At 32.9% G+C, this 72,089-nt stretch overlaps 3 protein-coding genes across 5 annotated transcripts in view; all 3 read right to left on the bottom strand.

Annotated features, from left to right (window-relative positions):
- LOC127711308 (B-cell CLL/lymphoma 7 protein family member A-like) overlaps positions 1-9,191 on the bottom strand; it is a 13,278-nt gene extending 4,087 nt beyond the window's left edge. Inside the window, exons 1-3 of the mRNA XM_052217305.1 lie at positions 9,024-9,191; positions 5,882-5,963; positions 4,707-4,812 (exon numbers count right to left, since the gene is read on the bottom strand). Coding sequence (XP_052073265.1) covers positions 4,707-4,812; positions 5,882-5,963; positions 9,024-9,115 — 280 coding nt within the window. The 5' untranslated portion in view covers positions 9,116-9,191. The remainder of the gene's footprint in view (positions 1-4,706; positions 4,813-5,881; positions 5,964-9,023) is intronic.
- Positions 9,192-21,963: 12,772 nt separating this feature from the next.
- Positions 21,964-31,094, bottom strand: LOC127711302 (uncharacterized). 3 transcript variants are annotated; one of them, XM_052217296.1, is made up of 3 exons: positions 30,985-31,094; positions 26,751-26,843; positions 21,964-23,943 (listed from the first exon to the last, which is right to left on the bottom strand). In XM_052217296.1, exon 3 carries the CDS (start codon positions 23,928-23,930, stop codon positions 21,987-21,989), a length of 1,944 nt encoding a protein of 647 aa, XP_052073256.1. In that variant the 5' UTR covers positions 23,931-23,943; positions 26,751-26,843; positions 30,985-31,094; the 3' UTR covers positions 21,964-21,986. The 3 variants fall into 3 exon arrangements, with proteins under 3 accessions (XP_052073256.1, XP_052073253.1, XP_052073255.1); XM_052217293.1 differs by lacking the exon at positions 26,751-26,843; XM_052217295.1 differs by lacking the exon at positions 26,751-26,843 and having other exon boundaries at positions 31,007-31,094.
- A 9,363-nt stretch (positions 31,095-40,457) lies between these two features.
- On the bottom strand, positions 40,458-70,970 carry LOC127711304 (prolyl 4-hydroxylase subunit alpha-1-like). Its single transcript, XM_052217299.1, has 13 exons — positions 70,381-70,970; positions 65,562-65,716; positions 63,539-63,709; positions 60,886-61,046; positions 60,193-60,244; positions 55,419-55,612; positions 54,534-54,707; positions 53,192-53,262; positions 50,361-50,460; positions 47,935-47,988; positions 46,190-46,258; positions 43,025-43,093; positions 40,458-41,164 (listed from the first exon to the last, which is right to left on the bottom strand). Exons 1-13 carry the CDS (start codon positions 70,548-70,550, stop codon positions 40,997-40,999), a joined length of 1,608 nt encoding a protein of 535 aa, XP_052073259.1. The 5' UTR covers positions 70,551-70,970; the 3' UTR covers positions 40,458-40,996.
- Between the last annotated feature and the right edge of the window lie 1,119 nt (positions 70,971-72,089).

Here is a 72,089-nt window from a genome sequence, read left to right as displayed (position 1 = left end):
TCTAAATACTTTTACAAATGTATTTATTGTAATTAATGAGTTTTAATTGAAACTATTCATTTAATCTCGGCTTGGGTCATTTAAATTCATTTCGTTCTTATGGCAGGTGAAATATGCTCAACACACTAATGTTTTGCTTGAACGATCAACAAAGGTGTTAATTACCGGTCATCATAAACATGTCATTTTAACTGTTATACAAACAAGTATGTTTACTCAGTTTTAATCTCTTTTGAAAATGATTAGGTTACATAAGAAATACATCCGATTTGAATTTTTATCATTAGGTTTGTATCTTTTGAAAATGCTTACTTTCGAAATTCGAGACATCGAGGTCAATTAACATTAATTTTACATCGACGGGACTATAAAATTTACTCGACTTAACCAAGTATTCGAATCAACCGATTTCAACTCATCAGGGGTAATTATGCATTGAGCAAACGGGAATTTTACCGGAACCGAGAAATTACTTCGACTCATCCGAGTTTTCAACACAACCGAGTTCGACACAACGAGGTTCAACTGTAGTTGTAATGCAAATGTTGAAATTAAAATGGCAATACTTTAACAAGTACCTATGCAAAACATTCAAAGTCAATGAACCATGACTGAGGAGGCAGGATCAAATCAACATAGATAACAGATAACCCAATGCTTATACAACTGCATACCATATACTAATGGGTTACCTTAATGGTTTCTCTTTAATAAACTGAAACTCATCACTCAAACTTTTCCATTTAAACTACACAAAAGTTTCAAAGTCAATAGGCAATGACTGAGGGGACAGGGCCAATAATCTTCATGAAAATGAGATGTGCCAATACAATTACAACTGCATACCAAATATCATTGACTTACCATTAGTGGTTCCAGAGCTCCAGATAAGCTGCATATTTGCGTGATCACGCAATACAAATTATAAAAAACCCAATGCAATTGACCATTGCAGGGTTCAATAACCCAATTGATTCAAAGGAAAACCCAATTATGTGCCAAAACCATGAGTTCTCAACCCTTTTTTTGGCTACCGTTTGCGTTATTTACCCTTATCTGTTTACAGTCGTCGCGTAAATCTATTTTTATAATAATTGGAAATTTCCTTTCGTTCTTAAAATAGATCTCTGCATCAAGAAGCTGAAATGGGTCCCTGTTTAAATTTTCCGTTGCTCAAAAGGTACACGTGGTTTTGAAAACATTTCGATCTTCTCAGCGTTTATCCAATTAGTGTGTGTCATGTTATCATATTTTTTTCGAATTGCTCGGGATTTATCATAACATACATTGAATTAAAACAAAAGTGAAAGTCCGGTAGAAATATTGAATAGAAGCATGTTTTCAGCTTCTTTTGAATAGCTAAGTGAAATTTATGATGATAACAAGACTCAGCCATTGTTATTAGGAAGCCTCCATAGAACGCACGGGTGTTTATGCGTACCTTACAGGCCTCTACAATAACTTTTTTTTCAACTTGTCCAGTAGGACAAGTACATACCAAAACTTACTTGTCCGAATGAAATTGTAACTTGTCCAAAAAAAATCTTATTAATAACCGTTTTTGCATTTAAAGTTGATTCAAGGAACAAAATGAATTAAAACAATAGAACAGAATTTGATTTATATCTTTTGAAATACTTTTCAAAAATATGAGTCGAGAACAACTGAATCTAGTCATGTCACAGGACTTAGGTTCTAGCTTTCTTCAATGCCAAAGTCTCATCAGACTGACTGCACTAGGCACCGTCTGATAGGCCTGTCAATGTACACTCATTGGATTTGTATCTTGGTTTTTAAGTTGAAAAAAGTTTTTTCAATGGCAATCAATAAAAAAAAGAAGATGAGGTATGATTGCCAATGAGACAACTCTCTGCAAGAGACCAAATGACACAGAAATTAACAACTATAGGTCACTGTATTGCAAGTATTGTTTTTTTCTACATATGATCAAATATGATTTTGTGAATTTTATGGTAAATAATTTCTTCATTTTTATTTAAAAAATATTTTTTGTTAAAAAAAATTACAGGTATGGTATTTATTATAAAGCAACAGAATAAGGTCGAAAACGAGGTCTTGGTCCCGAAATGAAATGTCTCCCGAGTTGCCAAACTGTCTATTAATCATGTCTATTAAAATTAAATATGTCTCCTACGGTGCCAAACTGTCTATTAAATTTGGAGCCAAATCGTTTCCGAGCGAGCTGGTGACGAACTATCTTGAAAAGTTACCTTACTTGTATCTACAAAGCGCATCGCTGATTCGGATCAGTAAGACTGGTTTCCGAGAAAAGTATGCCTTTTACCTCTTAAACAGTACCTGACAAAGAACCAGTTTTAAAGTATCGATTGCAAGTAAACATGTCAAATTAATACTTGTTTTTATCTTCTTTTCTTGTTTTTTGTTTATGATAACTTTGTTCATCAAAGTTGGATTAATTTTATTTTCTGCAGAATAATTTTACTTGTCCCGTGGGACAAGCTTGATATAGCTTTTACTTGTCCGACATTTTTTTCCTCTGGTACCGGACAATCGGACAAGCGTTATTGTCGAGGCCTGCCTTATCGAGAACATTGCTAATTAACACGGGGTTTCGTCAAAAACAAAATCAGTTGGAAAAAGTGAAAGGCCAATATTGTAGTTGGAAAACATCGGAAACCAAAAGTTCTAATGAGGGACAGCTTGACCCAGATTTATATAAATTAAATTAAACAAAAACATTCAAGTATACAGTTTATATCTTATATTTCTTCCATTTTACATTTAATGAGTGAGTACACACACATGCATTCATAACAGAATTTTTTATATAAAGGTATATAGGGGGGGGGGGGGGAATCTGAGACAAGTGTCTGTGAATACACATATCTGTTTTTTACAGTTTATATAAGTTGTGACAAAATACAAAACTGGCAGACGTTTGAAACAGGACACAAATTAAACCTACAATCGCTCGTCAGTGAATAAACCTAATGAAACATCTATAGCACATATACAAAGAAAGGAACATACACATGTATTTAAGATTGAAAAACATCTGGGGTTGATATTGCTTAAATATTCAATATTGTGTGGATGAAAAAACCCAATACAATAATGAGCTTGGTGGTGAAAAACCCAATTTGATATCAACTTGAGGGGTGAATTGAAATTGATAATGCAATTAAAAAACTTTATCACCCAATTAAATAAGAAAATGGTGGGTAAACACCCCAATTTGTGAATTCTTATCTGGAGCTCTGTGGTTCCCTATCAACCTGTAACATGAGTGCACACGCTGAAATGTCTCGCCTTCTTTACTAACCATTGATTTTATGTTGATAGCCCTAAATACAAAGCTTTACTACAAGTAACACATAAACTTAACATGATCCAAGAAAATGAGGTCAAGGTCAGATAAACCAAACAAGAAATACATGTACACCTTACAATCATTCAATAAACCAAACATAGTTGACCTATTGCTTATTGTTTCTAAGAAACAGTCTTAAACAAGAAAACTTAACATTGACCAATGAACCATGAAAATGAGGTCAAGGTGAGATGAACCATGCCAGACAGACATGTACACCTTACAATCAATTTAGGCATTAAATATAGTTGACCTATTGCTTATAGTATCTAAGAAACAAACTTAACCATGAAAACTTAACATTGACCAATGAACCATGAAAATGAGGTTAAGGTCAGATGATACCTGCCAGACAGACATATACACCTTACAAATCCTTCCATACATCAAATATAGTTGATCTATTGCTTATTGTTGAAGAAAAACAGACCAAAACACAAAAACTTAACACTGAGAAATGAACCGTGAAAATGAGGTCAAGGTCAAATAAAACCTGTGAGACTGACATGTACATCATAAAATATTTCCATGCACCATTTATAGTTGACCTATTGCATATAGTATTAGAAAAAAAGACCAAAACTCAAAAACTTAACTTTGACCACTGAACCATGAAAATGAGGTCAAGGTCAGATGACACCTACCAGTTGGACATGTACACCTTACAATCATTCCATATACCAAATATAGTAGACCTACTGCTTATAGTATCTGATATATGGACTTGACCACGAAAACTTAACCTTGTTCACTGATCCATGAAATGAGGTCGTGGTAAAATGAAAATTGTCTGACAGATATGAGGACCTTGCAAGGTACGCACATACTCAATATAGTTATCCTATTACTCATAATAAGAAAGAAATTAACATTACAAAAAATGTTGACTTTATTTTCAAGTAGTCACTGAACCATGAAAATGAGATCAAGGACAATGGACATATGACAGACGGAAACTTGGTAACATAAGGCATCTATATACAAAGTATGAAGCATCCAGGTCTTCTAGCTTCTAAAATATAAAGCTTTTAAGAAGTTAGCTAACGCCGCCGCCGGATCACTATCCCTATGTCGAGATTTCTGCGACAAAAGTCGCAGGCTCGACAAAAACTAACCTAATCATAAACTTTAACAAATTATTGATGTCACTGGAAACAGTACTTCTATGTGTGGCCTCTGCAATTTTGTCTAGTATAGTGAAGACAAAAATAATATTTGTGTAGTACATGTATATTTAATAATATGAAGACTTTTAAATCTAGTTTGATCATGATGTTGACATTTATCATACCTTGACTAGAAAAGCTTCTATCATTGGAATCTAGTTTGATCAGGATGTTGACATTTATCATACCTTGACTAGAAAAGCTCCTATCATTAGATGGTGTATTTTCTTTGTTTTCTGTCTTCTTTCCAGCAGTTTTACCTCTTGCCTTTATTGTTCTTTTAAGACCACCACCCTGTTAAAAGTTATTAGGTACAAGAATAATATTATTACATTATTTAGATAAATAAATGAGTGTTACATGTACAGTAACCCATGAAAAAAACAAATGTTGTGAGCTGTACATGGTAACGGACTATCAATTGTACAGATCTCATACAGTTGGAACAACATGCAGACAGCCATACATGTATGAATACATTGTACATCTACATGTGTATATAAAATATATGTTATGAATAATAAGTTGTGTTTATATGGTTTTTGCTTATTTTTCATTTGATTTTTCATGTGAATACATGTGTTTTTATGACCTTCTACCATGTCTACTAAAACCTATGCTGAATTTTAATGTGTATTCTTTCCTTAAATGAATACATGTACAATACTACATGTATTTTGTTTGTTTGATTTTTAATATGCTTTTGTGATTGCATCTTTTGTTCATCGACTGATCATGGTACATGTAAACATCAAAGCTTGATCCAGTCATCATTCAACTAGTTTTATTTTACCATACTTATTTGTCTGTCCCACAGTAGCACCGCTTCCCCTTGAATAAGTGTGAAAAAATGACACTGGTTTTTCAGCATGCAACAATCAATCACAGTGATGACAGTAACATGTATAATTATTAATTAAGTTATCTTCTATTGACAGATTGCTGTCTCATTGAAATGCCCCCAGATTTTCTTTCATACATAATGGGAAACCATTTATAAATGTAGTACACGTACAACAGGCCAAAATTATTTATGTATGTTTACTGAAACCTGCTGAACAAAAAAGATTGTTCAGTCAGCAAAACTTTTTATGGGCAAACCTGGATATAGCCTTATCCGTTTACAGAATGAGATCCAGTATTGCATTTACCTACATTACCAGTTAGCAGCTGCAGCCATTTGTTAAGTTGTTTTTGTCTGTCAGATATGCATATATGTTTTTACTTGGTTTTACACATGTACTTGTTGATGATTTTCATCGTTAAGCTAGGGGTTGAACAAAATGGATTTCGATGTCATGAAAATATAATTTGCCAATTTTTTTCTTCTTTTTTTTTTTGGCCTTAGTGTATATATACATACCTGACTGGTTTCAGATGCAGTGACTGGTACCCATTTAAAAATCTTCATGGTTGTATCTCCTATAGTCACCCATCTTTTCTCCCTAAACAATTAATTACATAGCAATCATTAAAGCATGTGATGGTCTTTAGCATTTTAAGTAACTATAAACATGATAAATGCAAAAGGGGTAAATATTATGCTTTCCTAGAAATTTTATCACTACATGTAAAAACTTAAGGATACAAAACAAGGAATTATGTGTTAGTTATTCTACATGTTTAGACATAGAAAATGGACAAGTTTCAAACCCCCCTTCAAACATGACAAATACCATGTACATGTATATAATGTGCACTTGTGTACCCTTAAGGACTCCAGGTATCACAAACTATAGTCTTTTTCTTTCAATGTATATGTATTAACCCTCAATTTTTTAATGCATACTTTCAATTTAGAGAATATTTATTGCTTGCTTTGATATTGAATTAATATATACATGTACATTATATATGTTATATATATTTTTTGCAGATGACATGTTTTTGATCCTGACTATGCATATTTTATCTGTGTATCTATTTATTTACAAGAAAGTTATTACAATTACAAATGTAATATATATGTTTCATATTTCAAATTCTTTTATTAACCTATAAATCACAATGCAATGATCACAGATTCCAAAGACAGACATATAAATCATAACAAATACAGATAACATTAATCCATTTATCACAAATTTTCTTTTAACCTGCAATGAACTCTCACAGTTCGATATACAATGATATATATATATTATAAACAAATTATCATGATTATACCCATCTAATATTTTTTTGGGGTAGGGTGTGAGATTAACTTGCTCCTTTACTACAGTGACCTTGTATCGAACTAATTTTCAACTTTAAATTGTTCACTGCAGTCTTCTTCATGATGTCATGTGCTCTTTGTTCTGAGTTCAGAAATTTTTTATCATGGACATCAAGCCAAATTTATGGCTTATCCTTATATTTCTATAAAACTTGTTTTTAGTGATCAGTACATGCATTTGAGATACAATGTAGATGGTTCTACTTCCACTTCAAACAAGTAGTTCTTTTGTGGAAGGTTGTTTGACTTTAACATGTTTTAGCTAACTTTTTCAATTTTTCTCTCTCTCTTCATGCTCTTCTAGCTTCAACGAACTTCCTTACATTCTCGAACAATTGTGGAGTGACCCTTAGCACCTGCAGGGCAGGTGGGACCTAATGGCTGAGGTACATGTATGTATGTTTGTGATGGAGTAGCTTCTTCAAGATCAAATTTTGACAAAAAATAGTGCGAGTCTGATGCAGAGTCTGCCTCTATAAACATGATATATCATGTCTATGGATTGGGCTGTGTTACTTATCTCATCAGTTTCTGCATTAATTTATCATCGCCATTGTTAAGAGCAGGAGTTTTCATTTCTGTCAAATGACTCAGACTTTTTGGCCAGGAAAGCCCTCAATCTGTATTTGTTCCTCAAGAATGGGCTTTCCATGACTTATTTGTCTGTGACAATTGTGTATGTGTAAACTATTGTTACTTGTATGGTGTGTGCTATCCTATTGTGTCTGCACCCACTGTATTTTATATGTATGTCAGTTCCAAAGGATTGGTGTGTTGAAGGTGGGTCTCATTGGGGTCTAAGCGTGACCCGGGATTGCTGATTTTTTGTAAGCGTGACACGTGAAAGTCAAATTATTGTGCCGTGAAAACGGGAAATGAAGTCTAGCAGGACACAGGAAATTACAAAAAAATGAGAATTGCTTACGTACATAGTGTAAGCGGGATACGGGAATCTGACAAATCAGAAAGCGGGATACGGGAATCTGACAAATCAGAAAGCGGGATCCGGGATCAGAACCCCCCAATGAGACCCCCTTGAAGTACTATTACTAAATAAAAGCCGATATATTCATTTAAGTTAAGCAAGTCGTCGTTGTTAACAAAATGGTCAATAGGGACTAGACTACATATACCCCCGACTATCCAAACGTGGGTTGTTTGGATAGTAGAGGTTTGAGTTTTTTTTTTCAATGCACGTACACGATTAACGGTCTATATATCCCGCAATGGTGGTAAGTCGTGCACTTAAGGCCATTTTTTATTTTATTTTTCTGTAGACTTAGCTTTGTTTTTTTATTACTGTGTATTGTCAAGCTTGGTTACTCATAATTGTTTCTCAGTCACTGAATGTACGATGTTGTTCCATACTGCAGCAGCTGACCCGGTTTGTTTACATTCAAATTCTAATGGTTTCAAAACCACGTGACACATTGAATCGTTATATCCAATCAAATTGCTCTACTGTCAATTAGGTGATTTTTTAGTACAAGGCAATTATATTTTTTGTTTGTATGATATTGCTTTGAAATAGTTTGCAATAAATTGGGGGTTTATTCAATAGGAAATCTCTTTATTAGCCATGAAATTTGATATCAATGGAATTTTATATGAATATTTACTTATGGTCAGAATATCGATCTCTTTATATTGAACCAATTTTTTTTTTTTATGAAAAATATATGTATATTGTTTTTTATTGACCTACTCTATATTCCTGAACAAAAATATGGCATGATTATCGTTTGTTTCCCAAGGTTTTTCTTTCAATTTGGATGGGTTTTTTTCGCGGGAAAATCGCTTCGACGTAAGGTGCTTGCCATTTTGAAATTCTTAAAAATACGATTTGCTTGGCCTGTTTGATCTGCCATAAAGATTGATGACGCTAAATGGAATGTAAACAAAGCAATGGAGGCCGGAAGAGGGGATTTCTGAAGTTCTGGAATGTTTATAGGCATTCGGAAGTCAGGTTTGAAACGGCCATTAGAAAATTGGCATTTTTGTACAATACTTTAGAATAACAATGAAAACATATCTTTTGAAATGTTTGTTTATTTAGAAGAGTAGAAAAAATGTATTCTGCACTAATTTTGTACGCTGGTATTAGCGTAGTGACGTCATTGCGGAGTTTTCCCGTGTGATAAGTACAATAACAAAATCCGAACGAATCAACATTATGACCGATTATAGACTACGGTAGGATATCTGACCTGTAGTCGAGCCCCTATACGGTCGCGTCATGTAGCACACATAATTTACCACTTGACACGTCATATTTTCTCTGTTTGCTTACCATTTTCTAACTTTGTCAATTGCATTAATAACACGTTTGATATCTTCTTTCGCTCTGCTTCGAGTTTCGGCTCTAACTGAGCGGGATAACATGATATATTTTGTTGACTAATTTTGATTATTTTCTGTTTCTTTTGTTCTTTCCCCCTGTAGCCCGGATGAAATGTGACAGGTTTATGCCGGAGTGACTACGAAATGTTTCCGTATTTAAAAATGTTATTGAAAAAGATGGTAAATGAGGGTCTAAACGGGAGGCCCTTCAGTTCTGTCATGATTCTTCAATTGAGATCATGTTCTCTATTCTTATTTTTTACCCATTAATCTCTATTGTTTATATAATTTCAGCACCCCTTTTCTCTATTCTTGACTTTTGCCAATATTCTGCACTTTTTGTCTAAGTTGCATGTTCTCTATTTCTGTATATATAAAAAGCTAAAAAAGCATGTTTTAAGATTAAGAAAACAATTGGAATGGATAATCCTTGAAAACTTTTAGAAAATTTATTTGATTCATTAGTAAGTCCGATCTTACTGCATGTATTGTAGAGAGGTTTGGGGCGACGGTTTTTGATAATTCAGGAGACACTTCCATTTTGGAAAAAATCCATATGAAGTTCATAATAGAAATTATAGGTGTTCATTTGAAAAGCAATTAATGCTGCTTGTAGAGCTGAACTTGGCAGGCTTCCATTGTGGTCAAAAATCTCATTTTCTTGTATTAATTTTTTTGAACATATTTTAAGGTCTGAAAACACCCTTGTATCCAAAAAATGTCTGGCAACTGAAAAAAATAACCCCTAGACAAAGAAACTTTATTTTATTTTAAACAATCTATGATTCTCAAACCTAGATGGGAGAAAATGTTCTATTAAACACTATCTAGCAAGTATTAAACAAAGAGTGATTGATCAGTGCACGCAGGATCAATCATCAAAAATTTAAAATTTATCCAAACTAAAATTTTATTAAAAATTTCATAATTCAAATCAGAGTAGTTCTTATGTTGATGTTCTAATGAACAAATTAGAAAGGTCATCTCTGTGTAAAATAAGATTGAGTGCACACAATCTTGCTAAAGAAAAAGGGCGACACTTATGTTTACCCACGAATAAACGAGTTTGCAATGTATGTAAATCGGGTGAGGTAGAAGATGTAAATCACTTTTTACTGAATTGTGAAAAATATTTTAAATACAGAATAAACTTTAAAACTATTATATTAAATATACTTCCTACAAGTCATAGTGAGAATCAGGTAAATATGAAATGTTGCATTAATAGCAATTCCTTAAAAGTCCTGAAAGTGACTAGTTCTTATATATGTAAATGTCTGGATTATAGAAATTAGATTTTATCTTCTTAATTATAACATATTATTTCATTATGCTGTATTCGTTGTAATAACATACTGAAATGTGGGCCTTTGTCAATTATTGTAATTATGTTTGTGCCAAAAAATATATAATTACGTAATTACTTTTGTATATACGTAATTATTTTGTATATACGTAAATCGAATTATGTATATACGTTAACAAGTATTTTTGACCTTGATTCCGCGCCATAATATGAATCAATGTTGCCCGTGTTATGCAGTAATCTCAGCTCAGACCAGGAGTCCATGCCAAGACATGTAAACCAATTTTCTCAGTAAAGTGGCCCGTAGAGGCGGATTTAGGGCCGGGGACAGGAGGACCATGCCCTTAATTATAAAGCTACATGAATGGTTACTGCATAGACTTTTTACAAGTCCCAATCGTAACGTTACCGTGCCCCCTTTTTTAAATCATGGATCCGCATCTGGTGAGCATTGTGCTGCAAGCTGGGACCATTAGATCACGAAATATAGTTAGCCAGGTACAAGGTTGTTTGGCAGTGCTGCACTATTTTTGACGTGGATATGAGGAAATCTGTGAACCAGTGTACAGCCTGATAGTGCAGTGTATTAAAGTGCAAGATTTCTGTGGTAATGTCGGGGCCTTCTATAGCAGACTATACGGTATGGGTTTTCTCGTTGTTGAAGGTCGTACGGTTGTCTATAATTTCTTACATCCACTTCATTTGACCTTTGGTGGATAGTGTTGTCTCATGGCAATTATACAACATCTACTTATCTTTATACAAATGCTTCCATTGGTTATCAACTTGAGAATGCATTTTATCATTACATGTATTTGTTTAATTTCATATTTTTAATTACGCATTTATCTTTAAATTGTAATTGTATATAGTTGATATCGATCCCAAAATGAATTCGACCTTTTACCTATGTCAGATTTTGGCAATTGAAAAAAAAACGTGGTTTATTCTTTAGTAACTGTTGTAATATGGCTCTGAACTAACTCTCACGATAATTGCGAGTAAGTTGGTCATATTTGTGTTTTGTCTTTTTTAATGCTTTTGCTTAAATTGTACTTTGTACCCCTCTGATTAGGTTAGTCTTTTCCGATTGGCTTTAACAGCTGATATTGATCTTGAAATGACACGGTGACTCGTGCAACGGACAATATTACACAGCATATAATCCAAACATCCCCCGTCACTGACAATATTACACTGTACATAATCCAAACATCCCCCGTCACTGACAATATTACACAGCATATAATCCAAACACCCCACGTCACTGACAATATTACACAGCATATAATCCAAACATCCCACGTCACTGACAATATTACACAGCATATAATCCAAACATCCCACGTCACAGACAATATTACACTGCATATAATCCAAACATCCCCCGTCACTGACAATATTACACTGCACATAATCCAAACATCCCCCGTCACTGACAATATTACACTCCATATAATCCAAACATCCCACGTCACTGACAAAATTACACTCCATATAATCCAAACATCCCCCGTCACTGACAATATTACACAGCATATAATCCAAACACCCCCCGTCACTGACAATATTACACTGCATATAATCCAAACATCCCCCGTCACTGACAATATTACACAGCATATAATCCAAACATCCCCCGTCACTGACAATATTACACTGCATATAATCCAAACATCCCCCGTCACTGACAATATTACACTGCATATAATCCAAACATCCCCCGTCCCTGACAATATTACACTGCATATAATCCAAACATCCCCCGTCCCTGACAATATTACACTACATATAATCCAAACATCCCTCGTCACTGACAATATTACACTGCATATAATCCAAACATCCCCCGTCCTTGACAATATTACACTGCATATAATCCAAACATCCCCCGTCCCTGACAATATTACACTGCATATAATCCAAACATCCCCATCGTCACTGACAATATTACACTGCATATAATCCAAACACCCCCCGTCCCTGACAATATTACACTGCATATAATCCAAACATCCCACGTCCCTGACAATATTACACTGCATATAATCCAAACATCCCCCGTCACAGACAATATCACACAGCATATAATCCAAACACCCCCCGTCACTGACAATATTACACAGAATATAATCCAAACACCCCCCCGTCACTGACAATATTACACTGCATATAATCCAAACAGGTTAAAGTTTTTGGTCAAGGTAGTTTTTGATGAAGTTAAAGTCCAATCAACTTGAAACTTAGTACACATGTTCCCTATGATATGATCTTTCTAATTTTAATGCCAAATTAGAATTTTGACCCCAATTTCACGGTCCATTGAACATAGAAAATGATAGTGCGATTGGGGCATCCGTGTACTATGGACACATTCTTGTTTTTTTTAAATGTAAGAAATATCAATAAAGGGCAATAACTCTAATAACATGTCGACTGAAGATTTCGACCATACGACTTATTTGTAGATATTGTCTTGCTGATCATTTGTGCTATAATTTTAAGTTTCTTTCTATCTATTACAGTTTTCAAGATAATAGGCAAAAACGCAAAAAATTGGTAAAAATCGCCATTAAAGGGCAATATCTCTAATAGACCTTTTCAACAACTCACGACACCGACTATTGACACCTACAGTTTACAGGAGAAATAGTGGGGTCGTATCAAAGATAAAAATCATTCAGGTAGATCATCCATGTAACATAAACGTAGTACTACATATTCGATATAAATTGTATTATTTAAAAACAAAAGAACGGGTATTGTGCAAATAGCTATTCTGGATTGTCTGTGTTTTCCCCTTTTTCATATTATAGCTATCATATGTGAAAAAAATATTTATAAACCATTTCTCTTTCAATTCTATAAATCTTTCAAAAAAAATCGGCAATCTTTTCACATCCGAATCTATTGCTTCTTCGGTAATATGATTATTGATATCTAGTTGTACGAGTTTTCCATGGAAGACTGCTTCGCTTGCCAACAGCCGTTAACTCGTTTTTGGAATGTTATTTTATGACTCTACAATTTATCCTCCCCAAAGTAACAAAGTTACGGATAGGACATTGCAACGGGACTATCTGTCTGTCCGTAACGCGTCCAAAACACACTTGTGGACATTGTAGAGGTTGCGTCTCAACAGATCTCCACTATACTTGTTGTACATATTGAATATAATTGACCGTTATAAGTTCCCGAATGAATCAGACCTTGACCCTTTGTTTTTGATACATTTTCTCCGTCCCCCGGCATAATCATCACGGGAAACACGTCTAGTATTTTGTAAGAAGCTAGAACTGTTTACCCTGTCGGAGCACTTGCGTTGATCCCAGTTTTACGGAGTCAGTGTTTTCTCATATAACGTTGGTCTTCTATGAGAAAATTGCCCTTTTCTTTTGTCCCCCGATTATTTTTCTTTATTTTCCCTTTTGCTGAACTTTTGTCTTCTATAAGAAAATTGCCCTTTTCTCTTGTCCCCCGATTATTTTTCTTTGTTTTCCCTTTTGTTGATCTACGCTTCGGTTTTCTTCTCTTATTTTGTTTTACTATGCGTCCCAATGGTCTTTTTTTATTTCACCTCTGACCAAACATAGAGAGAGGTTTTGGATCCGTTTATATATTAAGTAAAACTCCCGCTGCATAAATTTTGCCCCTTTTCAAACCCTGGACTATGTTGGTCGATAGTATATTCTTTTCTCGTTAGAATTTTTAGTTTATAACTCTTTGTTTTGTCGGAGCCGTTCAGATCTCGCTACTTGGTACTGAATTCGGAGATCACGCGGTAACTCTAAATGTCAGTTTTATGTGTTGCATTGTGAGATTTTAAGCTTTATTCGTGTGGTGTCCATTGTCCGTGCCTGCCTTTTCTCATTATTGTCAAAGTATGTTTTGTGTTATTTGAATTGAAAAAATATAACCAAAATATGAAATAGGACATTCGCCTTATCTAAATGTTCTGTACAAATTGTCACTGATTACACATTTAAGTTAAACATATAGCATGAGTGAATTAAAAAAAACCTACTAAGTATAAAGTACATTGTGAAGGCATTCAAGGCAAAAAATAACGGACTTTGTATAGACATGTGCCGCCCTTGCCAATAGACATACAATAATTGTCTGTTTACATATTTACAACTTTTTTTTCATTTGGCTACTTTAAAGTAGCTAGATTCTCATCTTCTAAAAATATAGAATAGAATATTAAAGATTTCCTTTTTATTCATTCATGAGGGTCTGGATTGGGGTCCCTCAATTCTGTATTCTCTTTTTTTTAAACATTTTTCTCTATTCTTCTTTTATTTTTCCCATTTTTCTCTATTACTGTCTATTCTTTATTATAAATTAGCACCCCAGTATTCTCTATTCTTTATTTTTTTAGCCTATTTTTCTCTCTTTTTTTTGGCCCATGATTCTGTAGTATTGGTCTATTTATGTCTATTCTGTAAACCACATCCAGACCCTTATTCATACTCAATTTAAAATAAAATTAAAGAATTTGGCAGGCGGAGTCATCGGACAGATTTTTAAAACTAGATACCCCAATGATGATTGTGGCCAAGACTGGTTAAATTTGGCCCAGTGGTTTAAGAGGAGAGATTGTTGTAAAAGTTAACGGACGACAACGACGATGGACGACGACGGCCGACAAGTGTTGAGAAAAGCTCACTTGGCCTTCCGGCCAGGTGAGCTAAATATAAGTCAAAATTACTGAAAATATCTGCTACAGAGAAAATGAGTCCCATACCCAAAATACAAGTGTGTTTACAGTCCAAGAATGATACTTACCTTAAGTATACAGTAAAGAATGTCCCCGTGTTCACTACAGCCCAACATACATATTGAATTATCCATCTTGTGAATATATATATATAGATTTATATTCAGAGTGCCTGTTATCCAATCCCTTCCGTATAAGAATGAGAGACAGTTGGTTAAAATTGTTGCATTTGAAAAAAAAACAAATTAGGTTTCACACTGCCAATTCAACCAATCACATTGAGAATATAATGTAAAAGCAGCCCTACTCTAAAAAAATATAGTGCTTTTGATGTTGTTGTTTTAACGTTACCTAAACTAACGAATTCATTTACACGAATGCTGAGTGAGCAATTTATTATGACGAAATTGAGCCCGCTTGTGTCTGAATGTGAATTCATATTAAAGTGTAGTTTGCTAGCTAACAACATGCTAAAGTTAAAACTAAACAAGAACGTACCATTTTTCTGCACCAGATGCGCATTTTGACAATCAATTAATGTCTCTTCAGTGATGCTCGAAACAAAAATATATGAAAGTTTAATAAAGATTTACGCCAAAAAAAGAAGAGTGCTATTTTCAGTAGTAGGTATTTACGTTATATATTACTAAAAGACTCTAAACATTGGTTGAAAATTGGCATGTAGAAATTTGGTGCAAGCATTATTCACTGATACACATGCTCGTCTTGAAGCTATTTAGAGAGCTGTGAAATACTCAAAAAAGTCGATTGCATTCATACCTACAAATTCTACCAAAACAGATCGTAGATAAACAATGGAGACGCTTTAACAATGACTTTAATATACTAGCATGAAAGCTGAAACGGACAACACCTAGTCTAGGTTCTCCCTATGTTATGTGGAAATATAATTTCACAGGCAGGAATTTAATAGAAGTTTTATTTTACATTATAAAATTGAGAATGGAAATGGGGAATGTGTCAAAGAGACAACAACCCGACCATAGAACAGACAACAGCAGGAGGTCACCAACAGGTCTTCAATACAGCGAGAAATTCCCGCACCCGGAGGCGTCCTTCAGCTGGCCCCTAAACAAATATATATACTAGTTCAGTGATAATGAACGCCATACTAAACTCCAAATTGTACACAAGAAACTAAAATTAAAAATAATACAAGACTGACAAAGGCTAGAGGCTCCTGACTTGGGACAGGCGCAAAATTGCGGCGGGGTTAAACATGTTTATGAGATCTCAACCATCCCCCTATACCTCTAGCCAATGTAGAAAAGTAAACGCATAACAATACGCACATTAAAATTCAGTTCAAGAGAAGTCCGAGTCTGATGACAGAAGATGTAACCAAAGAAAATAAACAAAATGACAATAATACATAAATAACAACAGATTACTAGCAGTTAACTGACATGCCAGCTCCAGACTTCAATTAAACTGATTGAAAGATTATGTCTTCATCATATGAATATCAGGCACAATCCTTCCCGTTAGGGGTTTAGTATCATACCATCATAACATATATGAGAAGAACCTAACCCGTGTCATGCCAACAACTGGTTTTTAAATAAATGTGTTTAGTGCCGATGCAAAGACCCTATAAGTGAATCAATATTAACGCCAAAATATGCAATCTTTAATGACCTGACAACAGTATCGTAACTATATCCCTTCTTAATAAGTCTATTTAAAGGTTTTGTTAGCTTCAGAGGTGAATACTGACATTTTTGTGCTTTATAAAGAATATTTCCATAAAAAATTGGATGTGAAATACCTGAACGTATAAGAAGTCTGCATGTTGAGCTATATTTACGAATGATGTCCTTATACCGATGATAAAATTTAGTAAGTGTTTTGACTAGTTTGTGATATCGAAAATCCTGGTGTAATAATTTTTCAGTAATACATAAATTTCTCTCGTTAAAATCTAAAACATTGTTACATACACGAGCGAATCGTACAAGTTGAGATATATAAACACCGTAAGATGGTGACAAGGGAACGTCACCATCTAAAAATGGATAATTAACGATAGGAAATGAAAAATCATCTCTTTTATCATATATTTTAGTATTAAGCTTTCCGTTAATGATATAGATATCAAGATCGAGGAAAGGGCAGTGGTCATTGTTAGTATTAGCTTTATTTAAAGTAAGTTCAACAGGATAAATTTCTTTAGTATACATACTGAAGTCGTCATTATTGAGAGCCAAAATATCATCCAAATATCTAAAAGTATTATTAAATTTGTGTATCAGATGTTGTTTCGATGGGTCTTTGCTGATTTTTGTCATAAATTGTAACTCATAGCAATACAAAAAAAGGTCCGCAATAAGTGGTGCACAGTTAGTCCCCATTGGAATTCCGATAACCTGACGATATACGGAATTAACCTTTTTCCAAATTTGATTAAAATACCGATTTTGTGTCCATGCTTTGCATACAAGGATCGGTCCAGACCCGAGGATATATCTAAGACTTGACATATTGTGTAAACACCTAACTATTGATGAAGACTTTATGTCGATCGACTTCTATAGTCTTGGATACATTATTTTTTTTTAAGTTGTTATTGGCTTTGAACTAACTTTCAGTAGCTGTGAGTACTCTCAGTTCTTAAGTGTCTTGACTTTTTGTTTGCTGTTTTTTGTGTGAGGTTTGTGTCGATCAAGTCTTTTCCAACTAATGTTTGAGTTTGTTCTTATTTTGTGCTGTAACACCACTGTCACAGGTGGGGGCAACATGTTCAACCTCGCCTCGTTCTTATCTCAAGTCAGGGGGGAAAAAGGCGCCTGTAATTCAGTGGTGTCTGCTGGGTATCATACTTGTATTTGTAATTCGTTTATTGTTTTGTACATAAAACATGCCGCTAGGTTTCTGTCATTTGTACAGCTTGCCATGCGGTATGTGATTTTCGCGTTGTTTTAGGCCGTACGGTGACCCATAGTTGCTTTAAAAATCTACATTATTTGGTCTCTACTGGAAAGTTGTCTGATTGGCAATCATACCCCAATTTCTCTTTTTATATTCTAATAGTAATAGCCAGAATAACGACTGATATGGACAGCAAAACAATTATTTAAACTTTGAACGAACACAACCATGGCGTAAACCAGCAGAAAATAGAATCACAACAACTCAGAGTCAGAGTTCGAAAAGCATCTGGTGATATTTTGTTTTTTCCAAATATGATACAATATTGCTTAAACAACATACTATTCAAATTCTAATTATCATAGGTATGGGCTTTGCTCATTGTTGAAGGCTGTACGGTGACCTATAGTTGTCTCATTGGCAATAATACCACATCTTCTTATTTTTAAATTCATTTCAATAAATTTAGAAAAAAAAAAAATGGAGCAACATAGTACAATTCTTCAATTGTCTTCCTTGTATCTTACTTTTAATCTATGGATAAATATTTTGAACAAAAATTTGTTTTTCAGGAATGGAAGAAAACCACCTATGTACAAATGACTTAAAACATGCTTCCTTGGCTATATACCGAGAACGAAGAAAAGATTATCCTACTTTACCAAAAAATAAAGCAGATATTCATGAAGCGGTGAGGGAAATGAAAATGGAAACAAACAAATTTGAGAATTTTCTATTGATAAATGATGTTGAAAGTGGAATTTTCATTTTTTCCTGTACAGCTAATCTTGATGTCTTTCTTATAATGTGCAAGATGTATTTGTGGATGGTACTTTTAAATGCTGTCCTAGGTATTTTTTCAAATGTACACACTACATGGATGTAAAAATGGAAACTATGTGCCACTAGTATATGCACTGCTTCCTGGAAAAGTGAGGAATGCTACACAAACATGTGGAACTTTATATTACAACTTTGTGAACAGAGAAATCTTGTACTCAAACCACAGTCTATTCATATAGACTTTGGACAAGCTATGCATAATGTGATTTTGCGGATGTTGCCGGCGGCATCGAAGATCGATTGTTGTAGATTTCACCTTGGACAAAATTGGTGGGGAATTAAGCAAAGTATAAGGAAAAGACAGGCGAAATTGGTAAATGGTTGTCGTCATTTTTTGGGTTACCATATCTACCGCCGGATCAGATTGAAGACTGCTTCGTAGATGACATTATGAATGAATTGCCGTCAGATAGCAGATGCATAAAGTTTGTTGACTATGTTTTGGAAACATATATAAGCCCCGAATCTAGATATCCACCGTCATTTTGGGCTGCTACACCAACTGAAAATTTCAAGAGATAAAATTGAGAATGGAAATGGGGAATATGTCAAAGAGACAACAACCCGACCAAAGAGCAGACAACAGCCGAAGGCCATCAATGGGTCTTCAATGCAGCGAGAAAATCCCGCACCCGGAGGTGGTCCTCAGCTGGCCCCTAAATAAAATTGTGTGCTAGTTCAGTGAAAATGGACGTCACACTAAACTCCAACAATGGACCGGAATCATTCCATGCACATTTAAATGAGCAGTTTTATTCAAAACATCCAAATATTTTTATTTATGTGGACGTTGTTAAGAAGATTAAAGCTACAACGTACATCAAAATGAGATCTATGGACACACCGGCTGCAGTTCGACGATGGGAGAAAGAAAAAACTGACTATCTTTTGGAGAAATATGGTATGCACGTAAGAGGGGAAATTTCCAGACACGAATACATCAGGACCGTCGCTTATAAGTCGTGCGCCAGAACAGACTTATAACTGTATTATAGTGTATAGTGCTTAGAACTGTCTCAATATTTTACTCCAGTTTATAGTGCTTTCTTTTATGTTTTAGTATTAGGTTAATATATAACAGAACTGTGTTTTAACAAGGTTTTAACCATGATTTAAAGCAGAAATGTACTGGTTTTAACATTACTTGTACGGTTTTATCAAGGTTTTAACATTACTTGTATGTATTTATGATGACTTAAACTGTCTTTATTATTAAGACTTTTTTTTTATCTGTAATTACCTGTAATATTGGCGCAAATGAAATATGGTTTGTGGCGCAAATGAAATGCCAATTGGCGCAAAAGCAAAGCACCGATTTCCTTTTATTCTTATCCAGGTAAATTTGACATTGCTGATGAAGATGAATTTAGAAAACATGTCGAACACAAATAATTCAGCTTGTTCTATTTACCACCACTGATTCAGTACAAGACTTTGTGGCAGGTTGATTCCGACACTACTACTCACCCTGTAGTCAGTACTTGCAGCATCGAGTATATATATTTTTTAATTATAAGTCGAAACATTTTGTTCAATTTCCCAAACGAAATTGACCGTTTTTTTAATACAGCTTTCAATGCACTGAACTGGCTTTGGCTTTTCATTTTATTTTTAACTTTTTTCTGCAAAATGAGAAAGACGCGTTCAATGCATACATGCAAGAAGTGGCAACAAGGCAACAGATGTAAAAATTTGTTTATACACGCTTCAACTCAACAGCATTGTTTGTGGCAGTTGGTTCCGACACTACTACTCACCCTGTAGTCAGTACTTGCAGCAATGAGTATACATTTTTTAAAATTATTAGTCGAAACATTTTGTTAAATTTCCCAAATGAATGCACTGACTGGCTTTGGCTTTTCGTTTTATTTTTTTAACTTTTTTCTGCAAAATGAGACAGACGCTTTCAATGCATACATGCAAGAAGTGGTAACAAGGCAACAGATGTACAAATTTGTTTATACACGCTTCAACTCAACAGCATCAAGCTGCAGAGCAAAAGTAAATTATTTCCTTTATAGATTATAGAAGCAAAGAATAGCTGACGAAATTTTTTACTAGTACACTAAGTGTTGTACAATTTTGAAAAACGGCTAACAGGAATATAGCAACAGGAATTGCCGGCCTTTGGGGCGAGTGTAAAAAATGCTTACACGCTTCAACAACATTATAAAGTTGCAGACCAAATATAGCGAAAGCCATTCATAGAAGTCAGAACTATTTGAGAAAAAGTTCTTCCCAAGGTCTTTTGGGTGAATGGACGGTCGGAGTCGAGTGATTACTATACCAGCTTTCGGCGTTTGCGACGCAGTTAAACAGTTGAAATAATTTTGAAAAGATTGGAGAATTTTACTATTTTGCAACTTCAAGGGTCACATAATATTATTGACACAGGGTGCTAGTGTCCCAACACGATATATACGGGGTAAGTGAATTCCATTATTAGGTCACTAGCACATAGTGTAACAAATTTATCTTCCCAACAATCTTAACATGGGTAATTTAGACGTAGTTGTAAACCTTGATATCACAATTTTAACACATCATCAAACAGAGCATTCAATTATTTGTAGTGAGAAGATCCGTCTCAAAGACATATTTTGTCTAAAAGCATGAACAAATCATTATTATGTATGCTTACAATGCACGTTAAATTGAAAACAACACAGTTCTTTAATGGAATTCTACTACTAACCGTGTCTTCAAAATAAATCACGTCCAATTATCGTGTATTTAAAATAAAACACACCTACAAAGAAGCAAGATAAAAGCGATGCTCGAGCACCATGTGGAACTTTCTGATCCCGTATATATATATATATATTGTATTAGAATACTGTGCAACGAATTTTTCTTACCGACCATCTTAATATGGGGAATTTAGGCGTACTTGTAAAAAGATAATAAATATTTTTCAGTTGATGTTATAGTGATCAATATTATTGAGTTTTAAAACAATATTTCGTGTCTGGTGGACTATTACATGGATGAAGTATTCAATATTCATACCGCTCCTTTCGTGTTCTAAATAAATAATAATAATAATAATAATAAAATATTATAATAAAATATTATAATCATATTAATAAATAATTATAAAAATAATTTAAAAATAAGCAATAACACAATCTATATATTCTCAGAGATTTTTTATTTTATTTTATGCATAAACAATATAGTTTAAGTCGATCACGAACGTCGTGTATACAACTTGATTGGTTTCCGTATTTATTTATTCTGCTAATATCACCTAATAGTTTCATATCAGATTTGCCGTTATATTGAACGGTTGCTTCAAATTTACCCTTATTGGGTAACGTATCTAAAGCTACTAGGTACCGTCGGTCTTCTGAGGAGGTGTATACAAACGTTCTTAAAGACCATTCTTCTACAGCTTTGTCACGTACAAAGTTTGATTTCACAAGTGAAGCGCGGTTAGTATTGTTTAATGTCAATTTGGCACAACGGTGAAAATCGCGTTCAAGTATGTGGTTTATTTTACTGACAATATATAAAGAAACCTCCTTCACGACAGGGTCTTTTATATCTATGGGTTTTGATGTATAACAAGGACAATAATGTTCGGGAATTCCTGCCTGATTGCAGCTGCGGCTTTCCGGAATTTCACGAAAGAGACTTATTCCTCTTGGCATACTTTTACGCATATCAACTGGTTTTTGGACCTGAAAATTTTTATTTAAAATATCCATTAGCGTTTCGTGTACGTCAAATGGTGTTGTGAGTCTTTCGGTATTTTTCATAAAATTGGCATGTAAATGCGGAAAGCGGTCGCGTAATTGTTTTGGTATATACATCGCTAAAGTTGGCATCATACTAGTCACACGACCGATTCCAGTGTTTTGAATTTCGCTATACCTCGGCCCATGATCTGCGTAAAAAACGATAACCCCATTATCGAGTTTTTTATTTTCTTTCATCCATTTGAACAACTCCATTGTGTCTCTATCGCCATGCTCATAGAAATTAAGAAAATCGTGTCCAATCTCATTCAAAAAAGAAACTGCGATCTTTTTCTTGTTCCCATAGGATTCGATAAATCTTTTATAATAGTCTATAACTAGTTGATGTTTCGGTGTGTTCCCAAAACATAAAAATGAAACATCTTTTAATCTGAAGTTGTGATGTTCTAAAAATAGCAACAATCTTTTTACATTACGTATTGATTGCGTCCGGACTTTTTCTGCTGCCAAGAAAAACGGTCGAAAATAATGATGAGCAGGAGGAACAGTGAAGCCATTAAATGTGGCAATACTAGGCCAGTCTTCGCAGTGCATGTCAACATAACCTTTAGCGGAGAAATTCTTCCACACAAAAGGCATTGTATCTATGTTAACCCCCGGCAACTCGCTACCTCCTGTAGTCCCAGTATACAGGGCAACTAAATTCGGGTAAGAATTGTCACCTACTTTTGTGTAGCCATTTAAAATGTACGCACCAAGATTGTCCCTGAGATAGTTCATAGTTAGTGGCATCTTGCGTTCAGCAAGTAAATGCGATAAAGAATCTAATCCGAACATGTAAATACTTAATTCGTCCTGGTTTTCGGTTCCTAAATGTTTCTGTTGTAAAACTGATTTAGAATCTATATGAAAATGAAGATTGTCATAAACTAATTTATCGTCCTGTTTACATTGTACATATATAATATCATGAGGTATGTAAACCGGTTCCTTGAAAGCCGTCTCTTCAGTAAACGTTACATTGAAGTCTCCTAAACGAACTACTTTTTGGTAGACACACTTCAAATTATCATATCCCGACGCTTTAACTGCAGAATTATTGAATTGTAACATCCCATCTGAATCTATTAACATGAGAGCATCCCATGGTTCACACTTGACTGGATCCGGTTTCCAGAAGAAGTTAGCAATGGATGAATCGTAAAAGTCAAATTGCGGAAGAACACATGGACTCATTATATCTTTGTTAATAAATACATGAAAAACTGGCCAGTTGTAATAAACTGTTACAAATAGGAAAAATGGCACAAAAAAGATCATAAAAAATAATATACTACATTTTCGGTTCATATGACAGGAACAAAATACATGTATGGTGCTTGCACACGAAGGCGTCATCTTCTGAGCATATCTGAAATTGAAAGAGTATTTATTTAATTTTACAATACAATTAAAACCCATTGACCGTGTCTTACGCGGTATCAATCTTTTACGTTGTGAAGGAATTTCAGAAAACATCTTCATACTGCATTTAAGGGCATACGATACAGTTTTGATCCCACGGTGATTTATTTACGAAAATTTGCATACAAGCTATTTTTCACCTAATCAATTAAAATATGTAATAAAAAATATACCTTCATGTGCTACTTTAAGAGATAAATGTGGTCGAAATTTTAGACATTTATTCAAAATTTCGATTTTTTAAAAATTTCTATCCTTTGGATATAACGTCACAGTATCCAAATTGCACCGAGTACCCAAATTGCACCTATTCAACAAAAATAGCTGCGGAAATCTTACAAGTTTTCTTTGAGGCTAAACAATTTGTATTTTCATGATTTGACATTATACACGTCTTTCAACATATGTAAATATATTTAAATATACACAGAACGTTCACAGTATATATCAACAGATGAAGCGTTCACTGGAAAAAGTAAAATCTACGGAATCGTAGCCATGCGACGTTCACAAAAAGTCATCTTTTAAAAATGAGCAAATACAATATGTTACAAGCATCCATTTCTTAAAAAATGAATAGTAAGCATGGACTAATGTCAAATTGTTCTAAATATTTGAAGAAATAATACAAAACATCTGTTATTCGATTTTTAAGGATGTGAATTTAAGCATGGATGCAATTTGGGTACTCCTCATTACAGAATAATGGATCGTTTGGAGGTTCAAACCCATTTTTTTCTATGATTCAATATGGATTCAAAATTGGTGTAACTATATAGTAAATAAGGATACGTCTACAAAATAAACACAGAATGAAAACTTTTGTCTGGATCATAAATAAACGTAGGTGAAAAAACTGTCAAAATAGGTGCAATTTGGGTACCCTCACGTTACCTAACTTTTTGTTTCAAAAGATAAACACAAGCGGATTTTTGTAAAAACATTTGGAAAATCTTCTTTACATTTCAAGTATGCTCTAAATTTGTATAACAGTTCTTTGGAAATAATTAATTTTTATAAAAGTTTCATGATTTTAGAAAAAAACGGAATTTTTTGCTGTATATTTATCTAATTTAAAAAAATTTCATCGGTGACTTTTTCATAAAAATTGGTACAAATAATCTTCATACGTAATCAACCTAATGTCATTTTAAAACAGAGGGGTCCATGAACTCGTTTTCAAGTTAAATCAGTCTGAATGATAAAAATCAGTCGAAAAATGCATTTTTTTCTCGATATGTCAGAGTTTAACGTCGCGAAAATATACAATATATTTTCCGACAATGTACATATATTGTTTTTATTCTGAAATTTACACCCAACACTTGAAATTTTAGTTGTTAAAATCTAAATCATTGTCTCTAATTTTTCAAAGAAATCGACAGTTTAAACGCGGACCGCGAAGAGGACCCCAAAATGAACTGGTGCGCAAAAAGAAATATCCACATTACCGCTTGCTCAACATGGAAGAGGGGTAACAAGGAGACTTTATTTGTACAAATAAAGCAAAAATTTATTTGTGTACCTGTTATTTGTACAATAGTTGGCTGATTGCAGGATAAAATAAAATTTTACGTTAGCAACGTCATTACCTCCCCTGTAACTGTATCGTATGCCCTTAATGATCCCAAATCTGTCATTATGACGTCATATCGTTATTTGTTCGAATTAAAAGTTACAGGCACTTGTCTCTGAAAAAATACCTATATACTTTAAAATAATCAAATTATGTATGTAATGACTACTACTAATGTATTTTTTTCAGAAACAAGTACCTGTGTTTAAAGTCATAGAATACATGTTATGATTATTATTCAAGTAGTTCAAGTTTGTTATTATTCTTTAGTTTGTTTGGAAACTTTTGTTGTCAACTCTAACAACGGATGTATATATATATATGTCTCTAGGTTGGTTTGCCGACAAGCGCCACATATGTCCCTAGCGTGACCAAAGTGTTTGCAGTAGGGAGTCGCCATATTGAATTTTTAACAGTTGGAATCAACAAATGTTCGATCAGTCCAATATAATCGAGAATAAATGATAACACCTACCTGAGTCCTACCTCAAAAGATATAACAAGTGGTCTTCAGTACGGAAGGTTAACCTTTGTATGACGTCATGTTTTTTCCCGTGACGTTTATATAAAAGCGCCAAAATTATTCTTGAAGTTTTGCGATATTATTTTATACATTTTTTGACGCAAGCTCTATTGTATTATTTCTTTTAGTAATGCATTAGTCTAGAATAGGAATGAGCCTCCTCGTGGGTATGTTTTTGATTATGTTATTACTTGGCCGTTTTTATAGTGATTATTTGATTACCAGACCAAATATTTCATGATTATTTGATAATCTAGGACTGTATTTTTGATTATTTGATTATCTTGTTTAAAAAAATAATTAATGATTATGTGATTATATTGGCAAAAAAATTGTGATTATGTGATTACTTGGACACCCCCATGAGGGGCCTCAGGAATAACAGAACTGTAGTTAAAGAGTTTCTGCCGTCAAATGGAGATCTAAAGTTCGCATATCTCCATTTTACTGGTTCAGCTACGTTACTCGTTGCAAATAGAACTGTTAAATTCCCAATTGACGTCGGCAATTCTTCAACTACAGTATTGATATTTCTTGTCTCATTGGCAATCATACCACATCTTCTTATTTTCCTATTAAAGGTAGGAATGGGAGACTCACCCTTCGATATTGTAAGAAAATTATTAATAGCAAAATCATACTTAAATATACCTACTTTTGATAATATACTTCCAGCTATCAATGATACATTTACTTTATCTTTTTAAAAATTTCAAGCAAACACCATTTACTTTAACCGCAGAAGAAACTTGAAAAGAAAATGACAAGTTCATTGAGATTAATTTAATACATAATAAGATCTATGACAGGCAAAATTCCAAATATTTACCAATCCCATAAATGCAACCCCTTTCAAAAAAAATATTGAATGGTAACTCAGAAATCCCTTTTTTAAGTCGCCTTTTCGTTTTATAGCAACAACAAAACATACAAAAATAAATTTTGAATGTCTCGGATGCCTTTATAAATTCGTATTTAATAATGACTTTAATGTTGCACAAATAAGATATTATAAAGAATTACATTTATCTGTTAAAATATGTTTTTGATAAAAAAAAATTAAAAAAACCCAATAAAATCAATCATACCACATAATAACAAAGGAAAGGAGTCTCGATAAATGTCTCGGATGCCTTTATAAATTCGTATTTAATAATGACTTTAATGTTGCACAAATAAGATATTATAAAGAATTACATTTATCTGTTAAAATATGTTTTTGATAAAAAAAAATTAAAAAAAAAACAATAAAATCAATCATACCACATAATAACAAAGGAAAGGAGTCTCGATAAAACGAATTAAGGTGTAAAGTTATAAATCCCAATTTAAGAAAAACAAAACTATTATAATAAATAATATAGCTTTCAGTGAAACCTCATGACAGTTACATATATCGTAGCGATCTAAGTTCCATGTCCCTATACAATAACTTGACATTCAAAAGAAATGTGACAAATGGACCCCTAATTCCTAAACGGCTGGGACCATAACACCCAAAAACAATCCCAACCTTCCTTTTGTGGTATTGACTGAACCTTTTGGTTAAATTTCATAGAGATCCATACACATAAACTAAAGTTATTTTCCGGAAACTAAATGTTTTCGGACGACGACGACGACGTGATAGCATTATACGACCCCAAACATTTTTGCGGTCGTATAAAAATGTCAATTTAACAGATTATTTTCTGGTTTTAATGGTTGTGTCATTATTCGCAATGAAAGCCTACATTTCCGTGTATAGACAATTTAAAGGCCATTAAAGTAATTTTGCAGTTTTAGTGAATATTATCGTTTAGGGATATATGAAGGATTTTACAATCGATCTATACATAACACGTGATACATGCAAGCGGATAATCAACGTAAATGGAGCTCTTTGTGATAGAAACTGAAAATTAACAAAAATAGCATATTATTCTTTTATTATATTTTCATTGATAAATCGTTTTATTCAAATTTCCTCTGTTATACAATATCCCTGAACAGCCCAGAAAAGCAAACTCGGGGCATATTAGGATATTGATATGATATTGGGACAAGCCTTTCGGATCTGTTTTTGCATGATTAACGAATTGTGTAGTTCTTTTACTGTATATAAGAACCTTTTTGGAGATTTCAGACTTAATTCAGACTGAGAAGGGCAGCTCTTTCCTCCAAAATTGCGAATTCTCATTTAACGATAAAGGCCGACCTACAAAACATGAAAGTTAGTCTGAAAGTAGAAATCACAACCAAAAAAGCAAACCTCTGAAAGAAAAGAAAATAACAGAAGCCAAAATTTGACATCGACCGTATATTTACGCGTCTTGCCACAGACACACACGGTAAGGGTTATTATCAAATGAATATGTCCTGCTCTCACACCGGATTTTAACGTGCTTGCTCACAAGGCATGTGCATAGGGACTTGGTTAGCGGACATAAAACATTTTTTTAAATGCTGGCTTATCTGTTAAATAGTATGAACATTAGTAAAAGAGTATATACGTCAATGGTCTGTACCATGATGATAACAAAAGAAATATTCCGAATGTGTTACCAAATGAACAGACAATCATTCTTTCCTTGCAGGGGCGGATCAAGGATTTTCGAAAGAGGGGGCGTTATTTCAGTTTGCCGAAAACGGTATATTTAAATAAAAATATTTGGACGATTTAATGCTAAAAAATTACATATTTTCCAAGGAAAGAGGGAGGGCGTACCCCTTCACTCCCCCATGCATGTAAAGGCATCTGCGGCATCGTTTTGGATTTTAATAAGTAATCTTTATTGCAATAATACACCAATGATAAGGGTCAAGCAATACCATAGAAACAGTTTTAAAATCATTGCTTTAAAGTTTAAAACTTTCCATCAAGTGTTAAAATGTCACAGATTGATCAAAACTTTTACCTATTTTCTGCGTAAATAACGAGATCTAATTCAGTTAGATTTAACTAGTAGCATTAATTCAGTACTTAATTGCATTTGTGTTAATATAAGCGACGAAGCAAAAGATTTATCCCCAAAAAATACAATATATAGCAACAGAAAAAAAGTTTCTAAAGTTTGACGAACTTTTTCCTTATTTACCCAAACCCGACTGATAATTCATCATTGGTCGACTGCAGCTCTATTAATGTACGTAAACAAGTAATGTTTCTACTTCGTAAAACCTTTTTTGTTAAACTGAAACCCTTAGTGATCCCCTCTTTTCATATTAGGTGTACATTGAATTTTGATGATTTAAGAGGGTCTGGATTTAAAGAATCATAAGAGAAAAATTGGCCAATACTGCAGAAAAAATTAACCAAATAAATAAAGAATAGAGAAAAATAGACCCCAAAAATAAAGAATAGAGAAAAATGGTGCCCTAAAATGTTAAGAATTATAGAGAATAATGGGCAAAAATATAAAGAATAGAGAAAATGATATAATGAGCCCCCATCCAGACTCTCCGATATTTTATATAGTTATTCAAAACAGCAGATTTAAACTTTTAATGTGATGTTAACAGTGAAAATAACATAGCTATCAACTGATGTGTGACTTGGACGATATATGTTACCCTATAGAAATTGGAGCATGTCAATATCGTGTCGCTATAGTTTGCATCTTATCGTCTCTTTGTATCTTGAAATAAAGTGACAGAGGCCGGCAGATATTTTTATATTGTTATTGGACCGAGTGGTCTTTAAAAAGTGTTCAAATGCTTTATATAAACTAATTTTTACTTATGTTCTGCTTTTGTCTTTTGTACTCACTCCTCAAAAACAACCAAAAAGAAATGAAGAAGAAAACGAAGAAAAAAAAAAGAAGACTGCGTACAAAAATAATAATCATAATTGTCAAATATAAGCACACCATGAAAAAGGGGGAGGGTTGAATACTCAAAATCTACACCAACCCCCGTCACATGCTTATGCGCCTATATCCCAAATCAGGTACCACGTAACTGGACTTGTAGTTGGTTGTCTTTTGTTATATATCTTAATGATTTTGTTCTTTAGGAACCTTGTTGTTGATGGTGGATATTTGATCATCTCTTTTCGATTTACTCATTAATTGTCTGGACTCAGGTCATTTGAAGCTGGACAAATTGAATAGTGTAGAAACCGATATGTTGATTTTTTATCGTCGGACCAAAAGGGGTCCAGGGGTTTGAAGTCCATACTCATCACATTTTTCTCATAGACACGAAATATCGACGCAAATAGGCTGTAATCCCCCCTTCTGCAAGTTGGAACCCCATGAACCATCCCTCTAAAATAATTAAGGTCCGGATCTGAGAGTGGCTTGATGGTTATAGATATCGTTTTTTTTTTTTATCTCGTTTGGGTTAATGTTGCTGATGTTTCTTTTTTTCATTCATAATACCTCATATGCTAGCTATATTTATATCAAACCAGTTGACTTATTCAGCGATGTTTGAAATTCACTTAGCAACATGGACATAATCGATTGTATATTTCATACTATAGCGGGATTTATTTCATTACCTTATGAATGTCCATCAACATCAGCAGCCGATAAAATGAATTAGAAAGTGCATATGAACGTAGTTACTTGATATGCAATATAAAGAATTAAAATCCAATTATATTGATAATTAAAATGAAATATTGATTAAAATTTGAAATCATGTGTATTTTCATTTTCTTTATGACAATCACTAGTTTCCTTAACTTAGAAATGTAACAGTAAATAAGACTGGTTACATTCAGTCAAGCGCGTGCATTGAAAAGTTTTGGTAAATTTTATTATAGGTTATTTGAAAGGTTCGCAGTTATTAAATCAATATGATATTTTAATCATTGTCAGACATTCACCATTCAATCTGATTCTTAGTAAAAACACATAACTAAAATTATGATGTTTCAAAAGCAAATGTTTGACTTGACGTACCTTTGAATTAACGTTTCCTCACATTTAGTGTTTATATCCGTGATTACCTGTGGTTGAAGCTTTTTGTGTATTGTAACTTGACACTTTTAGAAACAGATCGTCTCCGTCTCAAATTTTTAGTATGGATGAATTCAACGTCGATTAGATTAACATTTCATTACACGCATGATAAATTAAATGTTGAAATTGATTTATATCGAAGAAGCGATATAGAATCTGCCCTTATTGCATTGGAGCTATTATTTATCGTTTCATTTATGTATGAGCATGGATCGAAGCCTTAATTACGAAAACATTAATTCAACCTAGAATAATTTAAATTCTCTCAATTTTTATGGATACCATGTTGTAACACGGACGAAATAAAACTTTAAATTTCAATAGTGCATGCAAGTTTTATAAATGACACGTCAATAATTTCTTGTTAACAATATTTTGTGTATTTTTCCTTCGCTCTTTTTTTGTGAAAATTTTTCATATAACGCTACTCGCTTGAGATATATAGTGGTAGGCGATAAAAATATTTGTCTGTAACTTCATTCAGGGGCGGATCCAGCTATTTTTTAAGGGGGTTCCCAACCAAGGATAAAAGTGGGGTTTCCAACCATATGTCCCCATTCAAAAGCATTGATGTAAAAAAGGGGGGTTCCGGGGTTCCGCCACTGTCATTACACTAATACATAGCATGCACAATTTTAATACAGCTCTATATACATATACTTTCTTTATGTCCAGTAATATGTATTTTGTTTATAAGCTGGTGACAACAAAAATATCATTAAATAAATTTGAATAACAAGTTAAAACAACAGACACAAAGACTGTTTGATAAAGGGACATTAGCTTTTTAAAAACTTGATACAGATTTAAGGCAAGTAATCAGGATCACTGGTTTTTTTTCAGAATCTGTCAGATTTATAAATATGGTTCTATTTAGTAATATAATTTAAAAAATATTTGTAGGTAATGTTTCGTTATTTTGTCATTATAATAAAATCAAAGTCAATTGTGAACTTAAGGAATGACTAATATTTTATCTGTCTATGAAGAAAATAACATCAAAAATGTGGTGCACACTGGATAGCATTTTTGAGGTAATTTGGAATAGACAGAACAAATATTACAGTCAGTCCTTATAATTTATTCCTAAATTCCATTTTAAGGAGTAAATCATGAAAAAACGTTAATGACGTCACAGTCACATGACAAAATCAAGTCTATGAGCCGGGTTGCGTTCAACATCGTAACAGCTAATATAGCCGCTATGTCTTAGATATCTATCTATGTTGAACGATATGCTACGTATCCTGGTTCCCGGTACTACGTTCCAGGTATTAGCTAGTTATATTGGTATATGTGTAACATACTGAATATTGCGATCGGGAACCAGTCTATATGCTACGTAACTAGGCTAGCTATCCAATAGACGTCATTAATGATAACCTATCTGACGCCATCTATGGATTTTCTAGATAGCATGAATTTTTTAGGCAATCTAGATCTATTTAGCGGCTAGCCCTATGTAGCAGCTATGATATTGAGCGCACCCCTGATAGACAAAAAAACTTTCAGCCAATCAGAAGCCGTGTTACATCCAAAATTGAATTATAAGTAGATTAAAGGGGCATTAGCTGTTAAATTCATGTTCACCGATTTGACTCAAATTCTTATATTTGACTTATAACATACTAAAACGTATATCCTGATTACAATAAGTCTGAAATATACAATTAACGATGCATGTACTCGATAATCTTTATCAGCATTTCGTGTGTATTTTAATCTAGACACCATCTAATTAACCATCGAGATGACCTCCGGAGACTGCCGACGGTCACATAACCCGATATAAACATAAACATAGATATAAATAGATCGCGACCTCGTGCAATTGGACTTTTCTGGGTCTGTTTGATTTCATGTTATAGATTAAAAAAATAAGTTAATGATCGTTTTTACCTGTATAAGAGTGGATCGAATCAGTCAACGAAATGGTTCACCTTTGTTTCGCTTTCAATGTTGACATTCTTTTCCTCTTAATGGCTGAACACGAATAATACATGCGTAACCCATCTCTATCTAATGGGTTAAATTGAAGATCACATGAATACGGATTCAATGAGGTAGAATTATTCACTTGCAAGTGAATCATTCATTAGCGATTTTTCTTAGCTTATTTTGACAAAATTGAACTAAACTGGCTGCTAAAAGCGAATTATTATTTCACTATTACACTTTCATTTAATAATGATTGAACAAACAAAAAAATCATATTCTAATTTTTTTGATATCTCGTAGCTAATGCCCCTCTAAGAATAAGTATTAGTTATTGTAAATATAAAGATATCCGCTTTTTCGATAAGCAAATATTGATTGCTCATCCGATAAGTGGAGTGCTCCGAAGTAAACGGAGGTACATACCTATACAGAACAGACCTGTAGATCAAGAATAGCGAAAGAATGCCCAGTAGCATTATTATTTAATGTCTTTACATCTGTGTCCAACAAAATCGACATTTGTTTGTTAAACACACATGTTGCGATTGGTTTACAAATACAAACATTGATAAAGCTAAATTAATTTACATTAAACATAGATCCGAGCATTTTTTATATGGGTTAGGGGGGAGGGTTATTGTGTTCATTTTTCGTTTTGTTATACCGGTATAATTAATTTAAGTGGGTTTTTTTTCTCACATACTTATCTTCAATATGAATCGAAGGAGACATGGAAAATAATACAATCAAACGGCAACCAAACGACAATAATAACAAAAAACATATCTGGGCTATAATAGACATGTAGGTGTTTATACAGTACGTAAAGCTCAACTTGAAATTGTCCCTAGTCTAAAAAGGTTGTGAATAAACATGATAAAGAGACGAGTTAAATTTCCCCCTTTATTTGTTTCACTCACAGCGTCAAATTCGATCTAAAAAATAGTTAAAAACAACAGGTGGTCGAATATGTAAGAGCCGATCTATATAATATTCCCAAACAAATTATCAATAATTTTACATATCTAAATGAAACTGACACGAATGGCCCTGCTCGCAAAAAAAGCTTGAAGCCATTTTTAGGAGTGGAAATTTTCTAAGTCCAAAGCCACTGATTTCCGCAAAAATCAGCGGAGCGGAACCAAACGTTAGGCGATCTGTAACTCATCATGATAGTAGAATCACAAACTAAAAATCAGCTCAATATGGGAAGGCGTTTAGAAAAAAAAACCTGTTCGTTGCGGAATGATCGACGGAAGGACGGAATGATAAAATGACGAAATGACGGAACGGAATGACGAAATGACGGAACGGAATGACGAAATGACGGACAAGGGTAAAAATACAGAGCCCCGACCATAATAAAAATGGTGATCAGCGCTACATACTGCCGTTAAAGACAACAGTAAAATATTAACTTTTTTGTCAAATTTTACTGCGAAGGACGTCTATAACAACAATGAACTATTTATATTCGGAGGACAACAAAATGAGTTACATGCTCGAAAACGGATACATTGATATCATCGTGATATACCACTGTTTGGTCGTCCGTACGTCTGTTCGTTCGTCTATGCTTCCTAGCACCCGGACAGTTTTTATCGATACATGTAACTAATGTATGTCTGAACTAATTGTTAGCCAAAACGTTGGGCCTATTTCTACTGAATTTATTTCACACCAAGGTTAGTTTCTGAAAGACCTTCGGTATTTAGAAATAAAATCTTAGTAGCATATAATAGAGTCCTATGTGTATTTTAAGGTTTGAAAACATTTTGGTGTATTTCAGATTGTGTGACCAAATTATGATTTTAAAGATGCCTAAAGGTGTCCTGAAACTGCACTTTCGATAGAATGTGATACAGTTATTATCCATAAACAGGGTTTAATGGGGAAATTCTTAATCATAACTTAATTTACATTGGAAGTAATTATATATACCGTTTTTCAGATACAAATTAACTCATTTTGCTTTAAGACGTTATTCGAAGCATAATTTTACAATGATTTATAAAATTGAAGTATTGTCTTTAAAAGCAATATGAAGCGGTGAATGAAATGTGACCTTATGGAGATAACATACAGGAACAAGTATTGTTTTATGAAACTCAGTGTTGTGTTTATCCCCCCCCTAATTTTCTGACAGTGGAAGCAAAATATTTTTTCACTTCCCTTCTAAAACAAATTAAGAATCAAGCAATTAATTTAAAAACATGCCCCTCCCCAAAATATGAACGGTTTGTGCCTATACTTGGCTGACGTTTGACGTGTAACTGGGTTCTATTGAACACGTGTTAATCCGGTACGGAAAACAGAAACTCGACGAGAAATCCAACAGGATCGACCGGCGTCATGCCTGCACTGATCTTTCAATCGTATGTTAAAACGTGGTGTATTTGTGGGTAAGCATTTACGAAGTATCTTACCATATCTTTTATACAATTTCATATATATTTTAATTCCTGCATAATACAACGTCCAGCGGCTATAGAAACATATTTAAACCAGACCAAGATTGTAATAATGGTTGTTATCCTGTGTGAATAACATTGTATTGTTCTCATTTCATCTCAAGTAAACAAAGGTAAATAATAGAAAGATAGATTAAGTAATTGTTGCAGGTTTGTTTAAAGTCAAGTGGCAAATATTTCATGCGTATTCGGTACGAGAACACATTTACAATTAACGCAAAAAATTAAGTCATGCAAAGAGAGTTGACCGGGATGAAGGGTCGCGAAATTCGATTGTCATTGGAAAATGAGGGTATGTTGAATAGAGGGAAGAATTTTCGCCTTCCAACAGGCCAACTTTATATACGGGTCCTCAATTTGTTGTTGCAAGGGTTCTGTAACGGACAGAGGGCGTAGCACTATCTCAACTCGAAACATCGAATTAAACCTGGACATTGCTGTACGTGTATTTATACATCTACCACAGCCAAACAGATGCCCCACGGTCCAAGAGATGACCCTGGTTCTATACCCAGGTCAACCATTGGAGTTGAAAAAAATAGAAGCATGAAGGAAAAAAAATCCAGCATAAAATTTAAATTGTGTCCGATTGCAGCAACTCAATTTATTGCAAAGTTCTGGGCAGTCAGTTCTAAAAAAAAAAAAAAAACAAAAAAAAAAAAAAACCCTGAAAACAAATAAATATGTCCAGATATTAATATTATAATTACAATATTTCTCCTAGGAGAAGAAAGACAACTCTTGTGAATTCAGGAAAAAGGTCAAAAGAAGAACATGAATTGAACCACATTTCAATATTTTTTCTTTAAATAAATGTATTCAAATAAACGATTGCATGAGTTTTTCCTGACTCATTGTAACCTATTTGCGGTATTGTATATAATATAATCTAAAGCTTGGTTCAAAACGTTCAAAACAACTATTCCCCTTTTATTTTTAACTTTCATCTTTTTAAATCAACACGAATGCATGTGTTGTTGTGTTAAGCTTACTCCCACTCAAAGTAATGGACTTTATGAAGTAGGTGTCCGACTGATCGAAAAAGCGCTCACACGTTACAACTTATCACTGTAAAACTGCATTGCCAAACAGGAATACCCTACAGATCCACGTTACAAATTACCATAATAAGTGTCCTACAGATTAACGTTACAAGTTACCATAGTGAAGCTGATGATCAAATAAATCATTCTGTACAGCAATACAGGAGAAATAGGCGACACATTTTGTAAAGTTCATTCCACATTTTTAAATATTTAAAAGTATCTGCAAGCAACAAGTATGTGTCTGACAGATCAGAAAAGTGCTCTCACATTACTGTCAAGCAGCCTACCAAATATGAAGTCGTTCTGTTGAATGGTTCATGAAAAAAGTCTGACGAAAATAATTGGAAGACAGACGAACGGACGAACGGCCAAGGTAATTGCAATATAGCGGCCACTTTTATGGTGGGTGTATGATATCAACAAATATCGTGCCCAAAAAGTACCATACTTTAATGGTGTCTGTTATCCTCATAAGCCATGTTGATGAGGGTTTGGATGGGGCTAACATAAAAGAGAATAATGGCTAAAAAAAAATAATGCACAAAGCAAAATGAGCAAATCATAAAGAGAATAAAAATTAATGGGGTGCAAAAAATTTAAAGAATAGAAAATAATGGGTTGCAATAGTATAAAGAATAACTTAGAAAAATAGGTAATACAATACTTATTACAGAAATAAACGATGTACAGAATAAAAAATATCTAATTACAGAACATTTTAATAGTAAAATCATTTTCATGAAAATTTTAAAGAATAAGCATTATTTTTTTAAGATAAGAAAAGCTCCCTAAAATTTTTAGAATACAGAAATAAAGGATCCCCTATCCAGACACCCATTAATGCATTAAGACCATACAAAGACCCAATTTTCAAGGCAGAACAAGTTGTGAGTTACAAGAGACAACCAACGGATTTATTTGCCAGTCGAGCTCCATAGATTAAATAAAAATCATAGATTAACTTTCAGTCATGAAAATATGAGATACGAATGTTTATTTAAGTTACTCTCAATATATCTTCATTAGTTACTCACGATATCGAAGTAACTCTCCATATCTTTGTAACCCACTATATATTAGTAACTCACCATATCTTAGTAACTCACCATATCTCAACAGATCTTAGTAACACACCATATCTTAGTAACTCACCATTTCTCAGTAACTCACCATATCTTAGTAACTCATCATATCTCAGTAACTCACCATATCTCAGTAACTCACCATTTCTCAGTAACTCACCATATCTTAGTAACTCACAATATCTCATCACATCTTAGTAACTCAACATATTTTAGTAACACACCATATCTTAGTAACTCGCCGTTTCTCAGTAACTCACCATATCTTAGTAACACACCATATCTCAGTAAATTACCATATCTTAGTAACTAATGTACATATCTCAGTAACTCACCATATCTTAGTAACTCACCATATCTCAGTAACACACCATATCTTAGTAACTCACAATATCTCATCATATCTTAGTAACACACCATATCTTAGTAGCTCACCATATCTCAGTAACTCACCATATCTTAGTAACTCGCCATATCTGAGTACCTAACGTATATATCTCAGTAACTCACCATATCTTAATAACAAACGTACATATCTCAGTAACTCACCATATCCCAGTAACTCACAATATCTTTGTAACTCACCATACCTCAGTAACTCACCATATCTTAGTAACTCACCAAATCTCAGTAACTCACCATATCTCAGTAACTCACCATATAACTCCCCATATCTTAGGAACTCCAGACATTTTCATTGAAATATTACATATGACATGTATAACAACACTATTGTTATTTTAAGTCTTAAATGATGATGTGAATTCATTGTTGTCAATTGACCTGCATGGTTTGTCTTACTTCAAATGAATACTGATGGATTTCTTGATTTACCCTTGAAACTTAGAACTTGCCTCGGAAATACTACTTTTCAATATATATATATATACACTCCCACATCCACATGCTCGGCCGCACGCATAGCCCGACCCATCCACACACACGTGATATTTAAGAATAAATAGTGATTAGTATTTAACTTTGAAAGTAATTTTCTTACCATTCCAGGTGCTAGTTTCCGTCTGAATAAAATTATTATAAAGATTTTGTTCACACATTTTTAATGTGGTAAAATGATATATTTATTTTCTAAAAATAACAACCACATAGTGAATTAGTGCTTAAAATGTTAATAACCCACTTACATGACTATGACTATGATAAAAGATATAATGAATATAATAGGTTGTACATATCTTTATCGGGAAGTTGAACATGATATACACTAGAAAATTATATCAATTTGACAGAACATATATCTAATTTTAAATGTACGGATTTTAAATTGATTCTTTGCTAACGTCCAGTGGCACATATTTCATGTATATTCAGGGTATGTGAACACATTGACAATACATCTTATAGGTAAATTCTGCAAAGTATATTGACAGGGTGATGAGCAGTTATTTTAGATGCTATTGGAAACTATGGTCATGTTGTATAGGGACAAACATTGGTATGGCAACAGGCCACCTATACGCACCCCTCAAAGAGATGTGCAAGGGTTCTTTATCGTGCGGAGAGCGCAGCATTTTCGAATTAAAACTACATAACAGTAATCGTTTTCCCCGTTACTAGCGATGCGCTGATGTGGCATAAAGCAATAACCAATCAATCAATCCTTACTTTAGTATTGTGGATACTTCAGACGATTTGTCCACTCTATAATTGTTATTAGAATGATGAGATAAAGGACCCCCCCCCCCTCCAAAAAAAAAGAGAAAAAAAAAAAAAAAACGAAAACCTCATACCCCTCCTCCCAAATATAAATATAAAATAAATAGAGAAATGATGAGAAATAAAAAAACAATAGAGAAATGAAGATGAATGAATAAATTGGAAAACGAAAAAAAAATAAAAATAAACCCACAACACTTTCTGTTTCTTTTCTTTTAACATGCTTACATAATTTGTTGTTGACAGATCTTTGGTGGGCAGTGTTTACTTATTGTTGTCTAGTAGACCAGGTCCTTGACATGCAGTGTGCAAACATGGGTATTGTTATAATCCGTGATCAGACCTGTAGATGTTTGTCGAGCTGTCAGGTTACTGCCGCGAGGTTCATTGGTTTATACTACACTGCATTTATTATATGTATGCATGTATATTAGGTCAAAGGTCAAATAATTAGTCGAAATTTATAAACACACCAACATTCGTGGCAAAACCAATGACGGAGAACAATAGAAATTCCCTCTTCTTATGAAAAAGTCGTGAAAAACAATAATAAAACCATGCCGGTGACTTTACTGATCAAAAATTATTCCCAGCAAGCAGAAGAAGACGTCTGCAGAGCTCTGTTTTCTCAAACACCCCTTCTAAAATGCAAGTTTTAGGATAAAAACTACTTTTCGGCGACCTATTTCCTTACTTTTTATGTAGAAATGAATTCATATCATAGAATTAGACATACTAATTGCTTCCCAGTCAATATATTTTGGTTTTAAAGTAAATGTTTCATCAAAATGTAATGTGTCGCACGGGGTGTCAGATTTTGCATCTCACGAGGATGAGGCATTCAGTATATCAATTTGGTATTGAAAATGACTGCTTCTTCAATGTTTTATCTACTTTTTGCCAGGACTTAACATCTTTTTACATATGTTGCGTTAACCATGACAACGGTACACAATTTGCAACTGTTTTTTTACAAATACTTTCAGTGAGACAACTTCAAATCATTAATTCAGCCTATATTATGCATATCTGAAACCATAAGTTGGTAATGATGCTCAATATCCTTTGGTTTTAACAGAGAATGGCCCTTAAGACACAAGAATAGTCGTCTTAACATACTGTATATATTAGACCACTTTATTTCAAATACTTGTACAGTAAATTAAATAACCACATAAGTCGAAAGTTTTACTGAATTGATATATGGCTTCAGCGGACATCATTATCACAATTTGAAACAAGACTCACTTCTCATATGTGTTAAGCATACAATTGAAAATCTATTTGGAAAATACAATTGGCTTTTAAGACGTTAGTGTTCACACTGTAAAAAAAAACAAGATAAACGTTTATAATAACATAATACACATGACATGAAATAATGAAAAATAAAATATTGTTCTCGTTTTTTATTGCACATTTAAAATTGAGATCAGCATAAAAGATAAATTTCTACTTTTTATATAATATTGTTTTTAAGATAATGCCTCTCGCAGTATTTGAGAGATGCACTTCATTTTTTGTATATTACATGTGTTCACCGGTAACTACAACATGCAATCTAGAATTTAATGTTATTTTTTTTATAATGTGTAAACACATGATTTATTGATATTTCAACAACATAAATCATTTTATCATCAAACAATTTTTACTCCAATGGATGAAAATTACGTATTTTACAAATTCTATACCATTTGGCGTAAAAATTGAATGCACTTGAAACGGAATGTATAGTTTATTCATCTTCAGTAAGCCCGCATGGTCTTCTAAATTCTTGTCCTCTTGTACGAATCCATTTATTGGATACCCATTTAGTACCAACTAATACAGGACAAGCAGCATGTCTTGTTTCCATGATTCCTTTACCACTTCTCCTAAGATTGTACCAAAATACTGCGGTTCCCTGCAAATCAAATGCATAGGTTTAAATTAAATATACCGTAATCCCTGATGGTAAATTTATACATGTGCACAGTACCGATCTGATGAGTCAAGTCTTTTCCAAAAGTCATGTTTACAGTTTGTTCTCATGGAGTGTTGTTACATCCCTGTTCAAAGCTATAGGATGGTTGAGCGTTCACAAACGTTTTTAAATTCGCCCAAATATATGTGCATGTCCCAAGCCAGTTTTCTGAATAACAAACACATGTTAAATAGGGAGAAGATATAAAGAGGTACACAGACGAACATAAATATGTTCTACGTGTAAAATTGAGAATGGAAATGGGGAATGTGTCAAAGAGACAACAACCCTACCAAAGAGCAGAAAACAGCCAAAGGTCACCAATGGGTCTTCAACACAGCGAGAAAATCCCACACCCGGAGACGGGCTTCAGCTGGCCCCTAAACAAAAATGTGTACTAGTTCAGTGAAAATGGACGTCACACTAAATTCCGAAACATATAAATGAACTAGAATTAAAAAAAAACATACAAGACTAACAAAGGCCAGAGGCTCCTGAATTGGGACAGGCGCAAAAATGTAGCGGGTTAAACATGTTTTGTGAGATCTCAACTCTCCCCCTATACTCTAGTCAATGTAGAATAAACAAACACACAGCAATACGCACAGTTAAACGCAGTTTAGGTAACAGAAGAAACTAAGCAAAATGACAATGATACATGAATTAACAAAGGACTACTCTTTTTTTTAGATTATTACATTACCGAATTCGTACTTGCAATGAGAAACACACAGCTGTCAGTTATGGAGAAGACTCTGATTACCCTTCTTCAGCACTAGAAATCAATCCGGGTTTTTGGTAGGTGACCTGTTGTTCAGTTGTCAAGTTTTCTGTTTTGTATTTTTCTGTAATTTTTATCTGTTTGACAATAAAATGATCTCCTTCGATATTTGTTATTTGATTTTCCCTTTAGTATCTTCTGCCTCAGTTTTGGCGTAAAGTTGAGTTTTCAACCGAAGTTCACTGTCAATTTCTAAAGTCAAGATATGAACCTGACTAAACTGTATCTGTGATATCCCTTATGTCATGTTCACAATTTGATAAAATCGATCATTTTATCAATCACACTTTGAATTATTAATTAATACGACACCATCTCATTAGCCGAACGTGGAGTATAAATGGATAATGCTAACTTCTTTGCATTCTTCTAGAGGCTCATACGAATAAACGAACATGTCAAAGAGAAAAGAAGCACAATTGATTCTCATTGGAAGGCCATTAACTGTTGTTTACACTGCCGCTAACCAATGATGTTATGTACAAATTCAAGATGACACTGAATTTAAAAAGATGTTTTCACAATGGAAATAACGATGGAAAACTGCATAAATTATGCAGTTCTCTCCGTTTTCATGAAAACGATGCAAATAATGACGTAATTGTGACGTCATAACATCAAAATCATAAGTTATTCATTTATATTTCTTGATTTCATGCATTTCCAAAAAATATGTGCAGATTTAAAATAGTTCTCAAAATATTAAATTTATTAGGCCTTAACTGGGCCTTAATGCCCCTACTCTAGACATTATAGAAGTCCTTAATTAAATCACTAACGTCTGCAAATAAATCCACAAGGTCTCTAAAACGACCTTTTTATAGCTGTAAAAACTTGTTGGAATAGGCAGGAAATGGATAAAGGTTGAGAATAGAATAGAGAATGGAAACGGGGAGTGTGTCAAAGAGAAAACAACCCGACCAAAGAGCATAAAACAGCCCAAGACCACCAACGAGTTTTCAACCTGGCGTGAAAGAATTATTGTAAATTGTAACGAGCTGTAGTTATTTCTAACATACCTTTTTAGGGAGTACTCTTACATCTATTATTGGAAAAACAGTGGCACCACCCGCGTCGACATCTGTCATCTTAAAAATAGAAAACAAATCTATTGTTAGAAACGAATATGAAATATGCATTAATTCAATTTAAAACGAAATAACCTTAAATTGTTTGATGTATAAATTTAAAAAGGAAATGCTAGATCGGTTTTAAGATGTAATACTTACATTACATGTATGTTTCATAAGAATGCGTACTTTTGATTAGGCATTCCAAAATTATATTTTATCTCCCGAATAAAAATGCAACAGTCATGACAGGGAAAAAAATGAAGAAAAAAAAATGATATAAATCATATGACTTCATGGTTGTAGCATTACAAGTAATTACAAGAATTGAGCTTATGGTTCTTTTTATTATTTCTTAGGGTTGTTAAAGCGTTGATCGTCGTCACTTTTTTTTAGTATAAAGCACTTCATACAATATGTGCGTCGGTCAACGCTTTTACACCCAGACAAAATTTTAAAAAGAAGCATTCAATTCTTATAATATACTTATGTATGTAACCAGAATAAGATCATAGTTATAACATAAGGCTCAAATTATATTGAATGATCAGTGATGTTTACTTTAATCTCCTTAAGACATATATTTATCCCAACCCAAACATATTACCGCAAACTTACCATACTCAATTTGTAGAAGAAATATTATTTTTATAAAATCCTTATGAATATGTGGAATGAGTAAATACATGAATAGAGGCACTTCCCTTCTAATTGTTAGCATTAACTGCAACTAAATAGATACGCTTCAAACTTCTGATAACTGTCATACAAATAGGGTGTTTGTGGTTCTGTGAATCAATGTTCAACCCATCACTTTCATTTGGAAGTGACTTTACCGAAAAAAAACTAATAAAGAATATCGACTCATAATTACGTAATGTATAAACTCATCAAAGATACCAGGCTTATAATTTAATACACCAGACGCGCGTTTCGTGTATATAAGAGTCGTCTGTGGATTCGCGCGCGTTTCGTCTATATAAGAGTCAACTGTGAATTCGCGCGCGTTTCGTCTATATAAGAGTCAACTGTGTATTCCCGCGCGTTTCGTCTATATAAGAGTCAACTGTGGAATCGCGCGCGTTTCGTCTATAAAAGAGTCAACTGTGAATTCGCACGCGTTTTGTCTATATAAGATTCAACTGTGGATTCGCGCGCGTTTCGTCTATATAAGAGTCAACTGTGGATTCGCGCGCGTTTCGTCTATATAAGAGTCAACTGTGGAGCTCGAATCAACAGTTAAAAAGGCAATCCAAAGGCAAAGTTAAAGAGCATTAAAAACCGAAAATTCCGAAAAGTTGTGTCAAATTAGTCTACCGTAAAATATGCCTAGGAGTAGAAAAACCCAGGTGTTTCGAAACTCATAAGTCGAGAGAAACTGAAAACGTCATGGCAACAAAAAACGAAAGACGACGATTAGACAACCAAGTTCACATCACACTACATAAAATACTTTAGACTTAGCAACATTAATCCACCAAAAACGTTGAATGATCTCTTGTGCTCCAAAAGGTTAAATACTTTGGAATCACATCATAGGTTATGAAGCATTGCAGAAACTGCTTAAAAAACTACATAATGAAATGCCTGTACCAAGTCAGGAATATGACAGCTTTTTTTCCATTCATTTGATTTGTTTGAGCTTTTGATTTTGCCATTTGATAAGGGACTTTCCGTTTTGAATTTTCCTTGGAGTTCGGTATTTTTGTTATTTTACTTTTTAACCTTTAACTCTGATGTTTGTCTGTTGTTTAAACCATGTTCACTTTACTACCGTCATATCGATTTTAATGAACGTTTGGCTATTTTCTTGTTGTTTTTTTTTCAATTTGTATACACAAATATTCACTTCTTGGGAAAGACATCATTGCGTTTTTCGTCAGCTTTTCCTCATTTTTGTCGAATGTCGCGAAAGCGAGATACATCGTTCGTAGATGCCGTTGTCAACATTTAGGTTCAGCCTGTATTAAAGTCATTATAGACATCAATAACTTTTTCAGACCTTTATGGAATTCTATGAAATTTTGACATAAGCATTTTAATGACCAAAAGACAGTATTAGTATCTGGAGCAACATTTAGAAAATAGATATTTTCATTTTCCGTATTTTACTCATAAATGGACTTAGTTTTTTTTACAGTTAACTTTTACATACAATCTCAGGTCATCAATAACGTTGTCAAACCTTCATGGAATTTTACTTCAGTTGTACACAAGCTCATTCATGATCAATATAGACGGTATTCAGAGCTAGATTTTAAAAATATTTATTTTTATTTTCCTGTATTTTACTGATGAATTGACTAATTTGTTTTTACAGTTAACCTTTAGACACAGTTTAAGACTAAAGTATTTCAGTCATCAATAACTTTTCATACCTTCGTGCAATTTTACTTAAGTTGGACAGAAGCTGTGTCATGATTAAAAGACTGTATCCAGAGCAAATCAATAAAAAAATATTTGTTTTAATTTTTCCGTATTTTTCTGATAAAAGGACTTGTTTTTGTTGTTGTTGCAGTTGACAAGAAGATATAGTCTGCAGTTAAAGTTTGTTACACATTAATTACCTTATCAAACCTACATAGAATTTTATGAAACTTTGGCAGAAACTTATGATTAACAGATAATGTCTGAAGCAACATTTTGAAAGTTTTTTTTTCATTTTCAGTATTTTGCTGATAGATGGACTTATTTCTTTGCAGTTAACCATGATATTAACATTAACATGTTTTTTATACTGCTGTCTGTCTTTAAAAAATTTTTCGTTTTCTTTTTTTGCCATGGCAGTGTCAGGTTATTTTATTTACGACTTGTGAGTTTGAATGTCCCTTTTGTATCTGCGATCAAATTTTTTACATGATAAATTTGTGAATAATCATGGACTTTCATGAAACTTGGACAGAAGCTAATCTTCAAAATCAAGAAATAGCAAATCTAAAGAAAAATTTAGATTTATCATTAAATTCTGTATTTTACTGATAAATGGAGTAACTGTTTACAGTCAACATTATACTTTAACGCTGACAGCAGCATCGCAGGCGATACACAGGGTTCCACGGTACCCTTTACGATTTTTTGACAATTAGATAAAAGACGTTGTTGTTGTTTACTTACATACAAAAGAAAAGTAGCTATTCTGTTTCCATCTCTTTTCTCCAATTCAGATGTGTCTTCGTCATCTCTCTGTAATGATAAATACATAATAAAGGTAAAACATATGAAATGCATCATGTACTCCCGCAATATTCATTTACTGGTATGTCATGCTGATGTACTTAAAACAGTAAATGTACAGGTGGAAAACTTCAGACAACCCCTAACATACAGTGCGGGTTTTAAAAATAACTATCCGAAAACAGAATTATCCCCTCACACAGTGCCATTTCAATTGATATTTTATAGTGTGTCTACAGTTTTTCCTGTTTGAATTGTTTTACATTAGTCATTCTGGGGCCCTTTATAGCTTGCTGTTCGGTATTAGCCAAGGCTCCGTGTTGAAGGCCGTTCTTTGACCTATGATTGTTAACTTTTTACGCATTGTGACTTGGATGGAGAGTTGTCTCATTGGCACTCATACCACATCTTCTTATTTCTATTTGAAAATTTTCCAGTATCTTTTTTGATATGGGAGAATGTGTTTTAGCTTTTAAAAAACTCATCAAAGATACCAGGCTTATAATTTTGTTCCCAATTTCGATGATCAACAAAAGACTCATTAGTGGTGCTCCAATCAAGAAAATAAAAATGCCAACTAAAGTACGAAATTGAAATGCACTGAGGACCCAAAAATCCGAAAGGTTTTTGAAATTCTATTTTATAAAAATTATTCCGTATTAAACTTAGAAAAGAAAAAATTAACCGTAATTTAAAGGCAGACAAAAAAAGATTACCAAAATTGTATTATATAATAAATTTAAATATTTTTGTTATTCATATGAGTTAAACTAATAAAGATGCCATGATTAAAAATCACTATACATAAGTTCAGTAATTATTGATATGGGATTTTAAATTCTGCCCTTTACCAGCATACTACCATTGATGTCATGCCGAACAAACGCATTAATGACGTAAAATAATGTCGATTGGAATCAAACGTCTAAGTTGATGCTAGAAAACATTGTCTAATGGCAATTTAAGAAAACAGTTACATAATCTTTATAACTTTGACATACAGTCGAATCATTGTGTTATACCCATAGAGCTAAGAACACATAGATTACAAAAAAAAACTGCCAATTTGTAATTTACGCCAAAAAAAGGCCACATATGTCCACAAATAACCACACAATTCATTTCTAACATGTAAAATAAAGACTTTAATATTAGAGTAAAAAGTTAACTTAGTATATCATATATATACCCACAATAGTTAGGAATGTATTTTCCCATTTATTCTGTGATTTATGTGTCCCGATTGTGACATTTTTAACTGGTGTGGGTACATACATAGCATGATACGCTTATCCAGTTCCTGTCGACTCACCCATCTTCGCACCTTCTGGAGTTTATTCGAGATAAAGTTTGAATATCGGTAAACTAATGTAGTTTCAATTTATTCATATAAATTCAATGACATAGTATGCACTCTGTTCATACTATACGAAAAAAGGGTTGAAACTATTTAATTCTGATTTTGAAACATATTTAATACATAAATGCAATTCTGCGTAGTGCAAATGAATGAATTTTAAAGAAAAGCCGCCGCGGTTCGTATAGTTTTTAATACAATAACTACTGGAAAGTCATAATGTGGATCGTTACCACCCCCCCCCCCCCCCCCAAAAAAAAATAATATAATTAGCCAGTTGCAATTATATACGAGTGTGAGAATCAACAAGAATATAAACAGTACTTACTGTTGAAAAGTCATAATGAGGATCGTAATGACCACCAATACCATAATTAGCAACCTGTAAATTTATATAAAGTCAGACAGTTAGAGATTTTTACCAAACCTTTGTAATGTATTTTTGAAAAGTGTCTTTCGATCTAAGTTATTTATTTTATTTCCATTTTTTTCTCTAGATGTAACATTTACTACTGGATCTGTAACATTTACTACTGTAGCTGTAACATTTACTACTGGATCTGACTTTGAAATTGCATGACGGGTAATAAATGCATACAGTTTCTTAGAAATTTGCTATTTTATTTTTTGTTCACGCCAATGTTTATCAGTATATTTACGGACTTTTTGTTAGACTTGACTGACCTCCTAGGGCTACCGTGAACTCAATGGGATGTGGCATTGACGGTTCTTTTATTTTGGCTGATACTCGCTTTCGGAATTTTCTCAAAGGAAACGGTATGATTAGAAACTTTTTTACCTGTGAAATTGCAAAAATGTAAAAGTATTTAGCTCATTAGTCAGTGCTTTGATACCGGCATGATTTATAACAAACGTTTCTTAAATTCTCCGTTGACAGATTAAAAAATCATTCAGAAACTAAGGTTCCAACTTGCTTCGGCAATGTTGACCTTAGATAAATTTGGCTTTACCTTTTATGTCATTTTTGGTCACATGGCTCATTAGGGATTTACGCATCCTTGGCTGTCAAATGTCTGGGTTTGATCGTTCCACAAATCCAGAACAGCTCTTCGGAAGCACGAAATTCATAAAGTTTTATTTTCGCTTTTTGGCTTTTAAAAAATTATATTAACCTTACTGATGAATGACAAGTTTGATATAATCTGGACAATTTGGTGTATAAAGGTTTTTTGTGATGTGAATATGATGTCATACACGTGTGAAAGCGAACATATTTAATAAAAAAAAATATACTTTTTTGGACTGAAAAAAAAGATGAGCCAATGCTTTACGCAAAAAGATGTTTTACATGCGGTATTATCTTTGTAAAATACATCTTGTAGCAAAATATCTTTTGGGAAAAACTTTAGATCATAACTAAATAATAATGACAAGATCTCAAAACGAGGCTATTTTTGCAAATTTTTTTCAGATCTGCACTAAATGCAAGATGTTTGAAGCCTTAATAAATATATGTAAGACATATCTCAAAACTATGAACACTGATATCTGGGAGGCTAATGTCGTATTCACGTTTGAAGAATGTTATTTGGAAGATTCATAATATCGTTTGATTTTTAAATTCAAAGGTCAAAAATTGGCCAATATGAACAAAAAGCTTCATATTGTGTCTCGCAGCTGATATTTTACAATATCAATATGGAGACAACCTGATAATCGGTACTTATCATTCTCACCCATTCATTCACACAAGCCTATAATAAATATGTATTCTGCTGAACACTTAAAACTCGTTGTTCCAAAAAAAAAAGTGAAATAACAAAAATCCCTTATCAAATGGCAAAATCAAAAGCTCAAACACATCAAACTAACGGGGAAAAACTGTCATATTCCTGACTTGGTACAGGCATTAAACCTGGTTTTATAGCTAACTAAACCTTTCACTTGTATGACAGTCGCACGAAATTCCATTATATTGACAACAATGTGTGAACAAAACAAACAGAAATAATAGGTAAAAATGTCAAAAATATGGGTACAGCAGTCAACATTGTGTTATATTATAATCTTAATCACTATAAAAACAAACAAATATGTCAACAAAAAAAACAAAATGGCATATAGACAAACCACATAAGCAAAAATGAAAGACAAGAATACGAAAAATTATCACAGCACAACAACACAATGGCGGGATGCATAAATAACAAGCCACGCCAAAAGGATATTACCAAAAATGAACTAAACAGTAAAGGTTAATGATATACAAAAAATTAAGACAAATAAAAGAACATCATAACATGTAATTAAGATGATAAACAACGTCAGTATCTATAATCTATACTTCAAGACTATCATGTATTATTTGTGAAGTTGATACGGAATATTTATCAACAAGGTCTTAGTATCTTCCGATGAACTTTTTTAGAAAAAGGACGAGACGTTCTTTGACATAACCCTGGTTCATCAACCTTCTGCTCAGACACTGGTGACGTTTTAACCCGATTAACCCACGAAATGTATGTACAAAAATGAATCCACGATATATATATACATTTACTTTGACCCTTTGACAATAATATAAAAATTTCAAAAAACTCGAACCAATTACTTTATCGGAAAAATTTCATTGGATATATAGTAGTTTGCAAACACTAATTTTGATCATTGAGAAGCTTAATATTTCCTTAACAACAGAACGTGATTAAAACATTCAGCTGATTTTTACAGAGTTATCTCCCTGTAGTGTTATATACCACCTTAAGAAATATTTAAAATGTGATCAAATCCTACCTGTAATGAGTCTGCTGAATCCAAATCAAGACCTGTTACAGCTTTTATTCTATTTTGTACTCTTTCAACGACTGAATGGTCGCGATCTTCTAACCATGCCCTACAAGTATGTATAGAAACAAAGTATGATTTTTATCTTGTTTAAGGGCACACGATACAGTTACAGGTGAGATAATGACGTTGCTAACGTAAATGTTAACGTCGAACTGTGACATTTTGGGAAGAGATGTATTTTTCTACTAATTTTTATCATTCGCTTGAAAACGAGTGCATTGACCCATATTTTTTAAAATGACATTTGGTTTGATTATGTATGAAGATTATCTGTACCAAATTTTATGAACAAATCAACGATGGATTTTTTTTGTAGATAAATATACACAAGAAATCCTGTATTTTATCCAAAATTATGAAAAGTTAATAAAATGAATTATTTCTAAAGAATTGTTGCTCAAATTTAGAGCATACTTATGTTAATCACATATTCCAAATGTTTTTACAAAAATCATTTTGTGTTTATCTTTTGAAACAAAAAAGAAAAGTATGTCTATCCAATGGATGAAAATATCCAAGTATCTGAAATTTGGAGTAAATGTCTAAAATTTCAACCCCATTTATCTCTAAAAGTAGCACATGAAGGTATATTTTTTTTTTTACATATTTTAGAATTGCTAAGGGAAAAATAGTTTGTATGCAAATTTTCGTTAACAAGTAACCGTTTGATCACAACTGTATCGTATGCCCTTAAAGAACCAGTAACTACTAAGGTTTATTTTGAGCTTTTAATAGATAAGACTTCGATCAGCAGTAACAAATTATTGTTATATGAGAACAATAGAAACAGATTTATAATGCTTACATCCACTTTATTTGAACTTTAGTGGATAGTTGTCTCATTGGCAATCATACCACATCTCTTTAGTTTTATATTATACACATAAATGTTAAACAGAGTCGAAAGATACCAAAAGGGCATTCAAATTCATCAGTCGAAAACAAGCTTACAAGGCCATGACAAAATTAAAAAAACGACAAAAAAGACAAACATGAGTATAAAAAGAAAACAATATAGAAAACTAAAGGCTGAGCAACACGAACCCCACAAAAAACCGGTGGCTGATCTCAGGTGATCCAGAAGGGTTAGCAGATCCTGCTCCACATGTGGCACCCGTTGTGTTGCTCATGTAGGTACTTTAAACACATGTTTTATTACAGTACGTTTAACAAATATTACTTCAGTAAACTTCAACAGGTACATTCACAAATTTTGAAGGCCATATATATATGTATATATGGCCTTCAAAATTTGTGAATGTATATATATATATATATAAAATAGAGAGAGAGATCAAATGGCAGCTTCAAAACCAGTCACAGAAGATTTTTGAAATATCTTTGAGACGTTCATTTTCTGTAATATGTTTAATGTTTATGCAATATCATATACTACGAAATACTATGGTTATTCTACCCACATACGTAGACTGCCTCGACAAAATTTTTGGTTTTCAATGTTATTATACTTTACATTTGATTTGCCCTTTCAGCTGTTTTATTAGAGCGCCGCTGTCTTATGTTGACAAAACGCGCGTCTTATGTACCAAATTATAAGCTCGGTATCTTTGTGGAATTTTTACGATCACTACTAGGAGGTATTTCGTCAACGAGGGTAACACCATCCCAGTAGTCAGCAATTTCGTGTTGATATGATATTTCATTAATACTTTCATTTTCTGTAAATTTACTATTCATAAAATGTTGAATTATGTAAAACACTAAGATTTATCTATCCACATATATACATTGCATTCGCCGTCTTTGTTACAACTATTTCAAATGTTGGTTTTCAAATGCTCTTCAATGTTGTATTTATGTTTGTCTTCCATATGTTTTTATTCGAGCGCCAGTGATCAGTCGTTTGTAGACGAAACGCAGGTCTGGCGTACCAAAAAGACAATAACAAAAATACCGAACTCCAAGGAAAATTCAAAACGGAAAGTCCCTTATCAAATTGCAAAATCAAAAGCTCAAACACATCAAACGAATGGAAAGCAACTGTCATATTTCTGACTTGTTTCATGCATTAACTTATAAAAAAATGGTGGAATAAACCTGGTTTTATTGCTAGCAAAGTTTCCATTTAGAAATCTGTTGTTCTTTTTATGACTTTTTAGGATGATAATAACAGAAAATATTGAATTGATTCATTCCTTACCGTAAGGATAAATTACTGAACTGTATTTACTGTATTTCAATTTCAAAATGTTATATAGACTATTAGTGTATATTTTCATTGGGATTGAAAGTTCATTATCAACGCAAATTCTCGAGTTGTTCCTATGAGACGGTCTTTCGAAAGGTATTTTTGTTAGAGAACACAGGTTTCCCGAGCTTTTATGACCATCGTTTTTCTATATGGTTTTATCTCTGGTTTTTCCTGGGCGTGCCTTGAATGTTGGTACGGGGAGGAGATTTCTTAGTTTTTTGTAAATGATCAGTAAATGAAATTTATGGAAGTTTATTCAAACAATGTATGCAATATTTATTATATGTTGAATATCTAATAATAAATTCCGGTGTCCATCGTACTTGACAGGCTAGTCGTACTTGACGGGCTAGTAGGACTTGTTGTTCAAATCCTTGCCTTTTATCTTTTCTTTGGCAATCATACCAGACCTCCTTATTTTCATATGAATGTTTTTGTACATTAACTGGAGGACAAGCTTCTAATTACGGCTACAGTAGTATCGTCGCAGTTTATAACTATTATTGAAGTGGTTGTGTGTATTTAGTTGAAAAAAAGAAATAGGGATATATAATTTAAAACTTACGTTTTTGTTATTCTGTATTTTGCATGAATTAGTTTTCCTGTTGTCGGATCGTGGACTGTTGCTCTAAATAACTGAAAGATATTTTTTGGAATTTTAAGACGACATGATGTCTTTTTCAATTTAATTTCGTATAGTTGCTTTTGTTTATTTTCATTTTGTTTTCGGTTTTGTTTGTCTGTTTTTGGTAATTGTTGTTTATTGTAGTACCAAACACATTGACTTAAATTTTTATCATTGAGAAGCTTGATATTTCCTTAACAATAGAATGTGATTAAAACGTTCAGCTGATTTTTACAGAGTTATCTCCCTGTAGTGTTATGTACCACCTTATATGACATTTTCTGGTGATTTTTGTTTGTGTTGGTCTCATTTCATGGTCCCTACATTTTGTTTTATTCTAATCAAATAGATAAGGTTCACATATTAAATGTTCTACCGTAAGGCATACTGACAATAAAAGAAAACTCTAGCACGTGTGTTTTACAGATTAGTACTTCTCAGGTTTGCAATATAACAATTGATGTAATGAATAAAAATTATATTAGCTTTTTAGTGCAATAAGATGACAATAAAAGCCTGTATTGTGCTTTATTTACCATAAAATGTAAAACCACATAAAAGTAGAAGATCCCCATAACATTATAATAAGGTATCTAGGTATAAAAAAACGTTTCGGATGCATAAAGTTTTTAAAGTGTGTATTTTAGCATATGTGTAAATCAGATAGCGATCGGCAAACGCAATGTAAAACAAGAACACAAAATACATGACATCTTTAACAAAAGACAGTCCATTCCATCTGTCATCGATTTTTTTTTCAAATGCGCATAAGGGTGTGTAGAAACTTTGCAATATTAATTGTTTTAAGTTCTTACACAGACTTTTAACATTTTAATAGTTAGAATTCATTAGGCCCTATAACGATAACAACACGATGCCAAGATTATTTTGTAAATAAAATTCCAATACAATTTACAGCGTTAAAAACAACTGCGACTTCATGTATTTATGGTACTTTTGTAAATTATGCAATATAGTATTTCGTTCATGACTCTATACGTAATAAACGATGTCTTGCACTACTATGACACGTTGTGCTTGTATTCCATGTTCCTTACTCACTCATAGGTATACACATTACATGGACACTTGTTTTCTCGCCTCAATCTAAATGACTTTGATTTTAGTCCTTAATTTGGTGAGCGTGGCGTAAAAGCCACAAGAACAAAATGTTAATTGTTTGGTTTGAATCGGCCGCATCCTCATCCTCTCACGACCAAGACGATTTGAATCTACTAAATGTATTGTATCACTCAATTTATATAGCATTAAATTAATATACCTTTGGTATGGCCAAAGATCTGATAATTTTCATTTCCTTATCCGAAGCTATATCATGAAACAGAACCATATTTGCATCCCTGTACACCTCTTCCTCCTTTATAGGTGACAAAAGTAGTCGTGGGTTGTTGTTATGTCGATATCTGCACACTATACTGCTCATCTTCTCTCGAGGCTTATTGTTAAAAGAAAACAGAAAAAAAATTCACGGGTCTATAATTTTTTGTAAAACAGTCCAGAAGTACGACATGAAATAGGATAACAAACGAAAATAGTTGATGGTATTGCACATTTGTCTAGTCACATAAACGACATAAGTTGTTTTCGTGTTATTCTAAATAATACTTTGAAATGGACTGACAGGAATATGGATTTCATATAAATGTAAATGGACGCCTCCGTGTGCGGGAGTTTCTCGCTGCATTGAAGACCCATTGGTGGCCTTCGGCTGTTGTCTGCTCTATGGTCGGGTTGTTGCCTCTTTGACACATTCCCCATTTCCATTCTCAATTTTATGATCTGCTGAGATCATCTATGCATGCTTATAATGGATTTAATTTTCGGTCAGCCTTTTTATGTAAAATCTCTGTTCTTTTATGTCAAATGCAATATCATATAGTGTTTCCTCTTCATTAACTTTATATACGCAATGTGTAAGGCGTCAACTTATATTTGTTTTATATTTTTAAAAAACGTCCTATCTTAGGAGTACAAGGCCCAAAGGAACCACATCTTAAAAAACAAATATTCTGTAGTTGTCCATTGACTCGGGATAGTAAACATAACGAGTGACCACCGCATGGCAGTGACTTAATTTTTTTTACGTTTAATGCAGTAGTTGCGAGAATTTATTTAACAAGCCATATGAAACAAATTCATACCGAACCTTTACATCCAAGCCTTTACATAAGCGCTTATATGATCGTAATTCTGGAGTCCCATTGTACTCAGGTGTAGGTTTTGGTACATAGTGAGTTGTATTAGTCAAGTCACGTTTCACACGGGACGTGTCGTTGGATGCTTTCTTGACTCTCTCAATAAAATCTTGTCTGTTGTTCTTTGCTCGTAAATGATCTGGAACTGTAATGTTTGTAATATAATTATTTCGTTCTTCTTATAGCTAATTGTGATGGTCATAATTAGTGATGCACACATTTTACATATAACTAGTACTTTGTAAAAATGTTTTCCTTCTGAGGTTGAAAGTAAAACATACTGGTCCTCATGCGATGGAATCAGAATTCTGGATAAAATTTAAAAAACAAAGAGCTATGTCATGATATAGTAAGATATTAATAAAACTTTAGAAACTATAACACAAAAGGGTAATAAAATGCATAAAAGTCTCAACTTTGCCGTAGAGAGTTGTAACATTATTCTCTTGTTACATTATATAACTATTAGCAGAGATTTTATAAACAAAAGAACTATATTAAATCGTTGATATACCAGACAACTGAGCCAACAAGATGTACAGTAGGCTATTGCTCACCATTTAAACTCCTTGCTAGATGTTGTTGATGTTACACAACCTGATGAATTGTTTTGTCACATAACAAATTGTTGATTAAATTGTGACGAAAACATCGCATATGGGCATGGCATTTTAAATATACTTTTTTGATACTAATACTTAATAAACGTAAATTGCTATTAAGATTTTTTTTAAAAACGTCACTGCCCTCACTATTCTTGAGATAATGTCACAAATAGAAAAAAAAACCTTAAAGAAAGATAAATTCACAAAAAAGAATACATGTTCGAATCTTGCGGATGTATAAACTGAAACAATATCATTTTTATTCGTGTGGTTTTTTTTAATGTGTTGTTTACCGTGGTGGGTGATGCATGCGTGGCTGAGACGTTTATCATTTTGACGTATGCCGTATTCGCGCCTTTCGGTTTGGATCTTCCTAATGAATTTATGAGATTTGAAAATCCGTCATAAACTATTTCCTCTAATCTACGTTACGTTTAAATCCTAACAAATATTCAGAACTTCTTTCACAAACTACAGAATATGAAAACATATAAAAGAAAATATACGAAGGAGAAGATAAAAATTAAAATATTTTAAAGATAACTAAAATGGTTAAAATAAAGACGATATATACTAGACCCGAATATATATTGGATATCTTTATAGTATAATGACTCAACATAAATGAAATAAGATACAAGCAATTCAAAAATTAATACTTGGTCTTGCCAGTGGTTAACTTTTAGGTTAATTCATGTGAAAAATATTTGGAAAAAAAAACATCAAAACTTATAATGCGACACATAATTGATCAATTATGTAAACCAACTAATTGTTTGCGATTTTCGCAAGTAAAAAAATAACGCAAATATAAATCATCGTGATAATGTTAAACTTGGATCTCCCCGATGAATACATCAAGAATATCGGGAAATCGCGAAATAAATAAATCGTCGCAATGACGGCGAGAAGTTTCCGCAAAAATTATAGAAGTTCATATAGTGTCATCTTTGCAATTTTGTTTAACCGATCTTGTAATTTTAAAAAAAGACCACTTGTATTTTGCCAAACCTTTCGGAATTTTGAGTCCTCATTGCTGTTGAACTTCGTACTTTATTTGGACTTTAAAACTTTTTTTGATTTGGGACTTACTGTTGAGTCTTTGGTAGCCGAAACGGGCGTCTGGCGTACACAATTGTAATCCTGGTATATATAATGAGTTTATGTCCACATAGCTTGAGATTCATTCTGCTTTGCTTCGTACATCTTGTGTATGTTAGTTTTTGATAAATGTCTGTATGTATTCTAATAATTTAAGGAAAAAATGCCGAGTTCAAAATTCCAGATGGGTATGACGGAAAATAACAAGAAACAAATTTATAGAACGTATGACTTTTCAGGTTAAAATGTATACAGATTTAGAGAAATGGTTGACTGCAAACTATATATTGTATTGAATTAAATAATGTGGAACATAACACTATAATATGTAAAATTCCACGGAAAGAAAACATGCAAAAAGTTACCTCCTGTACAAAACAGCATGATTGAGAAAATAAAAAAGGATGGATGATATAAAATAAAGTAATATTTCATTAAGTTTTTCTATAAAGAAATAACATTACAGCACAGTATGGGTTTGTGAAAAATGTCAAGATCAAATGAACTTTGAGACACTACGCATACAACAAAAGATTTGGTTAAGCAAACAATATGTTATTTGTAATTGTAAATAAAGTTTAAACCCTACAGTTCTTTTTTCGCAAAAAAGAGCAACAATTAAAAAAAACATTGTTAGAATCATTATAAAGCTTCATTTCCCGAATGGTTTTATACTTGATTAATTGATTGATTGGTATTAAACGCCACTTTCAACACTATTATACTATTTCGTGGCGGTCAGTTTTTATTGGTGAAGGAAGCCAGAGAGCCCGGAGAGAACCACCGACCTTCGGTTGGAAAACTGACAATCCTAGTCAATTAAGATTGGAGTCGAGTGCACCTGCCCCGTGCGGGATTCGAACTCACAACCTTAGTGTTGACTGGCTAGTGATACAGTAGTTCGACTGCTTAGAACACTCGGCCACCGAGGCCCCTGTTTTCTACTTGAAGCTGTTTTTAACTTAACTAAGAATGGTTAACATATTCTAAAAAATCAATTATTGAATACTAGTATTTGGTAAGAGGATTTTTTGGCGGAAATGGTAGGTTCACGAAGGAATAATTTTGAATTCCAAAATGAAATTTGGCTTATGTATAACATAAATCTAACAAAATAATATATGAAAATACATAGTTACTTAAAATCAGTAAGAAATGAACCATCAAAAGTAACGATGTCACTGCAAAGTCTTATTTGTGAAAGTGTTTTGCTTAACAAATCACTGTTCACGTGCACAAATCGATATATTGTGTGCGCCCTTCTAGAAGATTACAACCCAATAATTGTCAAATCAACCTATTATGTCTGTTTGGGTTGCTTACCTAATTTTGTCAATATAATGGAACTATAAAAAAACTGGCATATAAGTGGGAGGTTGAGCTAGCTATAAAACCAGGTTCAACCCAACATTTTCTTCGGAAAATGCCTGTACCAAGTGTTGTTTTTCACTTGTTCCGTTGATCAATATCGATTGTGGACTTCCCCTTTTCGGATTTACATTGGAGTTCGGTATTTTTGTTATACTTTTTTGGTCAACGTGTATGACTAATGTAATGTTAGAAAGTAAGTGATCTTTGTAATGCTTTAAAATGAAATACTATTTTGAAAGTTATTGACAGTGACTAAAAGAAATGTCATCATGTCAAAATGTTTGGTTTATTTCAATATGGACCTGTTTTGTTTGCATACGGGTTTAGAAGAGCAGTGACATAGCAGATGTGAAATTGTAGCGCCTAAAGGACTTTGACAGTCATTTTGATTTCATTAATCCATTTTCCTAAATACATTTCAAATGTCATATCAATAATTAAAAAATCGCAACGTTAAAGAAAACTTAGTGGTATTATCTTAAATTTCGACGTATCAATGACGAAATTATGCAGACGTAATTGGCGAAAACGTTTAAAATCGTTATATTAATCGTAAAACCTATAAGTTGATCTAAAAAAAAATATAACCAGTAAAACCAATTGTGTTTACCAATACGAACGGTAAAATCAAAATTGCAGTGTGAGTATTGTTGTAAGTCAAGTATAAGATGACATTTTTGATAACAAAAACTTAAAATAAAAATGATAACCAAAACTTAAAATAAAAAAAAGAAACAACATTTTACAAAAATTCTAATATGTTTCATATTTCTAACAATTGTATCTACTTATCTATGAACCAAGCATTTTGTCCAAGTAGTAGTAAAATAAAGGCACTATATCAGTTTTATTGCGCTCGACTCGTGTGTCTGTAATAACCTTTATCAGTTGCGCTGTAGATCAAAAATTGTCCGAAGCAAAATTCAAACATTACTTAAGAGCTTCGAAACAATAGGATCGACCTAATAAGACTAGTCGAGTTCATTTTCAATGTATGATACGAATGTATCATATAAATGACGTCAGCAATGAAGACATACCAACCTCATAAAATCGGATATTTGAAAATAGTACATGTATGTATACACATAGATTACACAACCAACTAAATACAAGATAGGCAACCACTGGCGCAGGTTTTTGAATTTTTTTTTAATGTTTACGCTTAACAGGACCTTAAGTAGTTTTTGTGTGTTATCTATTCTCAAAAGAAATAATTAATATAAGACTACAATAAGATTACTTCACTTTCTTTCTTTCAGAAAGCATCTTGCAAATTTTCTACGTGAACATTAAACAGTTCAGGTGGAATAGAAAGTAGGTCAGTATGTTCTTCGACAGGCGGGAATACATCGTGTATTGACGGTTGTTCAATCGTTTCGTTGAGTGAAGGAGAAGAATCATAGTTTAGTTTACCTCTTACTGAAACCTTCGTTTAAATTTTCTTACAGGTCGTATATAATAGAGAAGTCATGAACATGTATAAAAACACCTCTATATCTTTATCTGAGTTGGTCTTCGTTTTTTATTTGAGCGCCTCTGATGAGTCTTGTGTGGACGAAAAGCGATTGCTGTGTACCAAATCATAAGTCTTTTTATCACAAACGTTTTTACACTAAGTATTTTTTTCCGATACTTAAAGCCTTACCTAATTTTATTAATTCTTCCGTCAGCTCCAGAGCAAGTTTGTCGTTTTCTAGCTGAAGTCAGAAAAGAAACGTAAACAATCATACTCATTTAAATAAAATAGAGTACTATTTTTAAGTTTTAAAACGACGAAAGAGTATCTGCCAACTGAATATTTAAATAGTTTCGAATAGAACGTTTGCATTCACTGTATTCATTGTTTATCGCGAATACCATAGTCAATGTGCTCTCATTTGTTATAAGAATCATGAAATAAGTTTAATTTATAACATGGTATTTATACATCCCTTGCGTGCAATTATTTTAGGTTTGAGCGTTCCCGGTGAAGATAAATCCACAATAGCCGCTTCAGACGCACCATATTTATATAGTATTATTTTTATTTGGTAGCTATATTGGTAGGCACAAGTTTTAAAACATAAAATACTGTCGTAGATCTTTAGATACAGTCGTTTGTTCTGTAATTTTACCGATTGTATCCTATTTCCGACTGTGACATTCTGAATGAATATGGATTTTCAAGGCGTATGATGCATTCATAGCAGGAAACGCCAATCCTATCGACGCATCTAGTCTCGCTCCTTTCTGAGTTGATACGGTACCCTCAGTTTTTGTTTGTTATCTTGATTTATCTCTTCATAGTGTTTTTACGAGATTTGAACATCGGTAAACTACTGTCGCCTTACTGTTTTACCTCATGTGCAGTCCATGCCATATAATCTAATACATCGGACATTTCTGTCGTTTTATTTCTTTCTTTCTCCAGTCGTTCTTTCGCTATTGCCATCCAATGAAAACCATGGTAATAGTCGCCATCTTCATATGCAATCCTTCCCAATTCAAAACAAGCGTCAGCTGATAATGAAATTAGTAATAGCAGTGAAATAATAATAACTATATAGATAAATTGAGAACTTAGATAAATAAATAAAACCAAACAATAGAAAGAGTAAAACAACTGATAAATTGATAGATATATGCATAAAGTCCCTGTGTTTTTGTGCATGGGGTTAGTGTTTCGCAGTTATCAGTTGTCAATGTTGTGTTTTGTATACTATTTTTTGTCTTTTGATCGTTCTTTGTATATTGCGATATGCATGCATTAATTGTCAGTTTGTTTTCGAAATATGAGTTTGAATACCCAATGGCATGTGGTATCTTTCACCTGGGCTTTTTCAATAACATAATAGAATTATATAATATTAAGATCGCATACTATCTAATTTAAAACAATTATTTGCAGGAAGGGTGTATGGAAATGGAAAACAAACAAACATCAAATAAACAAATAAACAAATTATAAAATTATTTATATTTTTTTCAAGTAACGTAGTAACTAATGATATTTACACAGCGCCATCTATAGACGCGATTCGACTCGATATTTAGTCTTTTTCTCTTTGCAGATTGTAAATATTAACGAACATTAATATGAATAGTATAGTTATCTTCCATACCCTGACAGATGTACAACCATGCATATTTCGCCTTCAAGTAACAGATACATTGTTAGTTTATATTTTTTCCGGGTATATCATTTGTCATTTCTAGTGTGAAAAATAGTGTGGGGGGGAGTCTGAGAGGTATTTAAGACTAACGAACACGTGCAATGTCCATGCACGTATGTATATATTTAAATTTTCTTCAACTAGAAAAAATAGCAATGCTTTTTCAGCTGTTTCTTGTTCATTTTAATAGTGATACATGGTAAAAAAAAGAAACAAATGAAAGCTTTTATGTTTTCATTGCATTTCGTAATAGAATAGGGAATAGTCTACATGGTATTTCAGACAGACGCATAAGTGTGATATCCACGTTATTAACTATTTGAAATGTCTTCAACAAGAACAATAATTATAAACATTAAATACTTTTAATTATAGGTGTTTTTAAAACCATGCAAGATCCAGTATAACTGTGACACAGAGTAAAAAAGTAACACAGAGCTTTTAAGTATGTTTCATTCCGTTACTGGTGAAACAAAAAATATGAAATTCGTTTTTGAAAATCTCGCCAGTCTAATGAGATATGTGTTCTTAGATATTATATATCATGTCGTATTTTCAAGAGTTATCCCCCTTTTTAAAATGCATTACATATAATTTTTAATATCTCCTATGGCCGAAAAGATATTTTATATACCATGCAAGATTTTCTACTTATGTTCATGTTTCATTCGAAAAGTGTGATAACATTACCGTTTTTCGTTGGTTCCCACCATGAATTACCCCAGGCCTGGCCCTTATATATAACTGCACTTAAGTCTTAGGTGCATGAGAATAGGGCCCTGCATGTGTTGAGCCCGACCCCATAGTCCCTCCCCTTCATTTGTACCATGTGTATACCAATATACCATATTTCTACTCTAAATATATATGTTTACTATTAATGTGATACTCGACTATAGAGGTTCAGAGAAAGATATGGCATATTGGTTTACATATGGTACATATAACCAGAGACATATATACACACTTAAAAATGAATAAATGTAAAAAAATATATTATTTGAAGATCTTTCTCTTATATAATCAAACAATTGTCAATACATTATTTGTGACTTTTTGTCCTATCCAATTTGTGACTTTATGTCCTGTGACTTTCTGTCCGTTTACCCTATTCATAGTATAGCCCAGTGTTTCTGTTAAAATAAAGTTCTGGTCATGGTTAAAATAATGTCAGAATTTGTTTAGTTGTAAAAACAATTACCAAGTAACAATCCACTTAGAACTTCACCTCCGGCAAAATTCAGGTGATCGGAGGGCAATAAATTTGCGTAATCGCACACCTGTGAATCCACAGTCACAACTCTAAGGAAATAATGACCGGAAAATCGGACACACATAATTTCACTGTGTAATTTAGAAGCAAACTTTAGCAAAGAAATGTTTCTTGTAATATCATGATCATTACCAGATTTTACTTTTTAAATTAAAAGAAATGCCGAAAAAAAGAAAAAAATATTTTCTCAATAAATACATTAAAAAAATATTATTATATAATATATTATTTCAAGTAGTTTTTTAGAAAAAGAATTTATTTGATCTGAAATAAGTTTTCCTATTACTTTTCTTGATTAGCTATCGAGGTTATTCATCCCTGACTTGTCTACATGTTGTAGAATAATTATATCGACGAGAATCTCATTCCGGGCCGCGTTTTTTAACGGGATTTCACGGAGTTGCCAATCTCTGTGTATATATGTCTCTGATATAACTGATATTTAGTGGAAAATCGGGAATTTATGATAATGACGGGGAGGGACTATGGGGGCTCTACACAGGATCCTGTCCTCAAGCACCTATGGCTTAACTATTGCCTTCTGTAAGTAGTACATTGTAACCTACCTGAAAGTTCTCCAGTATTTAAGCCACCTATTGATCCTTCGGCTATCTCTTTAGCAGGAATATCATACATGTCTTGTAATCGAAGTATAGCTTGAACCGATCCAGTAAGATCTTCTTCATCTGGCAATCTCTTTCGTAAGCGATCTAGATCAGTATTAAATTCTGTTGTAACTGAAAATAAACGCTTTACGAATAAAAGCAATGTCTATGGCAAGCCGATTTACTATTTATTCGAACTTAGATAGTAAATAACAGTCGAACACATAATAATAATATAATGAGTATAACTACTAAAAATAATGATGAAATAATTGTGCTAATTACGAGGGTCTGGATGGGGTTTACAGAAAACAGAATAATGTACAAAAGGTACAGAATAAAGGGCAAAAGAAATCAAAACTAGAGAAAAATAGGCAAAAAAAAAGAAAGAATAGAGAATAATGGCCAAAATAAATAGAGAATAGAGAAAAATTGTCTAAAAATTAAAGAATAATCAAATGAATGACCCCTATCAAGATCCTCATTCATTTTTTATCTCACTACAAAAAACGCAAAAGTAACGCGAAACATGTCTCAAGTTGAACACCTTCGAGATTGAAGATGTTGTTCCGATCAAACAGGTGTTTAGTACGTTATTATATTTTGATGAACTTAATAAATAAAAAAGTATTAACTTTTGTCCTTTAAATCTGAAAAAAAAACGACAAATTCCGCATAATTATCCATTGAATGAGTTACAAAAGAATTTTTGGGTTGTTTTAATATAGCAAGGGATACATTTCAATAATTTATAATATTCATCTTGTTGAACATGCATTCAAGCGGAAAGTTCAAGATTAAGTAGCAGTCGTCACATGATTGCCCTTTAAAAAATGAAAACAACACGTTATAAATTGCATGCGTCCGAAGCGCTTTTCTGGATTTAGGAACGCTCAAAGCCTAATATTTGAAAGCCAAGAATGTATAATAACCTAAACAGCAGAAGAGCTATATATGACCAAAAAGGACCTAAAAATAGCCAAATTTATCTAAGGTCAACTTTGCAATGTGCTAAATCAATTGACTGGCCGCAAGTTGGTTGTTACATGTAATCTTTTCATGTGACCAGAAATATTTTGATAAATGTCTTGTTTCTCAATGTCATATGTTTATTATTGTAATAAGTTGAACTTTGTTACAACTAATACACGATTACAACATAGAACATAGATGTAATATTCACACATTTCAAATTTTATTTCTTGTCAGTGATGCTTAAAACTAAATAAATGTGAACAGAAAGTAGTAAATGACAGTGTTAACCACAAATGAGGGTCTTGAGGGGGTCCTTCATTTCTATCTAATTTTTCTCTATTCTTAATAGTTTTTGCCCATTTTTCTCTATAATATTCTTTATATTTTTTGCCCATTATTCTCCATTCTTTCTGTTTTAGCACCCAAATTTTCTCTATTCTTAGTTTTCTTTGGCCTATTCTTCTCTGTTCTGTGTGGGTTTTTTTTGCCTATTTTTCTGTTGTATCGGCCCATTATTCTCTTTTCTGTTAACCCCATCCAGACCCTTTCTAAATTTCTGTGTCAAGTTCCCTTTCTTAAATCCTTCAAAACAAAAAATTAAATACTTCAATAGACACGCGTCGCATTTGCCAAATTGATATGTGCAATGACGTCATTTTCAAAAAATTGTTAACTAATTGGATATATATAGATTTGACGACAAAACAAAGGAAAAAGTTAATTTTGCCCATTTTCGGTTCATAGAATAATTTGCCGCTGTCGTTTCTTCTGCAAAGTGGGTGGTTTTTCTCCCAATTTCAGCAATGTCCTTATATTTTAGAGTTCAAAATATACAATTTTTGTTGAAATGATATATACTATTATGTTTCATGAAAACATGTGATAAAAGAAAATAGTCAAAAAACTGAAATGAAAATTAAAAACATTGTTCATTCATCATGATTTAAATTAAAAAAAATTTCAGTCATCATGATTTAAATTTAGACATTTGAAACTATTGATACAATACCTTGTGTCTGTTTGTGTTTTATTGACTCCTCAACGTATTTTTCCCAATCAATTGTAAACTTTTTAACAAATAAGAATGCATTGATAGGGTTTCCAAGGTAAGCATTGGGGTTCTTTAAACCTAGCCGACTGTGTTCATCAAAGGAATCGGCTAATCTGAAATAAAACATACAAGTTTAATAGATTAGTTAATTTTGTTTGATTTTGTACACAATTTTTTCCTGCATTTTGTGGGTTGTGAGACAGAATGTTAAGTTTCATCCTTTGTTCGGCAATATTACTAATTTTTAGTCCTTACGAGTCCTTACGAGACTAGCATGCTGTTGTATGAACCAGACAAAAGCCAAGGGACATGTATATAGATCAAATTGGTGGAACAGGTACACGAACAGCGAAAGCAAAAACCTAATGTTCTTTTAAAATCTTACACGAATTACTGGATGTGATATTAATTTTTTTGGTCCAATTTATCTCTATTATTTATATTTTCTGCCCATTATTCTCTATTCTGTGACCCCCATCCACACCCTCCGATATTTTTGAATTGAAAATATGCAGTACAAAACCTGCTTCAAGAAAACGTTATGTACATTATATGGGGGAAATCTATGTATTAATATAACTTATCGTTAAAATAAAAGAAATGTTTGATGTAGTCTTACAAACATCTTGAGCATGCAATACTGGATTTTATTTCGAAATGGAAATATAATAAGTGGATTATGAAACAGCTGGTGACTGTTGTAAGTAATTTTTAGAGGCGAGGCAGACGACTGAAAAGATTTTGCCCAATCAAAATTTCCATATTGAGGTAATCGTGCACGTGATAAGAGCAATTGTTGCAACTAGTGTGCACTGAATGTAATCGTTTCCCTCATCCAAGCAGTTGTTTGTTCAATAACCTGAACCATATTGTTATATAAACTGGACTTGTAAATGACTTCCGGGATATTTCAGCTAATAGTTGTTTTGCTATTTTATTGATGAACACTTGACATAAAAAGTTTTTTTTTGTTCATTATCTTATTTGTTTTATCTAGAAATTGGTACTTATTCGTAAACTTTTAATATAATAACCGAAAATGGGCCAAAGGAGTTGTGTGGTATACGTTAATGAGACATTAACCTACCCTACCACAAAAACACACCTAATAGTATTAGATAACGTACCATTTTTTGTTCGGCTTATTGTTGTTGTTGGTTTTTTTGGGGGTTTTTTTGGGGGGGAGGGGAGGGGGGATGTTGGCAGGGATCGGGGTAAAAAATGAAAATTTATACTGGATTGCTCAAATGATATCGAAACCAAGATTTCCTACACTCGACGTGAACACGCTTCATAAGGTAATCACAACACTAGCTAAGTAGAAAGAAAATAGTTATGTGCAGGTTGTGCAGGGTATCAACAGTTTAAACTGTAACAAAAGTTTCAATGTTCATCTAACCTCAATCCCACCTCGTGTCTGCGTGTGGACAGATGATGCAGCTTATTAATCATAAATTCGATCTATAATTTTACTTTTAATATAATATCAATACTTTCATAGTGTAACTACCAACCACATAGCCATGATAATAGCAATGATAAAAAGTATGCTGTGTGCGTTTATGTTAGCTACTGGTCGTTTTAATTATGATATGTTCACGTGGATATTTAATTTGTCCCAAACGTTTGATCTACTATCTAAAATCAATTGCATAATGTTTTAGCGTTATATCAGAAAGTATAAGTAAGTGATAGAACAGATTGCACTAAACTACATGCAATTAAAGGTATCGCATAGAGTAGTCGAAAACCGTCTAATATCAACTTTGCCTAAAGGAACACGGCATCTATAGGTTTTTTTAATATTTTATCAACTGAGTCTTAAACGTGAGTTTGGTCAATACTGTTTCATTTAAATCGTGTCATGTGAAAATTTGTTTTGCTAAGCCTCATGTCCAGTTGACTACACTAAGCTAATACGCTTACGCCAGAAAATACTTTACATGTTCTAAGCAATATATTATATTGCTTCATTTAGTTTTTCTAACACAAACAAAACTAAAATACACTGTAATATATCAGGATATTTTGTGATTATTGACAAAAATACAGTTTTTTTTTTTTAATTATTATGAAGTCTTCAAGGTCTTCACATGCGCTGATCCAGATTTGATGTTAGGGAGGGGGAGCGCTCCTAAGAATTAGGAATTAGAGGACCTTATTTTGACGTAAAATTAGCTAAAAGTTTACCTTAATTACATTTAAAAAAAATATTGGGGGAAAGGGGGGATTCGCCCCCACCTGAATCCACAATTGCTTTATCATCTCAGTATTGTTTTCCCCCTCACCTCCCAAAATAAATGAACAGCATAGTCATGTGTTGTTAACTTTTTAAAAACTTTTTTTAAAACACTGAGTTATCTAGAGCTACCATCCTTCATATCAACACATCATCATATGTAAATAGGTATATATTAAACTGTGTGGAGCAAGCATCCTTCATCTCAACACATCATCAGAGGTAAATAGGTATATATTAAACTTTGTGGAGCTAGCATACTTCATCTCAACACATCATCATATCAGGTAAATAGGTATATATTAAACTTTGTGACAAGTTCACGTTAAGGGAAAAAACGTGAAACACATTGTACGTAATGAAAGATGTAGTAGTGTAGTGTAGTGGTTCACAAAAAGTTTATATCTGTTTTTTTATATTTGTTCTGCGTATAAAACCTAACAGCAAGCTAAGAATAATAATGCAAACAAATAAAAACAAACTCCTAAACTAACCTTTCCAAACAGTTTAACCCTCAAATATTAACACCATCAAGCGGATGCAAAAATAAAAAGATACCCCTCCTACTATCCCCCGAGTATTGCTTAACTATCATCTACTCACTTGGTTATAATAGACTTATACGGACAAAAGTTAGTGATATACTGTATTCAAAAGTACATATTTTCCTATAAATCTTCTACCATCAATCAAAATAGTGCACTGCTAACTGCATGTGCTCGTACATCCATTACAAGTTAAGTGTGTCTGACTGATACATACTTAGACTAACATTTAGATCTACATGTAAACTTTTTTATGTACATGAACTCCATTTCCTAGTCTTGTAATTAACTTATATAATAGGAAAAGACTAACCACAACACAGAGATATCAATGTAAAAAGAATACATGGAAATGTATGGGGAAATTGGAAATATTCTTCGTCGGTAGTAAACTTTTCAGTAAAAAGTCGTCTGTCGATCACACCTCGTGTAATTTTTGTTTTTACTCATATGCAGCAGGAATCTTCCATGAGATCCCTTGTATTGTCGGATCCAGGAGGGGTGTTCCGGGAGTTGGAACCCCCCTTTTTTTCGATTGTTTTTTTTTTATTATGTAAACGTTTCATGGTGTTCCGGGAGTTGGAAAATTTCAAAATGGCTGGATCCGCTCCTGCCTTAGATTAGCCTTTGTTAAAATGGCTGTTGAAAAAAGTCTCTATTCGATATTTACTCAGGTTACAGTATACAACTGAGGTCTCCCAAATAATAAATATATAAATGAAAAAGTAAATAAATAAATAAATGTAATCTAGTTTAGAATTACAATACATTAGTACTGAATACCTATAACAATGCAATAACAAAAATACACAATAAAATGAAACAACAAATTACTCTGTATCAAAATGACTTAAGATTACTACAATTGTCTACACGAGGAGATGTGGATTGGCTGCAGCGGTACCATCATGTAAATCGTGCTAGTGAATTTTACGGGATACACCCCCCTCTTTAATTTTGCATATTCATACAATTAATAAAAACAAATTGCCGAAAAGTCTTATTACCCCTTATACCCTGACCCTCTTGTTCCACTATATTTATTAATTAATTCTGTATAATAATAAAGAAAGAATAGTATGTCATAATGACAATATGCGTCAAGCATTGTTAGAGATAATTATAAAACAATTGCTGGTATGTCTTGAATTTCTCTCTCTGTGTCACTTCCACTTTAACTCTTTCTGTGTATAGATGTTTTATAGACAGTCACTCAAAAGTATATATACATACATGTTTTAAGATTTAATATGACATAATACAAAAGTTTCGGTCGTCTGTTGTGATTTTAATAAAAGAATTCTAAATGAACAGATCATGAATATTGGTTTATACTTATAGAATTAGATACTAATTTTGCGATACCAGATTTGTATTTAGACCAGCAATGTCTTTTCAAAGATCGAACCTCATTATTTTTATACGAAAGTTAAAGAGCTGATATAACTGCATGGAAAGGACATCCGTCACAATCAATCAACATGCACGAGTGCATGTACTCGTCCGTCAATTGCAAATGTGTTGTTATTTGACTGGCAATGAGATGATGCACAGTGAAACTTACGGCTTACAAAGATCAGCGTACTGATTTACACGAAGTGACATTAAAGAAAGTATTTCAATTAATCTGATTTATTCAAGAGTGCTGGATGGGGATTCTTTATTACTCTGTAATCGTTGTGTTTTTCCGGCCACTTTTCTCTTTTTTAATTTGCCCATGTATCTCTTTTTTTTTTATATACCTATGCACACTGTTATTCTCTTTTGTTTATTTCTTTTGCCTCTTTTTCTCTATTCTTTACTTTTATGTCCCATTTTTCTGTAGTATGGCCAATTATTCTCTATTCTATAAACCCCGGCCAATCCAAACCCTCATCAGTCAAAGAACGGAAGCAACGAAAATAATATTTAACATGTTCCATAATTAACAAATATTTTGTTTGAAATTTATAATGTTTTCTTTCTTTACTATTTTTTTTTTCAGGATACTTGCCTATCTAATGCATGTAGTCTTTCTTTTTCTTTGGAAATATATTCTCTGATTTTATCAGCCATATTTTGTTCTGCCATCAAACCATGTTCCATAGTAGCTAGCGATGTAAAAAGTTCACAACGTACATATGTGAATAATATATAAAATAAAGTATAAAAGTACATTTCCATTTAGTATGTTTCTTTAAGAATAAGTAAAAAAAATATACAGCTTTCCGTTTGTTACTCCGAACAGTCCAAGCGAATTATTTAATCAATGCACTTGAAATATCAGCACTGTTTGTAATATTACTGTAAGCATAAACAAACTAATGAATTCGATAGTTTCAGTTTATACGGATAAACTGTCTTTTTGTCACTTAATTATAAGTCACTTTTACACGTTAAAAGTCTCTCTGTTAGAAAATATGAATTCAGTGCAACGTCACAAAACTTTTCCATTGAGTGTCACGTAAAGGCAATGTTTCAACTTTCAACAAATTGAACAAATCCGATTTGATTAAAGATTTAATGTATGAAAATTCGTAGAAGGTACGAGCGTCAAATCTAGAAAAGTCTTAATCAATAAACATTAACAGATGTTGCATACACTATGCTGTTAGATTTGTGAATATAACAATACACATTAATATCTACATGTTAAGTTGTTACTAATTATTTTACCTTTATTTTACCTGTAAACTGTTTACGTGTTGTTTTTCGTGCTGTAACCGGTGAGGTCGTCACTTATCTTGTTAATAATTCCCCAAGAGCTTCCGATGATATTTTGATTTAAACCAAATTTGTTCATGGGCAGATAAATTGATGAAAGAAATTAGTTTGAAATATCTGAACACACTGATAGACCCTGGAACTGGGTAGAGTATTCGAGTGTTGGTAAATATATTTTTTCCGCGAAAAATGATAATAAATATTGTACAAACAAGAAAGACAAGAACAAACATTTTTTTCTTATGAAATTATTTGTTTTAGACATTAAGCTTTTTAATAGCTAATAGATCTAAGAGTTGATTTGTCATACAGATAATACCAGACGTAGAAGAAATCAAGCACACGAGACAATGAAATATTATATAATAATTCTGTATTGTCATAAAAAATTTGTTAAACATGATACTTGTGACAAATACAAATAATAACAACAACAAACAATAAACTGATTTGAATACACACACACACATATATATACATATACAAGTAAATATAACTAAGAGTCCCCATTCCTCAGCTCTAAATATAAAAAGAAGATGTGGTATGATTGCCAATTAATGACACAACTCTACACAAGAGACAAAATGACACAGAAATTAACAACTATAGGTCACCGTCCGGACTAAAAACTGTTTTATAAAGAACCTGTTTTTTCTCACTTGATCTATATTGGAAGTTAAAGAAAGTCACTATAGCTAATCAAATCAAAATATAAGCAAAAATTGAAACGAAGGAAATGTACAATTTTAAATGCAAGGAGATGGAGATGTATACCTGTATATCTTTTGTTTGAGCAAAAACGAATTTGAATGGTTTATAGTTTCTTTGAGAGTATTTCTTCTAAACACAATCTACCATTAGGAAGGAACCATTTAACTTCAAAGGAGGGGATTATGGTTTTTTGTCTGAGTCAGATTTTTTTCGACGCTATCAATCAAATTATTTTTTTCTAAATTTAACAATATAAGGTATGGGGAAAATCTTGATTCAGAATATTTT

This window comes from Mytilus californianus, unplaced genomic scaffold (genome assembly GCF_021869535.1).
Source record: "Mytilus californianus isolate M0D057914Y unplaced genomic scaffold, xbMytCali1.0.p SCAF_8, whole genome shotgun sequence".
In the NCBI taxonomy this organism is placed as follows: domain Eukaryota; kingdom Metazoa; phylum Mollusca; class Bivalvia; order Mytilida; family Mytilidae; genus Mytilus; species Mytilus californianus.
The sequence above is the reverse complement of the archived record's forward strand: the minus strand, read 5'-3'. Positions and strand labels throughout refer to the sequence as shown.

Bases quoted from the DNA above. Each gene is read 5' to 3' on its own strand.
- LOC127711304 (XM_052217299.1), bottom strand. From the start codon at position 70,550: ATGGAAATGTACTTTTATACTTTATTTTATATATTATTCACATATGTA. The intron at 55,613-60,192 runs GTAAGGCTTTAA...CAAACATTACAG, and splicing joins GGAAGAATTAATAAAATTAG to TTCCAGATCATTTACGAGCA. The intron at 47,989-50,360 runs GTAGGATTTGAT...ATAAATTTACAG, and splicing joins ATTCAGCAGACTCATTACAG to GTTGCTAATTATGGTATTGG.
- LOC127711302 (XM_052217296.1), bottom strand. From the start codon at position 23,930: ATGACGCCTTCGTGTGCAAGCACCATACATGTATTTTGTTCCTGTCAT.